This window comes from Balearica regulorum, chromosome 1 (genome assembly GCF_011004875.1).
Source record: "Balearica regulorum gibbericeps isolate bBalReg1 chromosome 1, bBalReg1.pri, whole genome shotgun sequence".
NCBI classification, from domain to species: domain Eukaryota; kingdom Metazoa; phylum Chordata; class Aves; order Gruiformes; family Gruidae; genus Balearica; species Balearica regulorum.
This window is the reverse complement of record NC_046184.1, coordinates 92,238,195-92,310,283: the sequence shown is the minus strand read 5'-3', so window position 1 is coordinate 92,310,283 and position 72,089 is coordinate 92,238,195. Positions and strand designations below refer to the sequence as shown.

Below are 72,089 nucleotides of genomic sequence, written 5' to 3'. Positions count from 1 at the left end.
TCAGCTAACACCTACCTTCAGGAAAGACTTCCTGACTGTCTTCAAGCAAAGGAGAGTCTATTATACATCCAGTCACTATTCAAAAGGTTGACATCCCTCATATTCATTTTTTCCATATTCTGTTTAACGTGAATTTCCTTCAACATTGATTTCTAGTAATGAGATCTCATGAAGCTGCTGGGCTAGGATTATGCACGTGCTTTTTTGGGCAGAAGCACATTGTTATGTGCAAACCATAAATCTTGAATCTTCCTGAGATCTACCTACAAATTCTTCATGGCGCAGTGCTTAGCTGCTGGACACGCTGCAAGGATGAAGACAAGGGATGTGCCCCACAGTTCATGGTGTCAGTGACTACGCTGGGAAGACTGAATAAACTAAGAATTTGGTTTGCCACAGCAATGCCATTAGGGAAGGCTTCATGAAGAGTTAGAGGCAGCACATGTTAATAGAGAAGGTGGACACTTGCTCAAATATCTGGCTGGTATCCAGTCATTTGTTTTGAGTAATGTAAGGTCTGGTGTTTTTCCCTTTTTTAATCAGCAGATATTATAAGTTAATCCTGCTTTAGTGCTTGAGCTGTAGTGTATTGTAAAATTAGCACATCACTCCCTAGGAGACTAAATCTACTTCTGACTCAGCATGTCTTATTTCCATTTGTGCAGGAATGTCTTTGAGGACAAGACATTTTAACATTCAGAGATGGGGAACAAAGGGAAGTAAAGCCAGTATCTGAATACCCCACAGCTTGGAGAGGAAGCGGGGGTCTTTGTAGTTAGATCCTGTCTGACTGTTACATCTATTGTATTGCATTTACACTTTGTGATTGATCAAAGCACTATTACATTTGTATGTAGAAGAGGAGGTACAAAATCTGAATCTGGATCCAAACTGTAAGTCACACTCAGTATCAGCAGAGATTTGCTTTTATCAAAGCTGATGGTTCACCTAGGTTTGAGTGAGGTAGCTTCTCTCTCAATTCATGTCCCTACAATGCCTCAACATGAGTTTTAACATGCAGTCCTAATCAATTTAGTGAAAATAAAATACTTGGTTTTCTTCTGCTTTTTCAGTCTTCAACTTGGTGATGTCAATACACCTACATGGCCAAATGTACCTTTCACAGTCCAAGTGGTGTAGTGTGGCTTATAACTGTACTCCTCAAGGCTAACCTGCTCTAGAAAAGGCTGGCATTGTGCACACTGACTACCGTTTCACCTGCCCTAGACCTCACATGTTTAGCCCTAGATATCATAAAAAATTTTTTTTTCTTTCCATTCAAAATGCCTGCAACAATAAGGACTGTATTGCAGCTCACAGGGAGGATGTTTTCATCAGATGAATTCAGTGGTATAAATTACACGCCGAAGGTTTGTAAAGCATGAATGTTTGTCAGAATGCTTGAGAGTGCAAGGCATGCTGAGAGCATGCTGTAAAGGTGGACCTGGGTTTGGTGTCATTTGTACCTACAGTTTATATCTATACCAGCTGTCTGGAGTGGACCATAGAATGAACTGTCCTGTAAACAGTACCTGGGTTTCCTCTTGCAGAGACCCATTTTGACAGAACTTGAGGTATAATCTAATCTATGCACAGCATGGGTGGACAGGTGTTCCCACATTGGCTGGAAAGGAAGTTACCTGACAGTGAAGGCACACTCTTGGGAAACCCGTGTGTCAGTTCCAGCTCAGCCACAGGCTTTGTGTATGATCTGCAAGAAATCACTTAACCCACCTCACACCTTGGTTTTCCCATCTATAAAACTTCTGACATTTGTCTTACCAATGTAATGTTAGAACCACTAACCAGGGCTCTCCCTTTCCTCGTCTGGATAGAGAATTTAGCACAGTAAGACAGTGTAGTTGCAGGTTGCAGGCTGTGCTATAATAGAGCTGATAACTGTAATAAGAAAAGAAGACATTTCACATTTTACTTTTCTACATTATCACCATTTTAAAAGGCTTACTTATTTGGAGAGTATCTGGGGTTTTTTGTTGTGGTTTTGGTTTGGTTTTTTGTTGGTTTGGTGTGTTTTTTTTAATGTTCTGGCCTTTTAGGAATATTTTAAGCTGGTACAGAGGACAATCTCTTAATTATCTTCTTTCCCACATAAGCACATACATAAACCATATGGAAAAAGGAAGCAACTTTTTCACACCCAGACCTCCCATCCTGTGCATTCCATGCATGACAGATGAAGGAGTCAGACCCACTGAAGCTGTCTGTAGAGGCAGAGGCTTGCTTTGCTTGGTTGCCCAAATAAAATGATTCACATCTTTTCTGAGAGCTTTTGAAATCTCCAACAGAGCATCAGCTCTGGCAGCCGATCTGGAATTGCTGGAAGATGGCAGTAACACCTGAACTGCTGATATGGAACTGAGTCACTGATGTGTAAACCAAATTAGTGCAGAGGAAAAGACGACCACAGGGCTGGGTAAGATTTGCAGACTCTCTAGATCTAGTCTTTTGCTGTTATTATCCCCTAGTTTTCCTAACACTGTTCATGAACTCATCAAATCCATCTTAAAACAGTTGTTTAGGGTTTTTTGCCATCACGAAAAGTGATGCACTACAACCTACTTTATCGACTTCTGTATGTCATGCAACAATTAGGAGAACTTGGAATCAATTCCTTACTCCATGTTTGGGGTACTGTAACTCACCTGGGCACTGTTGAAAGACATACCTAAATTGAAGTTAGTGCATTAATCAGTGAATCCAGGAGTGTTCTTCAAGATTTGAAGGTACTCAGCACCTTGCTGAATTTATGTCCTTACTTAGACATGCAGGCTCCCTTGTAACTAGTTCTGTAGGGTTTTTCAGAACATGATTAAGACTCCTAAGAGGTGTGGAGAAGTTCTTTTGAGGTGACAGAAAAGGAGGGGAAATCCTTTGCAGCGTATGAGATGGTTTTACATGTTGAACAGCAGGCTGAATTGCCCATGCTGTGTGATTATGTAATGAAAGACCCTATTGTGACAACGTGATACACCGGGGGAAAGAGGTTAGAGCTGCTCTGGGAACCTTCAGTCTGAACTTCCTGGCCTTTCTGCAATTAAAATTTCAGACAGCCTTGCATGTGTGCGTTCTTTTGATGCTGCATTCCCTGAGAGGGCAGCTGTTTTGATTTTGGGCAAGAGACTTGAAAACACTATTGGATAAATAAATGTAAATCAGCTGCGGATGCCATTGTGTAACTATCACTCCTCCCTAAAACTGCTGCAAATACTAAACGTCTGTGTAATACACCGAGTGGTTTATGTTAATAAGGTAGTTTGAAAGGTGTTAGGGTGAGGTAAGGGAAAACAAAGCAAAGGGTCAGTGAAGTGCTTATGAACTTGGGTCTGTTTTTCCTTTCACTGGCAGTGCAGCCAAGTGCTGCACAAAACATACAATTGTTGCCCTCTTCTTTAACTCATTTTCCTCTACAAATTCCAAGCAGGCCTAACACTTCTGAGTGTTAAGCACAGACCTGTTCTTCAGGCTGTTCAGCAACTGCCTTTCCAGTTACAGCTTTCAGTCTCCTGTAACTTGTTAATTACATGCTGCATATCTGAATACACTGGGTGACTGTGTGAACTTTCTATCACTAATATTTACAGCTATTAGCTCCCTCATGCACCATCTGAGTCTGGACTGGATAATGCAATATAATTTCTGCCATGCAATGTACAAGCATGCCTTAAGAGTAATATGTTGGAGAGAGACCTGAGCCAGCGGTATGTAACCTCAGTCCTGCGTATGAAGGAGTCTCATCTTCTCAGCAAGGTCAATTAGCCCAAGTGGATTTCCGTGCTAAATTGTTTCTGAACTAGTTTTGGTATCTGGACAGTGCAAACATAACGCTTTAGAGACAAGGCCTGAACCTGGGCTGCAGAGTTCTCTGCCATCCTTCATACACACGCTTGTAAAAACCGCAAGTCTCATCTTTTTTAATGCTAAGGCACTTTCAAGCTCTTGACAATGTAAGAATGCAGGAATATGAAAGCAAGAGACACTATAATTTTCTGCCCGAGCAGTGCTAAAGGCTTTAGTGTAAATGATGATTAAGCTCTTTGATTCTGGGTAATACAACAAGATCAGTGATGCTTAAGTTCTTGGCATTCATGGTGGTGTTCTTTTCTTTCCCCCCAAATGAGAACAACCACCCTCCCAGGTTACTGGCTTCTGAAAGGGGAGTATTTCCAGATGGAAAATGGACTAAGCTCTGCTCAGAGGGAGGCCTCTCTGGTATGGAAAGAATGAATAAACTATGATACATGTCCTCCAGTATACTGTAACTTTAGTAAATTCCAAGCGAGCCAAGAGCTTTATTCTCTGCCGCACAGGGCACTGTATTCATTCACTGGGTTCACCTTCACGTATTCTTCTCCCCAACCTCTGTATGAGGATACGAAGATTTTTAGAAAATATTCTGGTTATGAGTCATCCAAGTGTCATAATCAAGGCCTAGTAATACCACACAATAATCAGTCTCCTGCGAGCTATAACACCGAGATGCTGAGCCATGCAGTGTTTCAGTCATACACTTTCCTGTCTAAATACATTTTTGCAGCCCAGCTCAAGTCTAGACTACTGTAAATCACAATCCAGACAATCTACTTCATATTCCTAATTTTTTTTGGGGGGGGGGAGGGGGAGAAAGAATCGAACCTTACTTGGACATGGTCATTAGCACAAAATACAGCTGTTGCCTGCCTGAGGAAGATGTGGTCTTGGAGACAGTGCTCTTGAGGGCTGAATTACTCAGAACCTGCCTGTTGTGCTCTTTATAGAGCAAAGCAGGTCTTTGCAAGTACCTAGAGCACCAATACCTTACTGAACTGCACAGGCAGAGTAGGGCACGGAGAACATCTTAGTTTTCTTATACAAGAAGAAACCAATAAACCAATATCTCCCTGGACTCAGGAAGTTTAATTAGTATTTTGGGATCCTGTGGGAGAAAGGCAAGTAGTGAAGACACAGATAATCTGCTGACAGTAACAGAACGGTAATGTGGTGAATAAAACATAGTTTTCTAAAGAAAGATTACTTCACATCAGATTTCCCCTCAGGTAAATCCATGTGATCAGGTAATTGCAGTATCAGCAAGGATGTGTCACATCAGGGGGTCAAGCAAGTTTTTTAGCTCCGTTCCAGTCCAGGTTTATTTGGACTGAAATTGTTCCTGTTCAGTTTCAGTTCAGGCCACTAATGGTTTGTTAACTGTGTTGGTAACTTGGAACTGACTCACAACAGTCAGTTGCTGGAAAAGATCCAGCGGAACAGAGCTTCAGGCACTGAAAATATTACCTACCTCCTCTTGCTAATTAACTGAAGTAAATTTTGAGAGGGTCTAGTTCCAGTTGAGGTTCCAAAAGGCTCCAAAAAACCACTCCAGTTCTGGTTCAAAAGATACATGACATTTCTAAGTGACTTTTGGTTGAGTTCATTTCTCTGGTTGCATTGCCAGCAAGCGTGCCCTTCACTCAGGTGTTGTAGTCACCTGCTGTAAGACATGATGGATGGTCCAAATACAAAAGCCTTACTGACTCATTTACTCAGTGTCCTTGATGAGATGGGTCTATTTGATTCCCTGCATTTGCAGTTCCTTAGTCCAGTTTAATTGTATTTGAAACAGTCCACAAAGCTTCTGTTACTTAAGAAACTACTGTATCGATTAACAGATTTTCCCGTCAGGAAGGTCTCTTAATTTTCTTACTATTTCTTCTAGCATCACTGTAGATAATTCTTCCTCCAAGGAGGCCAGACCAATTAAAATTTGTGGTAGCTTTTTCTCCCTCTGTGTGATTCCATACAGAGGGCCAGATTTGCTCCCCTTGTCCCCATTGATAACTTACTCACATGAGTAGTCCCACAGAAAGGAACACACTTGTATGACTAATCTGCTCAGCAGCATACAAAGTTCACCGTCTGGAGTAGAATTAAATGACTTTTCTATAGAGTGCTACAGAGGTTGCAGAGGGGGTGGATTAAAACTCTGGAGTCCCTAGTGGCAAATGCCATACTTTGAGAACTAGACCGCTCTTCCTGTCTAGCTAAACTGAGTCTGGACACTAAATTTTTTTCTCAGATTTTTTTTCCCTGAAAAATAAATAAAATGCAAAGTTTTGAGTATTTTACTAAACTGTGTATAAATTGGGACTTCTGTAAGGGTCCCCTCAGTTGTGCAACTCTGTCTTACTTGGATTAAATGCCTGAAAATGTTGATGGTCATGTTTCTCCCAGACATTTGCTTCCCAGATTTGTTGAGCTAGCAAACATGTTGCTGTATGTTGGCACATACATTACCTCAGCTTAAACTAATTTATGGGATGTGGCACCTCTGACACAGTTCCCCTGTTCCAAACAAGAGTCTTAATCAGTCCCACTCAGAAACATGTATAATGCTGAGGAGCTGTAACGACTAGTAGTTTTTTTCTTGATTAGGACTTTGGCACTGGCCCATTTTTCAGCCCTCCATGAACAAACGCGTAAAGCAGCTCACTGAAGCAGAGATGGCACTGACAGACAGGTCAGTGTTTTTTTTCTGTCAGGAAGAACAAAAATGTGGTGAGAAAACTAGGGGACAGGCAAAGTCATACAAGAGAACCCAGCCTATTTCCTTCTTAAACAAAGATGACTGGAGTGAGCCCGCACCAGCCCCTCATAGCATTTCTTTGTTGTTTCTTGGGATGCTAGGGAGGATAGAGCTTACTGAGGTAGTGGACTATCACTACAGCCACTCTGGAAGATAGGGATGCTGGGGCTGGCTCTCTGCTGTGCCTGCTAGAAACTGCAAAGAAGGAACCACCCTATGGAGCGGAATAAAAACTGGATTTGTGCCACTATCGTTCTTCTATCATAAACTTAGGTACCTCAAAGTTTACGTCACCCTCAATGTAAGGATACCCAAGGGGCTACCCCAGACTGTAGCAAGGTTACATATCTGTTCATGGACTACTCTGGAGCTCGGGAGGACTAGCATCTGTACTGTATCTCCTCTCCAGCCGTAATGTGCTCCGTCTTGAGCTGCCTCTCTTACTTATGCTAAGAACTGCATAAAAGAGCTCCTGGTTATGCACCATACTGTTCCTGCACAGGCTGTGGTCACTTTCTCAGCAGAGCCCTGAATTTAGGTTGACATCCCCTTCAGCACTGTTTTAACTGAGGAAAAGGAAGGAGAAGCAGGAGCAGAGGGTTAATAATTTATAGAGAGATGCTAGATACAGTCAAGTATAATCCTTGGTCCATCTGTTTCTGCAGTTTGTCTCATAACTCAGGAAAAGAATTAAGGAAATTAGCTAAAGGAATTCACTTTAAAGAGTGGTCAACATTTGGAAGTGTTTTCCTTAAAATTTGCCAAAAATATTTTTTCCATTTAACTCAAAATTTCTCACTGCCTTTTCCTTTATTCTCCAAATAAGTGAGCTGCTGTTTTAAAAAATACTTGCCAGTCCTTTAAAAGAATAAGGAGGAAAAAAGGGAGGAAGCTAAAAAGTGGACAACAAACCCAAATGAAACCTTACTAGTTTTTGCTTTTTCACTAAATAAATTGAAACCATGAAACCCCAAATTTCTATAAAGTTTGGTTCAGTCTTTTTTTCATCCTAAAAGGTGTTGACACACAGTAAGACAGATGCCTCCTGAGGCAGTGAGTTGTATGCGCTGGAGGAGGAGGCATGGAGCAAGGGCAGGAGTACAGCCCCATGGCCCACCCCCGAGAAATTGGCTCATGCTGAAGGGCCCGCTGGTGAATGTGAAACAAGCTTCTCGCTAAGCCACCATAACTTGCTCTCATGCTTAGCAATTTTACCCTACTCTGCCCAAAATACCAGGTGTTTCACCCTGATTTTATCTGAGACAAAAAGCAGTTAAAAAAAAAAAGAAAAACATTACAGTGTCCTTGGTTATTTTTGTCAGTCTGGGTAGGGCGGTGTTGCTAGTAGTATACCAGACACCAGAGCTGGCAGCGCACTGCGCTGAGCTGGGCAGTGAAGAAAAGAGCTGTTTTCAAGTGCTCTCGAGTTTCTGTAGCAAAACCGCCACTTCACATTGCACTAAACCCTGCCTCGCCCCTCCTGCCCCATGGAGGAGACCATTCTGCCCTACCCCAGGGTAATGATGCCACTGCACAAGCTTTCAGCCCATTGCTTAGGACGTGCAGGTTACTCCTGGGATGGCTGCAGAAGGTGCCGCAAGCCTACTGCCGGCAGGCTGCCGCTCAGTCTGCCGGGGCTGGGGCCTGCCCTGGGGAAGAGCTAGGGAAAGGCTGGAAAAGCCAAGGTGGAGCGGTGCTGCGGTGGGGCAGTGAGGGGCTGGTGGTTGGCTGTTGGCAGTTGGTCCTTGGCAGCTGGACACGAACATTCCAGCACCTCGGATGGGAGGGGAGGGGTGGGGTGCCCCCTGGGCAGGGCAGGGGGAGCAGCTGAGTGAGGGGAGGCACCAGCAAGGGCTTAGGGGGCCGCTTCTGGGGAGCAGCGGGGAGTTCTGGGCTCTGCGCAGCCCTTGCTGAGGTAAGAGCTGGTGGTCATAGTTTCCTCGAGCTCTCCTGAAGGTGGGAGAGAGTTTGTGCTGTTTGTCTGGTCTTCTGTTTTGGCTGCTGCCGCACAGCTCCCGTGCACTCATTGCAATATTCCCTGCTGTGGGCTTATTCCTCCTCTCTGCCTCCACCCCACCACTCCCCCTTGCTTTTCCTCACAAATTCTTCTAGTGACTCCCCTCCAATGTCCCCAGGCAAACCAGCAGAGTGGGACCCAAGGGCTGCTATATACCCAGGGTCCCATTTGCTTTTCCTGTCTTACACAGTCATGGCAGGTCCACACTAATGCATGGTGGCCAAGCTGCCCTGCAGCCAGGCTGTATGGGCACTTCATGTGGGATTTAGGTAAGGCTCAGGATATTTGGGTGAGGAAGGAAGTCCTGGTTAATCCTTTTGCTTCTTCCAAGCCCCGGGTGCCGTAGTAGTGATTTTATGTGTCTAAAGAATATCCTAGTCTCGTGTCACCTCCACCAAAGGCTAATGGGATGTGTAAGTATCTGGAGCACCTCTTGCTCATTTATATCTCTTGTCTGCCTGAAATAAGGAGGTTTTTTCACCCATCTAGAATGAGGTAGGAGGAACAGTGTGCACGACATGTGATTTTTGAAAATGCAAATAGGCATAAATGAATCCATTTTTCTCAGCAAATAGTGTCTTGTCATCTGAGAAATAAAAAATAAGAAAAAAATTCAAGAAAAATGATGCCTGGAGGAGAAATTGGAAGTACCTCTGGTGTTCTGGTTGTACCCTTGTAGAATTACATTCCCTTAACAATCTGCAACCACCCTTCCCATCCCTCTGATTTAATGGGTTTAAGGCAAATGCATTTGATGATTGTGTACTAAGGACTGAAGGAAACAAAAGACAAAAAGATTGTCAAAAGCCAAAAAGTTTGTCAGAAACCAAAACTGAAAAGTTTGTAAGTCAAACTTTCCCCCGGGTTTTCCTTCATACGCCAAACTTCTGTGTGTTAAATTATGTGGGAGTGTCTTCTCACTGGTAACTCTAAGGAGGACTACGCGACTCAGAACTTGCACCTCTAGGTTTTTTTTCTTTCAGTACACCGTGCTCTCTGACTGCCAGCGTCCCATGAGAAGCAAATTGCCATGACTAATAAGTTCCATCTCACACTTCACATCAAGAGGGTTGGTGGCTTTTTCCAGAGCCTTAAATTGAATCAGGGATAAGCCAACAAAGAGATTACAGACATATCAAGAGTTTACTTTGCGTGATTGCCACATATTTGCTGCCAGATACAGTATCCTGTTTTCCCTCTACACTTCACTTGGAGATCACATCAAATAAATCTCAACTTCTCAGTTATGTAGAAATAAAGCAAGCTGCCCTCCAGTTTTGAAATTCTTGTTATTTAGCAAGAAATAAAATAACCCAGGCATTATGCTGAGGGAATTCACTGTGATTTGAGATCACCGTGAAAGTTTTTTTCAAGGCTTTTTTTGGGAGATGACCTGTGAGCACAAATCATGACAAACAGGATTGGAGGAACGGGAGAGAAAAATAACTCACTGTGGGCTTTTTCACTTAAAAAGACTTTGATTATTTACTGAGAGCCTTTCCTCTGAGCCCTGACCTATTTCCACCTGCTGCATGGCATTTAATGAAGCAAATTACTATAAATGAATCCATTGTTACATTTGGAAATAAATTTCCTCACTGGCAGAGGTTAGATTTTAGGATGCTTTTTACAGCCTTAGACCTTACAGTCAGCACATGTTTGGGTGGATGCTCAGGTTTCTGCAGTAGCTCCTAGGGCTGCCTCTCCTCTTAGGCCTTTTAATGTGACTGAGCACAAGTGACCTTTCCTCTTTGATCTACAGAGACCACTGCTAGTCTCTGTAGCAAAGTCACTGCTTGTTAACCCAGCATTGGTGAGTCCATAAAAAACGCTTCGCTTTTTGTCTGTCACAATGAAGCCCATTGTGTTGAATTGCCAGTATAAAACCAGATTCGGGCTAATTATGCTGCAAGCATTGATATATTTGGAAAGTTTAGCTGTCCTTAGTTGCAGTTAGCAAATAGGAGGACTAAAGTGATCCTAGTGCTGAATGCTCTTGCAATAGACAGGTGCTGGTGAATGCAGCCAGCTCTGGCAAATAAGCATGTCTGAGTCTGTGGGAAAGACAACAGAGTATCTCTGGTGCCTATGCGAACCTGACTTCGAGAAAAATTCCTTCCCATCTCCCAGTCAGTTTATCTGTGAGCACGTGAGTCACAACTGCACAACTGACTTGCCCACCAGACTTACCTGTTCTGTTTTGTACTATGTATGCACTGCTCTGCTTACAACTTGGGCTAGGTCAGAACCTGGCTTCACTGGAAGTCAGCTAAATCTGTTAGAAACCTGTCATTCAAACAGCCAGTTGTTAGTGAGGTAAATCCTTTCTAGGTGCTGGTGGAAAAAATCAGCTGATCTTATGAAATGCAAATTTAGGCACTCCAAATGGTCTTACTAGATAAGAAGAAGTTGTGAACACTGTGATGTGGAGGATGAAGCGAAGTGCTGAGGAAATTCAGTTTATTGTCTTCAATGGATGTGAAATGTTTGTATACATTTTGCCATGGATGTTTAGTGCAGGAACTCTGCAGACACTATAACATCCTTCTTCCATCTTCTGTGAAAATCAGAGTCCTTAACAGCAGATTCTGAAGGGTTTACTGTCATAGTAAGTAAAATACATCTGTGTAGAGGTATAAATATGCTCTGTACTTTAAAGAATAAAAATAAGGCAGATTCTTGCCCCAGGAGTTCATCAATTAGGTCCCAAATGCCCATGTTCTATTCCAGCTTTTAGAATTGCAAGTACCAGGCGGGCGTTCAACATGGCTTTGCTGGGGCCTCAAGTCTTGCTACACAGCTCCAACCATTTCTTTTAATGGTTGGGCTGGCTTAAGAGGCTGTTGCACTGTGAGCTGAGAGAGAAACAAATGATTCCCCAACCTAGTAATTCCAAGATTTTTAGGGTTCTGAAATAGGTACAGAAGTGGGAAGTGAAAAGTTTATCCCCTGGCACTTTCTCTGTAACCAGTCGAGCCTAATGGGTGTGAGCTGGGCACTCCTCTTGAAATACAGCACCCAAGTGCCATCTCTAGAAGAACCAGCAGTGGGTTAGGGCCACCACACACTCAGGCAGAGGGAATGAGACTGAGGCAGCTGTCCTCACTGCTTTTGGCAGCTGCACTGTAGAAATCTCTTCTCTGTCAGGACACTTGGTGCTTTCCTGATGATCCTCAAGGCTTGGCTTTGTTGTTACTGATTAGGAACATATGTGACCTGTGTCTTCACATCCCGGAGTTTAGAGGCAAAGGTTGAAATTCAGTGATAATCTGAATTATTTGACTCTAACCCAACTGTAATAGGAATAAAAGCCTTAATGGATATAAGTGAATATCAAACCTGTAGGAGAGGAGCTTGACAGGGTGGTATGGAGATCACTGTGGCACACTAAGTAAGGTTTCACTTGCTCTGTACTATCATTTTTGAGACGTGCTGCTTTTTCACTGACTGTATAACCAGAGATTTTGACCATTTTCTTCAGCAAGTTATTTTCATGTTACTGAAGCTAATTCTGTTCTACATATCCCGATATCACTGGGAGAGGGAATCTTGTTACATGACCTTAAACCCCATCCAGCTTTGCTTATTCTTGCCAACATGGTGCATAGATTGTTACCAGGGATCTGTTGATGGCAGGTAGTGATCTCAATGAACTACCTAGAGAACAGTTGTCATACTAAAGAAATCACCACAGCAACAGACTCTGGTTACTGTTTGCCAGTGGACTGTGGACATTGCTGTCTCTTAAAATCTTATCCCCTTACCAAGATTTCTCTGCATCAGGCAGGAGCTGATGAATAGGACATAATGAGAGAGACTATATTTTTCCTGATAGGAACTTCCTTTTTAGAACTCTCAGGAAAGCATTAAGTTTATAAGAAAAGAATATTGACATTGTCTTACAAATGTTTTTATTTATCTCCAGGCCAGAAAGCTGTTTTTCTGGAGCTTGAACTGTAGCCCTTGAAGCATGTAGACTTTGTGAGCCTGTACCGTGTGGAGCAGAGAACAGGCTTGCCAATGAAAGTTATAGGAATTTGCAGTTTTTAAGTATGTAGTGCTTGCAATAACATTATAAATATTTCATTTCACATCATACTTGCAGTTCCCAGCACTGTTAATATAGATGCATTGTCAATCCCCAGCCACTGAGGAAGGTGAGCTTGTCTGGAAACTGGCTCATGCCTTTACTGGAAAGCCCATTCCCTCCAAAAGTCTGTAGTGAGCTGGTTGTAAAGCGTGGGCCCCTGGTTTTCCTTCTAAGGAAAATAATCTCCTTATTTTTGTTATTTCTTTCCTAGCAGAGACTCTGGGGTCTCTCAGCTGACTTCCTGACATGTTTGTTTACCCTGGGCTTGGATAAGTCCTCCACCTTGTAAAGCCACAGACAGAAGAACCATGTCTCAGTGTAACATCTCAATTTCCTTAAATCTGTTGCTGGATAGACGGTGGAATCATTTTTGCTGTCAATTTGCTCCGTAATGCAATGTGAGCAGGACTGTAGCAGCAGTAAAACACCACGGAAAATTATGGATGTTTTTCCCTTGCAAGGCAATGTCTATATATACACATTAGAATCCCAGCAATGTTCCTTAATCCTTTTGTGTTTGTGTATATCTTAACATTTTTAGAAGTGGTTAGCTATGAAATAATCTGAAAAATAAACCAAAATGTTTATCTGAGAAATGAGCACAATTTTACGTCTTAAGATTGTTTTATGTAACTCTGATAATAAAAAAATTAAAAAATCTACTCTTTGCCTTGAATCTGAGCAGAGGGTGAATATGAAATAGAAGCCGATTTTTCCCTTTAAAAGTTTTGATGTGTCACTATGATGGTATGTCAGAGGTGGGTGGCAAGATCTGTGACAATCCAGGTGCAGACATCAAGGCTATTTCTGCAAATGCAAAGAGATGTGTTCCCGTGGAACTGCTCAATCATCATTTCCAACAGCTGGTTTGACACTTAAACCTGAGTGTCAGCAATGAAAATTTTTATTATGATAGGTCGTACTCTATGTCAGATAGTGGCCCAGAAATTTTAACTGTCATGGTTCAGCCCAGCAACAGCTGTGACACCATGGCTGGTGGGGCTCAGCTTGAGCTGCATTTGCATTGGCAAAGCTCCATGGAAATGAAGAACAGAGATGGTTATGATGAGATGAGTTTTGCCTACAAGATGAAGACATAGCTTTAGGTTAATATTATAGAAGCTCAGTAATTCCAAAATCTTTGAATAATCCTGAATGCAGACTTTGGAGCCTGCTGGATCTGCTTTTTCAAGCGTATCATTGAAGGAGCCCCTTGGCTTTGCAGCTGTTATCTTGCAGAATTTCCATGTTTCATAGGGTGGAGCCCTGCAGAGCCGCAGGTCTCATTGAGTACCCAAACTCTACCAAGGACTAAGAGCTTTAATGCACCAGGTTTTTGAAACCTGCAAGAGCAAAATCTTCAGTGGGACCCTGCAAAGGAGGGTATCACAACATCCAGCTTTCTGCATGGAACTGAGATGCATAAGATTTGACTGTCATAAAACTTCACTGTATCTCTGAAGAAAGCATCATCCTGTCTAATGACACAAAACTAATTAGGTATCTTTGATGACATCTTGTATGTTTACAAAGTATGCAAATACAGGAACATATTCCCCTAAACACAGTAGGAATCAAGGTGTCTTTTTGTTTTCAGTTCTTAACATTTCAGTGATAGCATGGTGAAAGCTTCCTTTCTAGATTTTTTCTCAGAGTTACCAGTGTTTCTACTGATACGTTGAATTTTGTTTCTTCTTTTCCTTTGCTGTCACTTGCATATTTCCTTCCCCCCCACTCTAATCCATATAAAAGCGTGCATGCCCTTGTAAATGAGTACCTAATGAAGCTGTTTTGCTGATGTGTTTGAGGTTTCCGAATTGCTTTTAATTCACCCATGCTTTGGGCGGTTAAGGTACCTGTGGTTTGAGGTTACTATCAGCTGCTAGTTTTACAGTTATCAGACTTTGGTAATTTGTTCTTTAATGACTTTGTGTTTAGTGACTTTGTCCAAAGGACTCAGTTGGGCTTTAAGCCAGATTTTAAGAGCTCCATTAATTTCACTCTTTTCCAAATCCAGATACACAAATTAATGAGACAAATGCCGACCTTTCTGGAAACCCAGCTGGATTGTTTTCTATCCCTTCCCACACATTACCACTAATAAATACTCTGTTGAAAGTGAGACAATAGTTATTTTAGCAGTGGCTATTGCAGACTATACCCCACCTCATAACGGCAGGGTGGTTAGATGTGTAAATTTGCTTACCAGGACACAGAGCATTCAGTAGTCTAGTCACACATGGAGTGAAAACCGTTCTTGCAAAGAGAGCAGGAGAGAGCTGGTGCGGCACCCAAAGTCTTCACAGGGGCAAAACCATGTCAGTTTACTTTTTGTTGCTTTTCTACAAATAACCAGGTTTTGAAGGAGATTTTATTTCCTCTCCCAAAGTTTGTATATTCAGAGTAGTGTTTCCTACCACAGACTCTGTGCCCATCCTGTATTCTCTGTCCTTTCATCTCCAGCATTCCAGTATTAATATTTTGGTTCTGCGGTTTCCTAACTGTACTGTAGTATTACACATGGATGCCTCCAGTTTAGCTAACAGCATGTACTTTGAACTATTATTATTATTAATAATAATAATGCCATTATTATTTCTCTCAGAAATACAGAGCCCCTAGAGATAATGAGAGCCCTACACCAACAGGTGTTTTATACACAAATGCACTGTCTCTAGAACACATCTAGTTTTCTATCTGTTTCAGTATATTTCTGATTTACTAGCAAACCAGAAATCTTCAGTATTTCTTTAAGCAGGCATTTTCTTCTCTTTTGTTATGAATCAGAACTTTTCACTGTTTATTTGCTTTCTAGGGGCTCCTTGTCACTGAGTTTTGCTTTTGTAAATTATCATCCTCATCTGCTTAAGCCTCATTGCATTTCTGTAGATGTATCTTGTCAGTATTGTCTTTAAATTTGTTTAGGGAGAAGACCAAATGGGAGGGAACAAAAGTTTTCTCTGCATAATACCAAGTACAACATTTGTCTCTGAGACTTTGCACTGGCTTTTGTGCACATGGCTGCTGATCCTTGCATCCAACAAAGTCCTTATATTTCATCGTCTAACACACAAACAAGCACCAGCTACATAAAATATTGTAATGAAATACAATGTGGTTTTGCCTTGTGTGAATCAAGTTAAGCTTAAAGCAAATCTCCAGTTCCTGTGAACCTAAACACTGGGGAAATCTTGGATCTGAATTCTGTAGCTCAAGCTGACCTGTAGCAATTTAATTACTGGATATTGCTAGGACCTGATTAGCACCTGTTGTTTCATATGCTGACAGTGATTCATTTCCTGCTTACTGCCGAATGAAATGTGCTTCAACGTTAGGAAACAAGGAGGAAGAAAGGACAGGAAAAAGTCAGCCCACTGCCATTTAATAAATGGCATTGGATTAAAATCTTTTGTTCTGGGAATTGTTTACAAGAATGCATGATCTGCAAAAACTAAGCTGGAAAATCTTCATGTTGAATCTCTCCAGACCAGAGCAGACTGTAAAAGTTAACAACAAATAAACCAAAAAACCAGTTTAACCAAAAAGCCAAAAAGTCCACTCTGAGACTTGTAAGGTAACACAGAAAGTGCAAAATGCATTGGGTTGACTTTAAAAAAAATAAAAAAGGCATATTCTAACTGGTTGCAGCGAACCATGAATTCTATCACTCCTGTGTTCTTCCAGTGAAGCAGTATAGATTTATATGTAGTTTTAGAAGGGAGGAAAGGGCAGATTCTCTCTCAAACCAGTTTGGTTCAGAGCACAGTCTGATGTGTCTACATTCCCTATCATCACTGGATGAAACAGCATTTCTGATGTAGCTATACTTTCTGTCATCACTGGATGAAACAGCATTTTTTCTTCACACACAAAAGTAAGAACTGCTAAAGGGTGTTACTTTATTTTTTGAACGTTTCCAATTGCTCTTTATATTCTTTCAGAATTCACTGTTCTTCCTGGAAGAGCATCCTGAAAGTGCTTATGCAGATCATAGGCAGCTCTTTATATCTTATGCCTGTAATAATAACAAAATATCCTCAGTACATGATAGCTCATTTGCCCCTTGAAGTCAGCCAAAAAGGCTCCAATTTACTTTAGTGATCTTTGGCTCATACTCTGAACGTTGATTTACTAATGTCACACTAACAAACATCACTTGAATTTTGTGAAAAACAGCTCAGGGCTGTATATTTATGCTCCTTAATTTACTTTTCTCTTAAAAGAAGACACACACATCCTAATTCAAGCCTAGCCCAAATTTACTGCTGTCAAAGAAAACCTGACAACAATAATGTTGTGTTAAAGCAGCTGCATTAAAGGGAAGAATTTTCTTGCTCTCTTTGTGTTCTCAAACTCAGACATGCTATTTTAATAGGACCTTATACATTTTGACTAAAGCATACTAAAAGGCTCCATCAATTAGCACTATCCCGTTTGGTCTGGCACTGCTCACAGCTTCCATGTTCTTCATTAGAAGAAATATATCTGACCTATGGTCGTACTTTTAGATATGTTTTCAGGTACTTCCTCTGCACATTACCAAACAGCCACCTTAAGATACAACCACCCTTCATTCTTTAGAGGACCTTTAATGAGGGCAACTGAGAGCAGACAGCAGTTTTAAAGAATATTTAGGCTAAGACATAATAGTGAGTGACAATGGGCATATTGCTGTCATAAGCATTCAGCTAGCTCTTTGGCAAAAAATAACTGAGGTATGTCAGAGTTTGTCTTCAGGAGCTCCCTCTAGCAATTTTGATGGTGCTGCCTCTCATGAAAATGGTTCTGTTTCACTGCCTCTGTAGGAGCAAATTTAATGGCAAGTTTCAGCAATGACGTAGGAATCAGCTCTTTTCCATCCTAACTTAAAAACAGGACTTTGTATGCTAATCTACTTAATGAAAATACTGCGGGTTTGTCCATGCACAGATGTAAGGAAATGAAAAGCAATTGAAAAATATTCGAAAGCCATTCATTTTCACTTCTATACCATAAGTCCTACAATGATCTCTTCTAAAACATGTGGAAATGTTTACTAAGGGAGACCTAATTCCAATTCAGAAATGCGCTTGATGCTTGTGATCAAATGTAAGCACATTAAAATACTCCTAAATTAGTATGTAAACATAAGGTTCTTTTTGTAACTCAGGCTCACAGTTTTGTGATAAGATTTCCTATTATGACTTTGTTACTTTTATGAAGTAAAGAATGTTTACTGTAAGTTTAAAGTATTATAATAACTTAGCAATGAATGCCAAAGTTCTTTTTGTAAAGGACCTAACTTGGTTTACATTCTTCTGTATTTTTTATGTAGTGAATATTTTTTTTCAATCACTCGTTGGACCTTTATCTTCCTGTCAATGTGGATTAATGAAACTCTGCTATATCATGGGGATTGTCATGTAGATTGTCATGGAGCTTCTGCTACAGGTATGAATTGAACAATTTACCTCTGCCTCTAAGTAATACCCAGGAACAGGTTTTACTCATGTTACTTATATTCCTTCCTCAAGAAGAACTTTTATTGGTAGTTGGTGGCTTTAACAGAATGTGTCAGGTACAGATGAAATACAGGGCTGTATCCCCAATGAAACTGAGTTCTACAGCAGATTCAGGTGTTTGGGCTTTATTCACTTTGTTAAGCAGTTTCTACAGAGAGTCTACATCCTGAATCTAACAAAACAAAATGCTAAAGGGAGAGGCATAAAGGTTTGTGAAGTGTTGGAATGATGTTTCAGCTGCCTTGAACTGAACGAAGTTCCTAACAGATGAAAAACATTTTTGTTCACTTGAGATAACTGCAAGGCAGCCAAATGATTACATTCAAACTTTCCAAAGCTTGCAAAGATTTGTTTCTGAGTCAAAGCCAAACATCAATAACTGCTGCCCAGAAGGGATATTGTTGTTTGGAAAGAGAGAGACAGCTATAACTGATTGCAATGCTGAGCCTGGAAATTCCATCTCAACCTTATCTTCAGCATCATGCTTTTGCAGTGCTTTCATGAGCTCCACCGCTGCTGAAGCAGCAATCCAGGAGCAGCAGACCTACCTTTATGATGCAACAAACTACCCCAACAAAAAATGCGTTGAATCCCTACATCAAGAAAGATGTGGTCTAGCAAACAGGTAGCCTAGAGAACAGAAAGCAGTCATCAGTGTTCCCTCCAAAAGCCATACATATGCTACATAAAACTCAGCAACTAATCTTTTTTTGATTTGAAACACCATGTGGCCAAACAAGATGTTCTGCCAGAATTAAATACAGGTTAGCCTTTATCAAATGACTGTGAATAGTTGGCTATTAACAGAGAATTTGGGCCTTCGAATCTTGGCCTACAGCAATTTATTTTTGTGTGTTATGTTGTTAATGAGATTTCATTTGTTCTTTTAAAAACAGTTGCTCTTGGAGTCAGAACTAAACATTTCAAGGAGCTGTCATAAATTAAAAAGAAACATGTAGAATCTCTGCAGAAACAAGTCAGCATAGGAAATGCCTTCAGAACAGTTTAGTGTTGGACTAAGTGGAGATACTGATCCCAGGATACTTGTGGAGAATCAAAAATTACAAACATGCAATATGCAGTTCTTAACCTTACTTAAAGGCACCAACATGTCTCTATCCAATACTCCCCAGGAAGGCTTTCCTGAAAACCATAGTATAATCTTCCCTTCTCAAACATCCTGCCATTTTTAACTGGAGAAGGAATTAACATTAGAAAATAGACCAAAAAACCCCACTGCCACCCTGAAAACTGTGCTTTTTCTGTGATGCTTCTAGGACATATATGGATTTCACTTACCATCATCCCAAATGTTCCTTTTCTAAGAGGAGGAGGACTGACTCTTGTAAAGGACTAAGAAGATTCGGGGCATCTGGAGTCTCTCCTTGCTGCCAGGTCTTCAGTTAAATACAGTTGCAGGCTCTCTGCTATGCATAGGGGGATAAAAAGCAGATATTTTTCAAATCCCATGTGAAGTTTCTGCAACTGTCATTTAAAAGAAAACACCTTTGACTTGTGCACCAGGCAAGTCTGAACTGAAACCACAGGGAGAGATTAAATATGATCTTCCTGGTGTCATTTTTAGAGCCTCTTTTCTGTCCATAACTGCTCTTTAAATGTAAATAAACACTGTTCTCTTAATATGTGAATTTCTGCCCTAAGAACACTATTAGGGATTGCACAAATATTACCTCAGTGTATATTCAGACATTATTAAAACAAATTACTCTATTGCAGTACAGCTAAGGCCTATTCATTCATTCATAATGGTAGAGAACTGTGCAATGTCCCTGAGGTATGCCAGAAACAAACGCTCTGTTGTAAGCTTACACACTGAGTTATTTAAAATTGATTTATTTTGTTAATATCGTATAATGGCTCCCAGGAGGAGATGAAAACAAACAGATCAGAGCTGATTATGCCTCCAGGTTATTCCCTGAGACAAGGCAGTAACTCTTGGGTCTAGAACTTGCAGCTACAGAAAGATACAGCTTTGTGCTTTGTGTGCTTTTTTCTCTCTGCATCGCTTTGAATCTCGCAATATTCGTGTGCCTCAGGTCTTAAACCACCACAGGCCAGCATTGTACAGCTTGGCCCACGGTCTCCAGATTGCCTGAACTGTACCTGGCAGATGTCCAAAGGGGTCTTGTACACATAGCTTTAGTTAGTTTTAAACCACCCATACAACTCCCCTGCTCTTGGGTCCCTCTAGTCTTGGGCCACCCATTGGCACATGATAAAACTGTCCACAGAAAAAATCTCCAATAGGTGGAGATTCCCAGTGGACAGAGAGAACCAGTTGGTATCGAATACACAAAAGACGTGACCTAGAACATAAAGGTCTGTACTGGCTTTGGCTCAGCCTAGAGATTCATGCCAGCTAGCAAATTTGGAGCCATGTTCTGATTTGGCTCCCAAGGGGAGTTTTAAAGTCTAGGTATGTCTCTCTTCCTCTCAAAACCATTGTTCATGTGTTGCATGTTCCTGGCCCTCCATTTGTTTCCATTTTCCTGTCAGATGCAGGTTTCTGTAGACTTTAATCTGCAGGTCAGTGGTATAACTATATAGTAGCTTTGTCTTGCCACAGGAGAGGTCATTCCCAACCTTGCTGCTGTGAGGCAGGGTGTAAACAGCCCATGAATTATTTTTGCAGAAACACAGCAAAATGTTGGAAATAGGATGGGAGCAATGTGCGATGTCCTATGCCCAGACACTCTGAAGTCCTGTGAATGCTCTCAACCAGATACTATTAAGCCAGTTGAATATGGCTGACTAGAGACACTGGCTAAGAATGTCATTTACTGAGTAAGACTGTTGCAGTAGCTGTTATCACTGTTGCCATAGTGCCTTCTGCCTGCAGTCACAGATGAAGAACCTGCTATAAGGGGAGCTGCTTTGCTCACATAGAAGTGCACCACAAAGTGGTATGTATCATACCTTATCCCAGCAAAGCTGTAGACTGTCAGATCTTTGCTCTAAACCTAAAATTCACACCTTAGAGCTACTTGGCTACTGATCATGATGCAGCCCTGAAGGAGTAAATCCTTGGGATTTTGTCGCCTGGTTGTGCTTTCCTCTCTAAGACATTTTTAAAATAGTCCCTGAGGAGCAGAAGCTGCCTGGCCTGAAGGATGGTAGATTGTTGAAAACAAAGTAGCCCCGTAGCTAAAAGAGAATCACAATATTTTGCTTATATTCCTGGACCCCTGAGGCTTCAGTGGATAATAAGACCATAAGGTCTTGAATCCCTTGGCAACAATCTAGGGATCTGTCCAACCGAACAGTTATATTGCTTCCAAATAAGATGAGGCCAGGACAAGGATACATTTCTGATTTCTTAATGCCGAGTTTAACTGTTGCTACTTTAATGGTATGTTTGGACTTCAGATTTAGGCCTGATTCAAATCTCTGAGAGCTGAGCTTTCAAGGCATAGTTGTCAATACATCTCTGGGATAGCTGTATCAAGCTTACGTACATTAGACTGGGTAAGGCTGACACAATTTTGACCCTGGAATGCATTTACACCTGTGGCTGGCATTGGATATTTCTCTGGGAAGCTGGTACAACTTTTTTTCAACAGTTTTAGTGGCACTGGGGTTCATCATTTTATTGCAGAGAGTAGGCATGAAACATTCTGCAGTACTGTCTGTTTAGAAAAGGGGCAAGCTCTAGAAGTGACTACATTCTCTACTGTGACTGTACTGCCTGCCGTGTATCTGTTTAATCTGTTGCCTCAAGTGGAAGATTAATACGCTACATTATCACTCAAGTTATTAGCAATAGTGATGGTAGTTTGGGGACTTGATCCTGTGCTGTCAGTTTCCAGCTTCCAGTGAACCAAGGATGAATGTCTCAGTGTTCCCATTTTTGTGAGTTTACCTTCTGTGATAGGCCCATTTCTATGGCCAGACTCCAATATCTTCACTTGATTCAGGAGCATCCTCCAGTGACAGTATCAGGTTCTCTGTGTGTGAACTGGTAACTTGTAATACTGCCTTGTAAAGGGGGCCAAAATATTTGGATGACATCAGAACTTGTTTTCTTCTGCAGCCTAACACATCTGTGCTCCAAAATTAAGGTTAACTCCCTTTGAGCTCATAGAAATGTGTTTCAAATCATTTAAGTCTACTTCTGCTTTGGAAACGGCAAGCAGTAAACTGTGATAGGAGCCTGACTGTGTGAGAGCTGAAGACACTGGGTAGTCACTTCTGAATGAGGCTTATTCAGAGAAGGCCCAGACAGCATCTGCACACTTATAAGCTGTTGGGAATCTCTGCATAGTCTGAGGTCTGCCCAGACCTAGTTAGAGCCTTACAGTTTGTTTTAATTATGATCTTCCTTGCATGGGTGCAGAGGCCCTGATGCACTAATGCTATTGCAAGCCTCTAATGCAGATGTGTCATGCTGTGCTGACAATGGCTTCATTCTTTGGCCCGGCCTATTACAAGATGGCTTTTTTTTTTTTTTTTTTTTTTTTACTTATGGGTATAAAATTCACTGTGTTATTTAATTTGCAAGTTCCTTTTGAGATACACAAAAGGAATGAGGTAAAAAGGATTGAAAGTATACATCTGTCATGAAGACTTGAAGTTATTTTCTTCCATACTGTGCCTATTTTGACTATTCAGATTGTAAACTCTACAAGGAAGAGGCTTTTATCCATGGTTTTCACTAGGATCTCTAAGTCTGTCAGCAATACAGTTAAATAATAGTAATGTTACATACATATATTTATAAATACAGACAGTGTATATACAGCACAAATCTGTTTTGTAAATATCAACTGAAGATTCTGCTTTTTTATTCAGAGCTTTTTATCAAGGCAATCCTGTGGTAAAATTTAAAAGCACATGACATTTCCAATAAAAGACAAACCCCAGAAAAGTAATGGAGCAGGGATAGGGACAGAAAGGATGAGCAAATAATGAAGTTTATATGTGGAGTATGGGTCAGATTTCAAAAGCAAATGGAATAAACTTAAGCAAAACAGCACGTATTCCAAATTGGAGTCAGCTATAATATTATGAGAAATCAGAGTACCTCCTATTGTAAATATTTATACTTTTGAATTTCCTTAGTAAACTGCCAGATATGAGTCCCCAAAGAACATTATTTAGTTGTTTTAAGTTTTAGTTAATTTGCCCTTCAATTCTCCTGTGTGATCAAATTCTCACAGTACTGACATGGGGGTTTTTGTATTGCACATCAAGGGGGATTACGATTCGTACATGCATTACAGCATCATCTATTAATGCCTAGCAGACTACAGTGACTAAAATTTGACTTCACAGAGAATTAGAATCTGAATATGATGCCAGAAAAAGTGTCATAAACCTCCCTGGAACTGAAATCCACTACTCATCCTCACATAAGTAACTTCTGCGCAGTCTTCCCTATCCTAAATCACTGCCTGTACTTCAACAAAACTTCAAAGGGAGAATTTCATGCACCCAAAGATCAGGAGATTATGAGTGCAGGAATTATTCTACTCAAACTTACATATAACTTCCTGTTGTGTCTCAATGTACCTGCAATTATTAGATTTCTGACAATATGCAGCTTATTGATCAGTCTTGCTCAAGCTGATGGGACAGACCCTGAATTCTGTCCTACTGATCTAATCCTGAGTTATTGCATATCTGTAGTTAATTCCTGTCCTGTCTTTCATGCCTTAAATTCCATCTGCTGACTACTTTCCCCACTCCACAGTAGGAATACAGTGAGGCTTACATACCTTTGACTTAACTGCCTTCATGCCTGCCTAAGAAAAGTCCTCATAAGAACTTATGTTGGTATTTTTGCTTTGAGCTTTTAAATGGAAAACCCTCTATTAACTTCAATGGCATAAGATTTAACATTGGTCTCTACAGGATGTTGCAACGGAAATGGAAACTATCAGTGAAGAGTGTATCAGCTCGCAGAGTCAGTAATTTAAGGGAGCTTTCTCAATGCATGCATGAATCTCATACTCTTTTTGAAAATCTTAACTTTGATCCAGGAAGGTGTAACTGGGCATTAAAGTATACAACATGCTGCCACAACTGCACATGCTTTCCAACATCACTGATAGCATCTTATTCGGTCACATTTGGCGCGTCTGTTTAAATTGTAAGTTCTTTAGGTCAAGGACTGTCTATGGCTCCCTGTTTGTATAGCGATTAATAAATCTTCGTCCATCTTGATTAGACCCTAGGCATTACGATAATAAACAAGGGTAAGAACAAAGGAGTCAGGAATCTTCAGTCACCTCATATGTGAGCCAGCAGCATAAAGGCAAAGCATCATTATCCCTTCTGCCGCTCATTCAGTCTTTTGAAGGCAAGTTCTTCAACAGCACAAGTCATTTCTCCCCTCCTCCCTCCCAGCAATCCCTACTCTCTTTTTCTTTATGTAGTTAAAAAGCAGGTAAGAGAACAACCTCAAAAGCTCTTGGGAAAGAATTGTCTCCTGAGCCCCTCCAGATCCTGACAACAACACAAAAACAGAAAAATAGAAAAAAAAAGTTTCTAGTTTGGCAAAACAGTTTTGATCAAAACAGCTGCAATTTGCAAGGATTAGATTTGGTCTACTGTTCTGCAGAGGTAAGAATTGGACAGTGGCTCTTTATGACTTCACAGCCCTCTGCGTAGGCTGCCAAAGTAAGCATGTTTTGGATGAAAGTCTGAAAAAGGGGAAAAAAAGAGCTGGCATCAAAAAAAGTTTTGGTGTCCACCTCCAGCCCTAATAGTTTTCTTTTAATCTTTAGCCAGGGCATGGGAAATACAATCTTCCTACATTAAAAGCAATCAAGTGATCATATGCCGGACTGTATGTGATTTGAGATTTGTCCCCTTTATGGGGTGAATAAGGTTCATGGAATCTGGTTATAAGTTCAAAAGTCACCATGGAAATTTTTACAAACTTTCTCTCCTCTTTACCACCCAAAAGTAACTTGTTCCTTTCTAGAGATTTTTTTCTTCTTTTGATGACATGTGAGGAGTAAAGCAAGCAAGGCATATATCTACCTGGAATAATATCTAAGAATTCTTCCAAGTTATCCTACTGTATCTTAGTTCCTTAGACCTCATTTTCATATGTCACATCTAAGTGATTTTATATGTCCTTTTGTATGGTTACAGCTATAAATTATAAAAAAGGAAAAAAAAATGTTTACTTTCAGCTTGTGCAATAGAGCTTGAAATGGTAAATGAAAGCAGATGACGGACAACCAAAGTCTCAATACCATACATTAGTTTTGCAGGCTTTTTCTGGTTTTTTTTTAAATCCATCCTCCCACCCCCTCATACACGTGGCAGTGTTTGTAGATTCTCAGCCTTGGGAGTGTTAGCAGCTGAGTCTTGTGTAACCTTTCTACTTCAGGGCATGAGCTCATCAGCTTGTACAGATAAACACACTACTGGTCAGAGTGAAGGGAGAAGACCATGGGAAAACAAACAAGCAAACAAAAATGAGCGTCCTGTGGAAAGCATTGCCTAAAAAATAGAAAAAAGACTGTGATTCAGTTGCTTCTAGGTGACATCTTAAATCACATACCAAATGCCATTAAAATTTTGTCCCTTAAAAACTCAGTATTATGCTCTGTAAGGACATTATACACACTTCTATGACAGGGTGCAAATACGAGGGGTGAAGGACAGCTTGCCCATCTAAACTCAATTTGGCAGCTTTGGTTTGATGTTGCAATTTTCACTTTCTGTTCTGTAACTCTTAAATAAATTTGTAGTTTTCACAGCCTTCTCTGTTCAGGCTCAGAGGTGGCTGCACTTTGATGATAAAAGTAATACTTAGTTTTTACACAGTATCTCTCATAAGTAGACCGTGCACTTCACGAAGTAGGTCAGTATCATTACTCTATTTTACCTAAGGGAAAAGTGAGGCTCCTAGAGGTAAAGAAAGTTTTCTGTGTTTATTAAAGTATTGCTAGCCTTTTTTTAAGGAGGATTAGAGGGTGCTAATTTTTATAATGATTTTTCCTTACTGTGGCAGTTGATCTGTCCTGATTTTTGAAAAGGTAAAATGTGGTTCTTGGTGATTCTTGATTGGCATGCAAATCACTGAATCCTCCTTTCCCTTCATACTCTTGTCTATTTAAAATATTGATGATATTTTGATTTTGATTCTAACATATTGATGATAATTGAGAGGGAATTAATAAGGTTAAATTTGTAATTAATGGTGAAGTACTGTAAGGTCTTCAGCTAGGAAGTGTTTGCTGACAGGCAAAGAAATATTATTATTCTGCTACAGTATTCTGAATTGCTCTTGAAATACTGATACTAAGCCCAGAGAGCCATGACTGCCTACTTACATCAACCTCATTGGATCAATGAAGTCAAGAGAGCTATTTAAAAAACCCTCACGTCCTTATCACCTCCCATGCTGCTCTGCTGTGGCACTGGCAGCTTCTATATTTGCAGCATCCTCTTGGTTTGGATTCCCCTACATCGATTCACCTTGATAGGAGATTTGTAATGTGCTGAGTTGCTTTCCTGCAATGGGGGTCCTGAAGCTGGAAAGATGCAACTGCACGGCACTGCAGCCAGTGGTAAATACTCCTACAAAGCACATTCCTACAGTCATTCATCTATAAGCCACCATCATATAACCTCTCTTAAGGTTTCTACTGCAGATCTATGCTGGTCCTACCAGCAACAGGACTAGCTAGCCCGGATGTCCCTGTTCTTTGCTGGGAACTCTCACCCACCTACTTCCCTTTCCTGAAACAGCACATCAAGGAGCATGATGGATCACACAAGTCCATGCCTAGACATCTGTTTCTCTTGTGTTTGGATGAACAGCTTTTCACATCATACAGCCTAGTGTGCACTTCTTTAGACCTTTGCAATGTGTCTGTAACGTGACTTGATACAGGAGCCTTATTTTGGCAGTGTTCAACATTTTCATCAACATTTCAGTATTGAGATGTCTGAGTGCTTGCAGAGAAGTGGAGAGGGAGAAAAAAAGCAGAGATGGGTGGGTTGAACTGAGGATGGGAAGTAGTTACTCACCAGAAATGTGAAGGGGATTAAGATGTGTGACTGTGATGGGATGCAAACTTTTAAAAAGTGGTTGGTCCCTGGTTCTCACTGTGATAGCGCCATAAAGGTACCGGGGAAGGGGCAAGGTGTTGGTGAAATAAACGTTCCTGACAGGTGTCTATGCCTATGTTTCTCTGTGATCAGAAATTCTTGGCCATGTTTCATAGGGTTTTGTCAAGTAAGAAAGGTCCCACATAGCAGAGTGGTAAAACACAGGTCCTACATTTAAAAGGCAGAGCCAGCATGAACTCTCCTTAGTTTACAAGCCCCTCCCCAGCTTAGTCCTTCATGGAAGCAGAAAGTGTGGCCACCGCATGCTTTCTCCATTATGTTTTCCATCAGGTTTTGATCACTCTTACCCACTGGGCTGGTATGCAGTGATCTCTCACCCATTTCCTGTTCCTCTCCCCAAATTGAAAGATGGAGATTAAACTTGATATCAACTCTCATGTGATGCCAATGGATCCTGTAAAAGGATCCCACCTTGTCAAGAGCTGTGTAATTTTCTGGTTTACAGGTGAGTGGCATGCAAGGGAGAAGAGTAGGAAATTTGGACAAAGCTGACATCAGATGTTTATTTTGTCTAGAATATAAGGACCAATCTTCTGAATAGAGCAACCACTGGAGCAGATGGTATTCTGCTCTGCTGCTATCCATACTGAGGCCAGGGGTCTGTGGAAGTGAGGGAGTGGCTTTTACTGAAGGCATGGGAGCTCTCCTAAGGTTTCTGCTGCAAATCTGTGGGTTTGGTCCTACCAGCTGCAAGAGTAACTAGCCCAGACGTCCCTGTCCTTTGCTGGCTTTCTGCTGGGACCTCACACCCACCTACTTCTCCTGTCTTGAAACAGCAGCCCAGGAGGTATGGGAACAGTGGGGGCTGCAGGAGGGAATTCACTGCTCTGTGGACCCCAGTTAGTAGATAGATTTTGATTCGTATAATAAAGAGGAGAAGGTTGAGTGCTGAAAAAGAGAGGAACTAACTGCAGTCCTTTTTGAATTCTCATTAATCACTCCCTCCTCTTCTTCCGAATTTGCCTTTTACTACCCCAACATTAGAGATCCCATTGTCTTTTCCTTATTCTCTTCTCCATACCCTCAGAACCTACTTACTGTTGCACAACTGAGTGTTGCATATACCATGGAGATAGCTCCAACAATTTTGGAATGAGCTTCTTGGTCCATAGTATGTTATTTTTGTTCATTTTCCTTAGAATTGTCTTAAGGCTTGATGGTGTCATGCACAGGAAAACACCTTTTTTTGTGAGAAAATTCTGTCACAAATGAAGCTCCACGTGTAAGAAGACAAGTCACTAGAATCCCAAATCTTATATGACAGTATGTAGAGAACTAATGCTTCTCCTATGGCAGTGTTTTTCATAGAGTGAGGTGAAACTGTCATCTAGTGGCCATAATAGGTGTTCCTGAATTACTGTTTTCATTTGGATATAGCTGGAATGTTTCTTATTTCCAGGATGTATCACCTGAAAATACTAAGCTAAAACCCCCAATAAATCTGAGAGGCTTTGAGGTGAGGGGAAAAACCAGAGAATCTTTGATAAATAATAAACAAATACATAACTTTGTGCAGCAGGGCTGTGAACTCCCTTTTTCCTCTCTCTCCCACAATTTACCACAGTGACGTATCGCCTTCTGCCTTACTGAACAGCTGTGGGAGGCTGAAGATCAAGATAACTGAAGCTAAAATAGGGCATCAAAAGAACTTCTTTTGTTAGGTATCCTACTACAATCATTTTACAGGTCAGCCTCAATTTCAAATTTCCCCTTAAATATGGTAGCAAAACTTCACCCTAACTCATCCTAGAAGGTCAAGTTTTGTTACAGTGTCAGCGCAATGCCAGTGTTTTCAGTTGGACAAACACAGGTTGTCAGGGAGAATAGTGTTCAGCCTAAAGGTGTCGGTCTTCTGTTGTGCATTGACTTCAGCAGGTTGTAGTAAACCTGTAGGGATATATCAAGAAACAACAGGCACCATGAGTAAGCACAGCCTCAGGCTTCTAGATCTTTGAATACAGACCTCTTTTTATAAAAGCTACTCTGCAGCAAGTAGATGGATACTGTCAGGAGAGAGCTGACTATGTGAGTGTCCTCACTATGGGCTTGTTGTTTCGCAGCTCACTGGTTGGTCAGATACAGTGGACGGAAGCAGGTGCGATTCTCAGGGTTTTTGTATGGAGATTCACGTGTACAGATCAGTGAGGAAGCTTTTATGCAAGCAATATCTCCTGGAGCAAATTGGCTAATATAAGTTGTAATACTTGGCAAACAAACTTCCCATCTAGCTCAGTTTACAAATTCTGTGTATTATTTGTATTTTCACAAAGTGTTGGAGCCCCGGTTTTGGATTAGGATCCCTTTATTTAAGGTGCTTGCAAACTCAGAACCTCAAGATAGCATCTGCCTTATAATGCCTACAGGTTTAAGTATATATTGAGGGGCAATACCGACAGAGGCAGGTGATGGAGACTGTAAGGGAATTACAAGACAGTCTGATCTGTATAATTAGCAGTAATTCCAGTATGCTCACATCCTAAAAAAACCCGTCAATTTTATTGAACAGGTGTCATTGCAGAAGTTAAGCAAAGACATTGAAGAAAAATAACAAGGTAGCTGTCTGGATGTTTCTGCAGTTTCTTAACCAAGGAGTGTCCCATCTGAGGTAAATGACAAAAAGGACAAGGAGAATTATTTTTGAACTTAACATGTTGTCAAAGATAGCTGTGAATAGGTTTTGGTCTGACTGCATAGCTTCTGTCTGTGTAAAAGTACTTTTTGAGCTTTCTTTCTAGTCATGACTAAATGCATTGCACACTTTTCTTTCCCTACAAATCAAATATGAATCAGTTGTTACTCTACTTATAAATATTTTGGATTTTAAAATTTTCTTTTAATAAATGTTTTTTGAAAAAAAAAAAATTTCTTTAGCATTCCCTTGCCAATACTCTAGATTTTTATAAGGAAGTCCCTGCTACATCAAGAGGTAGGTGACTATGTGAATGCTCATGTGAAGGTTATCTAGCTCTAATGTAAAAACTTAAATTTCTATTGCCAGTAGGATGAAAACAGAAGATACTGAAGTAATTTTGACTCATAGTTGGAAGTAAGGTGGGCAGAACTACAGAGCAGTCACACACTGAACCAGAAGGTCTATGATGGACAGCAGGATTACAAACTAGACTGTAAGTAGTAATTATGAGTAGGTGATATTGGCAGAGAATGTAGTTTTAAGTCTTGAAACCTGTTGGATGCAGAGACCGGGTAATATCTGAAACACCACTTTTAATGGATTCTGTTATTAGGAAGCTGTTTGAAGCAGGTAAGTGATGATATAATGACCTTTCTGCTAAAATTTGCAATTTAACAAAATCTTAAATGTTGGTGTAATGGGTGATGAAAGCCTTGACTTTGTTCCCATGAAATAGTTTCTGGTTAGAGAGGCCTAAGAATTGATGAATGTACACAAGCTATGTTGAGTCTCAGGATTTGTAGTGCATCCATTTTTTAGTACTGCCAGTGCCATCTTAAAGAATAAGCCCTTAGTCTGAAGGAGGCCTGCTGCACTTCAGTGAGCAGCTGCTCTGTGGATGCGCAAGAGCACAGATTCTGTTGACTTGCTGTGCATGTGAGATTGGTGCTCAGGACTCTCTATAGCCATAAGATAACCATGCTTTATTAACTGAATTTATTAACTGCCTGATTAGAGCAGGAATGGCAGTTGTAAACTGTCAATAGACTGGAATGTGTGTGATGAAGATAAAATACAGCAGTAAAGGTGGGAGATATACCAATTTAGCAAAATTAAAAGTTGGAGCAAGAGATAGTATTGGTAAATGTGGTTAAAGCCAAAAACCTTTCTTTATGGGAGGAGCTGAAAAGCTGCTGACTTTCTTCCTGTGGCTTTGCAACTTGCTGGGGAGTTTAGAGGGCAGGCTCGCCTGACTGCTAGAGACAGTCAACACAGCACTTTTGCATGGAGGATGGCTGCAGCACAATAGCAGCACATTGCAAAGAGAAGTAGCTAGCACCCTGATGGAGAAAGAGGAGTGCAGGAGGGACTTTCTGCTCTAGACTTTCTGTGCTGCTAGGGACAAAGAGCATATTTGTATATGTGTGTATACATAAGACTCTTAACTCATATTATTTTATCACGGTCACAAACTAAAATCCTGTTTTCTGCCCATAGCAGGCCTGAATGTGGAACAAAGTAGAGGACGAAGGAAATAATCAACCAGTTGGGAACTTCGCAATGTCCAGATCTGAAACATGCATGATTTAGTCCAGTGTAATAGGCCTGTAAAGGACCGTAAAACTCTACAGCTAGACAGCAGGTTAACAGGTATTATACTTGTATAAATATATTACATGTAAACTGGCAAGAACCTACCTGCTGTCTCATAGCATGAACCTCACTTTATGGACACCAAATAACATAAATGACTTTCCACTCTACAGAAAAAAAAGTCTAAGAAGTGATGGCACAACTCTGGGTTTGGGTGGGAAGAAAGATCACTGGACAGTATTACACCTACTTTAAGTGGGGGATTTCAGAGGATTATGACTTAGTTGATGGGCTCTCTTCCTTGGTAAGTCACTGGAAACTGAGGTTCCTTTAAAACTGATTGATGTTCGGCTTTGATCCCTTCCATTCTAAAATGCCATACAGAAATGGAGGAAAGCAATACTTGCATGCAGAGAGCACCTGGACAAAAGTGGCTGTTTCCTAGCTGCTAGAGTGAGAACAAATAACCAATTGTATCAGTTTACATGAGTAATACATTTAGGAACTGCAATCAATTTAGAAGTCTGTTTTCCAAGCGCTGGGTCATAGCCCTCAGGAGGCTATCTCAAAAGAAAGCTCTAGCAATGTGTGGCAAAGACATTTCCATGGTCTAAAGGAAAAATTTAGTTCTTCTGATCCTACCATCAGACCAAGTACCCAGTCAGTCTTTTAAAATAGTGAAATAAGAGGAAGTAAACAGAGGTTTACAAATGGATCTCTTTACTCTTACTGTAAAGCCAGTTCATACTTTAGCTAGTAAGGCATCAATCCAAAAAATTTGAGAACTGCTAGTATATAGAGGACAATTTATTTGACTTATTCCCAAAGAATATTTTGGGAAGGTGAGAAGAAGTCACCTCAACATGAGACACGTTAAGATATATAAGCTAATTTACATACAAAAAAGTGACCTTAAAAGAACAATAAAACATCTAGACATATCAATGAAAAAATCTTCACTTGTGTTAGTTAAAATAAATATGACTAGAATTAGCAAGCATTTTATCCTTTTTGTACATTATTGCACAGTTATAGAAGATATATTTTAACTTGTTTTGTTTTGTGAAATATTTGATGATTATTTCTGTTAATAGTAGCTTACCCAATTTGAGTAACATAATTCTTTTACAGTATCTTAATGCTGATACTCTTAAGAAAGAGAGGAATACCATATCTTCAGAGAATCTTATGGAAAAGTAATCATAACAATAATCTGAAATACAGAATGAACACATTTAGTGGAAATACTGAATATGAACCTAACAAGTAAATTAATCATGCTAGTGAAGTCTCTTTCTTAGTGGATGACCTAAATTCATCACTCATTTCCATTTTCAGAACTGAGGGATTTAAGGCCTTCCCTACCAATATCTTCCGCCATTTGAACTGTTCTGTGATGACCAGTACTCAGGCCACTGAGTTAGTAATTTGTGAATTAGAAAAAAGTGGCTGTTGATTGAAGAGTGTTTCATTTTAGTTCAGAGGTAACACTCCTCCCATCTCCCAAGTGTGTGCAACATAGTGTCAAGTGCATCAAAGTAATGCCTAGAAGTGACTGACAAAACTAGGATCTCCAAGGCAAGAACAGCAAAGGGAAGAATGATCACAACAGCTTTTCCAGGAAAACACTATGGCATGGGGTCAGTCACATTTTCCCAGGGAATAATGGGAAACCTGTTTCCTTTCCGAAGGAAGAAGGCAAACGGGGGAAAAAAGAACTATACAGACTCATCAGCAAACACAGGTGTTTGAACAGACCTAGTGAGCTACGTTGCCCCAAAATCTGAAGAAATCCTCTGAGTTTCTTTCTATAACCAGTCTTTTACAAAGTGTCATTCTCCCTTTCCACTGTTGAATCATTCATGTTGCTGGTGACAGTTGTTGTGGAAAATCGTGCCCCACTGTCAGATCAGACACTGAGTTGTAAATTACGTTTTCCTTCTGCACATAAGTAGTATAAGGTTCCACTTCCAGTGTGTCATCCTAGCAAAATAAAACCAAAAACTGTAAATACAAGGAGTAATTTAGTTTGACAAGATTCTGCAAGCCTTTCATCTGGACTGAAGAATGTAACTGGGAAATAGCGCTCCCATATTTATTCCTCTTGGACTCAAGAAAAAAACTCTATTGCTTTTTCTACCAAAGAATGTGTATTGCTGTTTCTGTCAAAGATTTGGAGGGGAAAGCTGAGATATTGGTTCACGTGCCTCCTCTTCCTCCCCTTCTACCCTACTTATTTTGGCCTGAAAAAAATTGTGTTAGGGTCTAATTCACTAGAAAGAGCAAATAACATGCTAGACTCTTCACCATGATTGATTTCTCCACCAGTCTACAATTTCAGTCTACAGACATGCTAATGAAAGTTGCGTGATGTGACAGCAAGAACACTGGTACTTAACCCATTATTTTACATTAATGCAACTGCGTCTGTCAGAAACAACGGGGACGTAGGGCAGCAGAATAGGAGGAATAATAATAACTAGAATTGACTAAGTCTTTTCAGAAATCAAAACTGAAGCACCTTTTAAAACTGATGACAGAATTTGAGCCTAGCGTCTACTGTAGGTGCACAGATATTCACAATATAGATGTAACACATCTTGCCTGCATAGAATGCTGTTATTTATATTTGGTAGCAGAGAACAGAGACACACAGCTGATGAGTGAATTGCTCAGCTACACAGGAAGTTTGTAACAGCATAGAGAATACAAGAACACCTTCCAGCTTGCAGCGCAGCACTCCTTCCATTGTTTTATAAAATGTTTTGTCTTGATTATGGTTGGTTCTTTGATTGTGGATTGACCATACAAGATAAAGTGGCCTTCAAAACTTGCACATTATCATTCTGGACACCAAGAGGGATATTCTTTTTTTCCCTGTGTCTGTTAATTTTGTTGTTTAATCCTCTTGTTTGCTAATAGCTTTCTTAATATTCCCCAACCCATGATATTGCCTCCCTTCCTGAATACTGTTTGTACAGCAGTTGTGGTCAGTGTATCTGATATGAGCAGGGAGATGTGGTGGGACTCACTCCTTGCTAAGATAAAGGATGGCAGTTGCTGAGCCTTTGCTGTTGGAACAGCTCCAAGTCAAAATTATGGTGATGATAGGCTTTATTTTGTCCTGAGATACAGTTAGGAGCAAACATATAAGACACAGTAGCACCTGCTGAAAGAGGAGAGTAAAAAATCTAATGGTATCCCTTTACTGAACATGTTTTCAGGGCTACCAGAAGATCCTTGATTTGGTGATGGTGTAATTTGCATCCTTCTCCTTACCTGTGGGGAATGTGCAGGAGCAGTTTCAGGAGGTTTAGTTTTGTGGCACAGTCTGTGAAAAAGAAAACAAGTATTAAAGCAAATTCCTTCCTCAGTCCTAGGTTTGGCTGGATCACAGCGTGGTTTCTCTGCTCACAAGCTTATGAAACATTTCTTTTTATCAAGAGTAAAGCCAAAAAAGCCTTCTCATGTCTCTTTCTCCTTGACATTTGATCCTGAAATTATGGCACCCTGACTTTCTTTAGAGGTCTTTTCTCATGTTTGAGGGAGCTTAAGCAGGAAGTGGAAGCAGAAGATTAAAATCAAAGCCCTCTGGAAGGATGTACAATTCACGGTTAGTGAAATTGTATTAAACTAATTCTTCACCTCTGAGGGAGAAGATTTGGGAGAAAACCAGGTTTGGAATAGGGGAAGGAGGGAACATAGCTGAGGTTTTCAGTACAGATGCTAATTCGGCCTTTCTCTGCACAAATTATTTCTGCAGTTTTTCTTTGGAATTGCTTTTTTCTCCACAGCAAATCCTAAAGGAGCTAGAGTTCAGCTTCACCCAGGGAGCTTTTTCATGACTACAATCTGCTGTCTCCTCTGTTGATGTGGCAGGATAGCACTGATCAGTTCTCTGGCACTTGATAGAAATTATGAGGCAGTAGAACCAACCCCCTGACCTAAACAAGAGAGACACTGACAATCACAGTATCTGAAGAACATCTTTACTCTCCCAGTTTCCTATCAGAATGAAGAGCTCCCCTTTAGTGTAGCAGGCAACACAATGAGGATCCTCTGCCACCTTCTGCCCATTTATATTTTACTCAGATGCATTATTCAGTGAAGATGTGTGCAATGCACTCCAGATGTCTGCAGTATAGAAATATTTGATGTAGTTAATCCAGTTATTCGTAGCAGCACAGACTGACAGAATCATATGATTTCAAGACACAAACAGTACTTAAAGATTTCTTCTAGCACTAGACAATCTTTTCTTAGCACTGTCATACATACCTGTCACTGTGGAGCTTAAAATAGTACATGACAGTCACGGAGATGATAATGCCCAGGAAACAAGGAATGATGAATACAAGCTGGGTAAAGCTGTGGTTCTCTAAACACAAAGAGTTAGTCTTAGTTACATCTTCTTACTGCTCAGTTTCTTTATTATTTCAGTATAAGATTAAAGCTGCTTTAGCACATACACACATTTTCAACATGTTCGTAAAATAAATATAATCCCTTTCAGCAGAAGGGAAAGTCAGTAATGAAACTTGTCTGAGAAACACAAATGGAGCCTGTGTCAGAGACAAAAGCAGATCCCACAGATCTCACAGTGGACACTCATGATATTTTTTCACAAAGCCATAACTAAGCTCCTCTCAAGGACTCCGCATATCTCAGTACTGCAACTCATGTGTAGTTCTCAAAAGCAACAAAAAAAGCGCAAAAAACCAGAAACCAAATGTTGTACAGTGTCAGACATTCACAACTTGGAATGAAGTGATTTATTTATTTCTGCTGGCTACACAAAAGTTGGTTCTCTTTCTGTCTCTTACCATGATCTGAGCAGGAGACTTTACATTTGCATCTAAAAAAAATTGCTGATGTTCTGCTTCCAAGTGATTATTTTAACACTAAGATCATGAATGCTTTATCTCTGTTTCCAACAACGTTTCCACTGCCAAAAGAATACTAACACACTTATGTATTTCCCTCATAGGGAAGAAACCATTGGGAAATACTGTCTAGAACACAAACAAGCTGGTGATGTTTCTAGGCAAAGGCAGTTGGGGATGGTACTCTTGTCTATACAGGACTTCAGTGAAAGTTTCTGTAGCTTTTATAGATTTTCCTTCCTAGAAGTAACAAGAGTGTGCACAGGAGTTTAACCAGAATTTGAACACCGGGCGCACAAAGGGAAGCTTACTTGAGGGATGACAGGCTATGGACTTGCTGTGGTTCCCAGCTGGGTGGGACACAATGCAGGTGGTATTAGTCACGTTGGTGCTATATGCTGTCAGTGTGCTGAGAACAGTCACCGTCCCGTTGTCATGGCCTTCTTCCTTGGGGGTGAAGTTGCTCCCTAGTAGCCACGAGACCCGAGCAGCCGGCTTCCCTGCCGCTGCCTCGCACACGGGGTTCCCACGGTCATCGCAGTACAGGGTCAGCCTGGGGGGCACTGCAAAGCATCAGGAAGGGAGGAGATACAGGGAGTTAGTTTGCCGCAGTTGGGATCGGATGTTCTTGTTCTCTACCCAAAATGAACACAGTGGAAAGAGGAGAATGAGGTTGGAGGTGCCATCCCATTACAGCGACACGTGCCAAAGCGACAAGAGACAAAGATCGCACCTCTTTTTCCCTTTTGGACAACTCTCCCCCATGCAGGTGAGCTGCCACAGCCTTGTACCATTAGAGGAGGTTTCCCTGGACATTGCGGTAGGGAATGATCCCAAATACAGGGCTGAATTAGACTTTTGTGCTAAGCAGCCATTGTACACGTGGTTTAAGACGTATCTGAACGCCAGCATAAGAGGAAATGGGTCTGTTCCTACTGTCTGGATGAGAACATCCCATGTTTGATAGACTCTTTTTCAGCACTTGAAAGCGTTACTGTCACATGCTTTAGTTCTTTTGAATTCGTGTGTTAATGATTGATTCTACAGGATAACTGGAAGCATATGCAGAGTCCTCTTTTAGTGTATTGGAAGTTGCTTCATGCCTGTTATTTCTAACTGGACAGTGGGAAAGGGGGCAGCAGAAGGGAGAAGAATTCTGGGAAATAAGGAGAAGGGAGACACGGAGCTGCTATCAATGAAATGCATGACAGTTTATCCCAGCAAGAAAGCTCCTCTTCTTACTGCACGCTTCCCCCAGTGCATGGGGAGAGGAGCTTTGTATGTGCAGGCCCAGACACGGTCCTTTGGAGAACTGTAAAATGAGGAAGGAGTCCCTTACCCAGCACGGTCAGGTAGTACATCTCATGGAAATTCCCTTCTCTTTCTGCTACTTCACAGGTGTACTTTCCTTCGTGGGCTATTCCCACTTGCCGTATCTCAAGGGCAGGATCTTGATCTGGTCTGTATTTCCAGTTCATGCTGTCACTGCAGTTTGTTCTGTCTGTCTTGTTCTGATCAGCCCTGTATCCCAAGGTGCAGGGGCCTCCAACCTTGGGGCTTATTTTCCATGTTACCATGGTTACATTTGATTTGGTAGTGCAGGTGAGCACAGGGCTGTCACCTACCATTGTTGGCACCCTCTTGTTCCCTGAGGGAGAGAAAGGAGGAGAAAGACGTGTGAGAAGGTGCCCAGAGATGTCCCTCATAGCCTTGGAGTTCTGGTCTGTGCTTCACAGAGGAATGTCTGCACTGTTACACGCCAGGGTAAGGCGCTGTCTGTGCTTATCTGCAAATTGTCATCTCATAGTACAGCTGTGGATTGTGGAGCCAGTGGCCTATGACAGCCTACCCTCTCAATACTATCAACAAATTTCCCACTGGGGCTCATCTTAGTGGATAAGACAGATACTGGAGGAAGGCCCTACTCCTGCCAATTGTCTTAGGCAGTTCAGCATCTGAATAGTGTGCTTCTATTGGCAAATTGTCCAGAGGGTTGCTCATAGGGCTATTACCACTTACAGGCTGAAATGATAGGAATTTGACTATTGCTTTTGGCCACATGATAATGACTTTTCTGTGGCACTGTTGCTACCAAAGAAGTAACCAACTTTTATTTCTGCATTCATACAAAATCCAACACTGTGGGCAAAGGCCTTGTCTACACATCTCAGACATGACCACAGCGCAAATAACAATGGCGGATCTTTGCGTAGGAGGAAAGGTTTTTGTCTTATGCCACATGGGTGTCTTTTCATTTTCTAAATCTTTGTGAACATATACATTCACAGATAAGCATACACAATGTGTACATATGAATTCACACAATGACTGCACTTTTTTTACTGTAGCAGTCCCCATAGGACATGAATGTAAGTCCTAACCATCATTTTGCCAGGCACACAACTACAAAGGTATAAAATATGCCCATATCCATGTGCCTCTTGCTTGCGAGGCCAAGATTGCAGAGAAACTTTATTCAGTTGATGTATCAACTGTGTTGACTCTCTAACAGTGAGTATGTCTTGTTCCTGAATCTGTTTTGCGTTTGCTTGGAAACATGTTCTATTTTATCTTTTTTCTTTCTATGACACTGACTCTTCTTTTGGGTTTTAAAAGATGACTCTTTCTTGGAGTCAGGCATGATACCTCCTGTCTTTATCTTTTCATGATCCATGAACTATGTACTTGAAGCTACATGTCTGTATGGAAAAGCTTGGACCTAGTCCTCTTGTCCTTTTTCGAAGTTATCACATTGGTCATTGAAGGGTGAAGAGCCAGACCACTATTACAGCTCCTCTGTGTGCTGTGTTTGTTCAAGACAAGTTACACCTTCAGGGTTGCCTTTAAATTTTTATTTTTTTTTCTTATGGGTCCCTGAACTTCTTCTTAGCCAAGAAACTAATTAGCCTGGGATTTCTTTTTCCATAAGCTTTCAGGACTGATTCTTTTTTACACATATTGAATATGAGTCATGCTTTCTTTCTTTATATTGACCAGATTTGACACCCCTTGTCTGCCTGTGTCTTCAGCTGACACATACAAGGGGTCAAGTTTCTAACCCCAAGATTCATTTCACTATTTCCTTGACCATTGAAACCTCTCAACATGATGCCACCTTTGGGACAGTTGATTATTTTGTTTTGTTTCAACTAGTCACATTGGGAGCTTTTCCTTAGTAAAGTATTCTGTGATGGGTTTTGTTCACAGTAAAGGTACATGTGGGCAAGCACTCAGAGATGAAAGAAAGGTTACCTGTAACTATTATTCAAGATGAATTGCTTATATGTGCATTAGTATTGCCTACACTTATGTAGGCAGCTCACCGTCCTTTGTAAGGCACTTTTGAGGCTGAGAGAAAACAAGAGTCTCAGGCACAAGTTGTAAAACAGTGTGAAGAGTAGGTGAGGGAATGGGAATTTTGTATCCTTTGGCTCCTGCTGAAATTAAAAGCAAGCAACCCCCAAAATCCTCAATGTATATATATGTATAAATAACCACCTGTAGAAGATCTGTTACAGATAAACAACATTTCTTTTTCAAAATCTCCTAGGTGCAACAATTAATGAGTTAATAGGAATAATACCCATAGCTGTAGTTCAAGCCAGCCTCTGTTTACCACCTTACTTATTTCCTCTTTTAATAGGTGACCATTAAACTTTGGGTCTGTAAACCACTCTCTGAGTGCTCTGTGTCTCTGGAAGAACCCTGAGTTGCTCTTTCCTTGGGCTGAGTAATGGTTTTGGTGGCATTCTGAGAGCTGTGTGTGAGGAGAAAATCAGAGTACTAATTTTAAACCATGCATTAATCTGGAAGGACAACAAAAGCTAACCAACCTGATTTGTACTGACTAGTGAGTTTTCCACAAACTATTCCAAAAATGTTAAACCCCTCCTCAAACCTTTCAAGTAGATAAACTAAAGCAGCATTTGAAAGTTCAGCTGGAATATGCAAAGAATTAGAAGACCTAAGTTTTGCATAATTAATCAAACCTTTGTCAAAGTCTTCCTCAGAGGTACCAGACCTGACTTTGTTGTGTTTCTCTATCCCCTACTCAGAGCTGGAATTCTGTTGCCTCTGCTGGCTGGCACAATATGAAGCCCAGTTTCTGAACTTTCACAGTGCTGTAAGAAATGGTCTTAATGAGCATCAACTTCAAACTTTTAGTCAAATTATTACTATTAGCCTCTTTGAGAGAACTGCAGTTTGGTTTACCATAATAATATTGTCTGAAATCTCATTATCTTCTGGAATCTAGGTGAATGAACCATTCCAGCTCAACCACTTTTCCTTCTGTTTAACTGTGTTCTTGGGAAATGATTTCTGACTTGCAAAATGAACGCAGTTCACTGCATTTTAACTGCTTACAGATTCCTTTAAAGGTTTTTGCCTTTTCCTTTTGAGGATTAGGTATCCTTTGGGTGAGACATTTCCAAACCTGGACCTAGTTCCTGCAGATTGATAAGAGCTGTAGCTGCAATATTGCCCCACACTACACTGCACCATACAGTGCTGTAATGTATTACTTAGTCCAGCTGTATAACATGGAAGTCAGAGTGTAATTCTGAGAAGTTGTTGGGTTTTTGCTGGTAGAAGAGGAAAATTAGGTGGGGATAGTGTTTCACTGAAGCCATCCACTTCCCCTTTTTATTAAATAAAGGAAATAATACTTAGCTTCCTGCTGCTCAATACTGCCAGGATTCACTGATTTCCAAGCACAGCTGAAGAAGAAAAGTGCTATCTATTCACACCATTTTCTGTTACTCAAATTACCCACCAGCCCCACAAATGCTCGTTTCCTTAATTCAATTGTCAACAGCATTCTGTGATGTATTATTACACTGGAAGTATTTTTAAATAGCAAGTTTTTTCTGCTTAATGGTATTTCAAGAAAATGTGAGGTGTGTGTTTTAAACTCAGATGATTTTACCAGGAAAGGAACTGAAAAAAGCCTTTTGTCTCATGATGGTTACTGGATGTGAGTTCTATGAATGTCTCTGAAAACTGGAGAACAAAGTGTTTCCTCTCCCAGCTTAACACTGCCAAGAGCCTCAGAGCTCCAAGTCATGTCATCAGTATGGCTGACCTCATCTGAAAATGACTAAGCAAACCTAAGCATTCAAACAGCCTGTGTGTTGAGGCTGGGTATTTTTTCGATAAAGTTTGCAAATGTTGCACAGGAATGACAATGTTGTGCAGATTTAACTGTGTACACTTTCATTTACATATTAAAGAAGTATCATTTTACTTGTCTTTCAACTCTGCATCTTCTAAGCAGCCCATTGCAATGTACAAGTTCCCCAACATAATGGCTTGCGTGCTTCAAGTCTGTAAAGAAAGAGGGAGTGAAAGTGGTGCTTTCTGCTATGCCTTTCTGTCATATTCTTCCCTGAATGAATCAGGTACCATTCACTTCAAATGATAAGCCACATCAGACAGCTTAAAATCTGCTGAATCATGTTTAAATACAATTTTAGGTTTACGATAAATTTGTAGAAGGATTCTGAATTTCCCTGTATCTTGTTATTAATTTAGAAGGCTTTTAGGAAGACAAGAGCTTTACCCAGATGGTAGATTAATTAGTAAGTCATCTTGTTTATCCTATCCTTACATACAGCTTCCTACTTTTGTAGAGAAGCCTTATAAACATAATAAACTGCTTTCACTTTACTGCCCTCTTTCATTGCTAGAGTGCAGGTAAGTGGCATTAGTGTAAATATGAATTGTTTACTTTCTTCCTTGCTTTGCTTCTTTTCTCATGCATGCTGCTAGAAATGTGATCTTTAGACTTCTTTTACAGAAGAAGAATGCATTTGCCAAAAATCCTGAAAGGTTTGGTTAATTTGTATTTCCAAAATGACCTTGAACACCTCCTATTAAGGTGGAACAGGGAATATGTGTTCATCTCTGTATAGCAGAAATATATTATTAGGAGGAGATTTTATCCTATATTGTGAGCCTGTTCACATTCTCCCAAGAACTGTCTAAACCTCTGACTGTCTTTGTGTTGAAGGCAGAGAAAGAAAGAAAATGGTAAGGGATCGAGGCATAACTGTACAACCTGCACCTATTTTGATCGTCTTCCAGTTCAATGTGGCATGGAAGCATGTTATGATGGCAGAGTGCTGTTGATACATACTAGACTGAGTCCCAAAACCAGCATAGCCAGGCTGATAGTTCTGCTGGGCATTTGCTCATTAGCCCTGCTTGTCAGCCATGTGGATAGTTCCAGTGCTTCCATTTCTATAGATGCTCACTCACATTATCACATGGTGCAGAAATCTTCCAGCGTGCTTGCTGTTCTCCCAAGAAAGCACAGAGTTAGCTTTATTTAAAAGCAATCCAAAATTTATATTCTCAGGAATTAATCTGTAAATAGCTATGGCATCCACCAGCACAAAGGCAGTTCATAAACAGAAATTATCCTTATCCCTAATCTGTCCTTCCTGGTCAGCCATAGTATTTCCTTCAGTATGGAGATGTTGATAGGACCTCATGTTGGGCTGAAGCTGGACATGCCCTGCTTTCTCTTTCTAGTGAGCATGCCAAAACCCATCCAGTCTCTAAAAGCATGTTTTATTAGAACATAAACCAATACGCTGGAAGATGACAGCTCTTTAGGGAACACAGAATTTCTAGCTATACTAACGAAAAAAAAAGGCCTGAAAATAAATCTCCACTGCTCTCTGTGCCCCTATAGAACAGGTTCTTTCCCCCAGTCCTCTATTCTACTCCACCAGCTTTTGGTGACTGGTCAGGCTGCACAGGTTCCACATGATGTCTTCTGAGCTCCTTTTTCCATCACTTCCATGACTTCTTGTGGGTCTGCTCCAACCAAGCCCTTTGCCCAGGTGTCCCCATCTGCTTTCTTTGCCCTCCTTATGCTGCCTGCCCCAGCCTGCACTCTTGGGTATGTACTCAGCAGCTCTGGGGGAAGACACGACCTTCCCTTCCCTCCTGGAATTTCACTAAACCTAAAAGGTGATTGTCTGCTCTGCGGGAGAACTAAACAAACAAAAATATTCCACTCTGTTAAAGAGGAAAGGTTCAGTGCTGCAAGTGTTTTAATTCAGACCTGTCACTGCACCACCGCTTTACTGTAAAATGGCTAAAAGTCAGTTGCTAAAGTTTCCTCTGTGATAGCTCATTGGTTTATGACCAATGCATTAGGGCATATATGCCATACACATCAGCATTTATCTATTCAAACAAAGGCTCGGAAACAAGCCAGTACGTTGCACTGCTACTTCTGTCAAGGTGAAATCCCATGTTATGGCTGAGCTGAACTGACAGCTTTCTGTAGCTGAAAAAGGGGATAACCAGTGCAGCGAAGGCCTCACTCTCTGTGGGCCTGCGGAGAACAAGAAATCTGAAGAGGTGTGAGTTATCAAGCTCATCTCAGTGCAGTGATAACCGTAGGACGATAATTAAATGTCAGTACTGTTAACTATTTCATTGCACACAGGAGAGATGCAATGAAGGATCATATGTCTATACATTTGTTGTAAATAACTTCTCGTTTTCAGTCTTATTCTTCACAAATGAGTGGACTCTGGAAAGTGGCAATCATTTTTTCTGCTAGCCAGAAGAGGCAGAGCTCAGGAGCCCAGGAGGACGTACTGTCTGTCACACTGATGTAGAAAATAGGTGAGTCCAGGAGTTCTGTGCAGCTCTGGGCTGAACCATCCTACTTTGGTTGTGGATGCAGATCCATTGTGAGCAGGTTTCACTTTGGAGACTCATCTCACTGTGGGTAGGGTAGGAGGCCTTTAGACTGGGGTCCTCCAATTTCACTCCAGCCTCTGAAGTTCATCTAATTATATTACCAGTAATATTATGCCACCCCTCATTGTCTCTCCTTGACTGTTGAAGAAGATTTTAAGCCATGACTGAGGAGGTTCTCAAACTGTATTCCAGTGCATTGAGAGCACATTCCACTGCACTGACAAATTCCACTGTTATGTTTGAAAATGGACATATTCTCTCTCCGGAACAAACTCAGTTGAGGAGTTGTGTTTCAAAAAATGTGCTGGTTACTGTTGTCATGCTAAGATTACTGTAATTGAAAAAGACTGGGGGAAAGACTTTGCTCTGTTTTTTTTTTTTTTTTAGTGTGGTTTATGCAGTGTGACAGCTCTTGGGGATAACTAGTTGCACCAGTTCCTTTGCAGTGTCACTTATTTAGTCATTTCTCCTGTTTCTCAGAGTCTTTCTCACAGTAAAAGGAAGAAGAAAGACTTTAACAACAGGAAAATTTGATTGTGAAGCCAGTAAAATTTTCAGGGGAATCACTGCAAAATCAGAGACAGCTACGCGGCTTGCAAGTACTTTTGATTGTTTTCAAATAGGAAAGGTTTCCAGCCTCTGTTATTCTTTATAGCAGGTTTTAACCCACAGTAGAACTTCTTATTGCCACCAAAATGACTCAAGTTCCATGACAGACTTTTCAGAAATTTAGGTGCTAAAGAGTTTTTCGCACTGTAAAGAGACTGCTTTACTTTCTCAGACATAATCCTATTGTGCCTTTATTTCTCACAGTAACAATCTCCCACAGTGTTTTGGTGCATCTCCCCACACACACTGCAGATTGTGACGTATTAAACTTAGAGGTATAATGAACTGAAACAATGATCATACCACAAGCAAATGACTAACTGTATCTTGGAATGAATATATTATATGAGTCATAGCAAGTCATAATCAAAAAAGCAGTACTGGATGCTTGGAAGAGGCCAGGTACCACAGGCTGAGCTCTGCATTTGTTTTCCCCTTCTGCTGCCACCGAGTGCCTGTAACACTTAGCAAGGTTTGTCTGGCATGAAGTGGAAGATAAATAGAAGTGCTTTGTACTAGGGTAGGAATTGCTAAAGTACTGACAGAGTTTTATATATGGTAACTTTGTGACTCTGAAAATGTAGCCACAACAGCACAGGACAGAGTGTAGGCTGAAAACCAGCCCTGTGTGTCAGGTGAGTAGTAAGTAGTTGGACTACTCTAATTTTCTTGATAGAAATACATGAACAAGTTGGCCTGAGCTCATATGACTCTGTTTCTGGAAGCTGCAATCACAGCTTTTCCAGCGTGGACATATCTTTAAAAGGCTACAGTAAGAGACTTATACCTTTATTGTTAGTTTCCCACTCCTACTCTTACCCATACACGTCATTATTCCTTGAAAATATCTCCTATTCCCATTTCATTCTATTTAGGCTTTTTCCCATCTTCATAAATCCTTTCTTCCTCATACTCAAATTCTTTTGTTCTCCTTTTAACACATTTATTTTCTGCCACCATTACTGTGTCACTTGCAGTATAAATCTCTTTCCTGCTGTCCCATACAAGCTGAAATAGCAACCTTAAAAGATAGCCAGAAAAATCCACTTTGTCATTGTAAACTCTGGTTTTCCAGTATGAATTGCCTGCAGCATGTCTGGATTTTTTAGATTGCAAACTTTAATATGATTTTGTATGTTGCAGAGAGATGAGCACACTGACAGAACTTGGGCATGAACCCAAGGTTTCAGTCTTCCCATTCAAGGTGGAATATACCTTTGCAGTTGCCAGTTCCTAGTTTTTAATTTTTCTATGATCTTTTAATTCTCTTTAGCTTTCTCCAGTATCCTTTCAAGCAGTTATTCAAGATAGCCGATTATGAAGGCAAAGGAAAGATGTTAAAGCTCACCTAGTTAGAGATGTGCTTTGATATAGTGTCCTCTTGAAAATCATAAATTAAGCTGAAGAATAGAGGGACAACTGGAGGGAAACATGGTAGATAAAGAACTGGATTAAGGAGAGAAAGCAAAGGCAGAGTTAAAAGGAGGCGTTATGTTGAAGGTAGCTCGCCATTTATGTTTCACCGCAGATGATTTTTATGGTAATTCTGTTTAACAGTTTTACTAATGGCATTGGCATCTGTATCAGGAGTGTGTGAGGAAATTTGTTGAAAGCAGGAAGAATATAGCATTATTAATATAAAGAATGGAAATGTCACACAAAAAGAACCAGGTGACTTTGATGAGTAGAATGGTAGATGTGTGCTGAAATTCAGCAGCTCAAAAGGTAATAACAATAAAAATAGGTAATACAACAAATTTAGCCTGGAAATTAGAACAGAGAATCTTGCCTCAATCGGGATAAAACCCAGCTTTTCCATAAGGTGTTGCTTCTTTTGGTGCTCAGATTGTTTATGAAAAGTGTTTCATGATACAATGCCTGCAAAAAAGGCAATTTGATGCAGGGATGCAGGGGTCCTTTCTGAGGTTTTGTTTCTACCCTCACATAAATGGGCTATGATGTCTCAATATAAATGTGACTTTGCAGAAAAAAGGATGGGTACACTTCTTTAACAAAGGAATTAGTTGGTCTTTAAATGATATTTTAGAGTCATCCAGCTTGCAAAACAAACACTGTTGGCCAAATCCTCAACTGATAATAAAACATCACTGAACTTAACAAGCTGTTGCGTATTATATCAGTCTGGCTGTAAACTTTAAACTTGGTATAGCAACATCTGCGTGCAAAGTAAGTAGATCTCCATCCTTGTAGAACGGGAGCTGGAATGGATGAGGGGAAAAGGGATTTATACTGGCTGCCAAACCGCCTTAGGTAGTATTTCTTTCAGAGTAGCACTGTGACACTATGTGTAACAAAGTGCAAAGCCCCCCTACTTCTCAGTATAGAAACAGATACAGAATACTTTATATTCTGTTCTGCATGCTGAACTTGGCCTTTTACTCTCTTCCTCATGAGAAGAGTAAAATAAGTTGCACTGTTTATTTATGCTTAAGTGACATTTTCCTGCTATTCTACACAAAAATAGATCATTGACTGCAAACGATAGGTTGTATGCGCTCTTTTTCGTACTTTGCAGAGAGCGGATAAGGGACTGCTGGGAAAACATGCTTATGACCTCACTTATATATAGTTAAAATCTCAGTCATACCTTGTTTAGTGCTTAGCTTTAGCATAGTACTTTTCTTCCTAGCATTTTCTTACTCGATACAAATATAAGGCAGCATAAGAAGATTCCCTACACTTTTTTCTTATGAATGATTGTACCTCTAAATACAAAATATATCAACTGTGAGTTTTAAGTAGCATGTACTTCTACAAGTGCAAAGAAAATTTGCTTTGTAGTCATAGAGTATGTGGTCAACTTGCAAGATGGAAGTTCCTTGTTTCCATGCTTTTGAACTAGACGCATTCAGACACTGCATTTGAACCACAGCAAAGTAAAATGGTAATGTCACAAGGACACGCTTTGAAGATTGTACTAGGGCAATTTAGATGTCTTCTGAGATTTTTTTTTGCTTAATTGAATAGTACAGAATTCTGGTTTAAGCATTTGGGTAAGAAAAACAGGCTGTTTGGATTCAGGTGTTTTTAGGGTAAAAAAGTCAGAATGATTCCAGCACATAGACCCAAAGGAGCAGCAAAGAAATAGTGAAATGGAGACAAATGTAAATTTACCAGAATAGTGGTTTAGGCTATTATTTTTTATAGCTGGAGCAAGATTCCACAGTAAACTAGAACAGGAGGCAACAGACACAGGAGCACTGAAACACACTAGGACAGAGAAAGTAAGAAGGCAACAAAACACTATTACACTAGTGAAGGAGAATTTACAAGTTATATTAAGGGAAGAAACTAAATGAAAGCAGTAGCATTCAAGAAAGTATGTATGCAGGTAAGCTTGAACCGTAGCCACATTGCTCTGTAAATCTACTTCACTTTTATTCACCTCATACACACTAATTCCAGCACTGATGCAATGCCACTGAGTTCAATTTTTTACTATTGATAAAAACTGAACAACCATAGAGAATCACATCTCATTACTGACAACGGATTTCTTACAGCTTCCTCTGAAGCACTTGGTCATATCTATTGCCACAGGATACCACTGCAGATGCAGGACTTACTTACACAGTCCAACATTGCAAATGTTAATCCAAAAAAAGAGAGTTGTTGCATGAAACTCTCATGGAAGATCTTTCTCTCCCTTATCCCCTTTCCTTTGGAGTATGTACACAACCACTTGAGGTGTCCTGTTTGCTTAGTTAAACTAGAGAAGTCTTCAAAGTGTTACTGAAAGGATTTTAATTTTGAGTCTTTTCCACGGTTGCTGCTATGAGGATCATTGCAGAAGGATTGTTAGTACAGATCATGCATCAGCAGCTTCAGTAGCATATTACTGAACTCTACTTGGGGGCAGATCTGGATACGACAATTATGAAGTGACCTCAGCCTTGCTTCTGAGCTGCCCCTTCTGCTGTTGTAAAAACTAACCAAACACCACAAAACAACATGCTAAGGAAATATTAAGGAAAATGCTAATGCTCATAAAACACAACAGTTTTTGCATGACCTTATTTCCTACAGACTAGCTTGCTCTAGTCTTCAGAAGGGGGGACACAGTTCCTTCTGAGCTTCATACAACACTAAAATTGTCTGAACAGAATACACACATTAGATCAGCTTGCACATTTAGCCTGTGATCTCGGAAGAAAAATACCTTGTCATTACATCTTGCTCAGAACAGCCACCCTAATATTGAAGGAAACAAATTTAAGAGCAGTGTTAGCTAAAACCTTCCCATCAAATGTGAATTGCTTTTTATTGGGGGCGGGGGGGGGGGGGGGGGGGGGGGCGCAGGTTCAAGCAAGAAATCAGATTTTAACTGAATATCTTTTCCCTTTTGAAGGGGAATATCATTGATTCATCAAGACACCAAGAAGTTAAAATCCAATTACTTTTTGGGTGAAAAAAAACCTTTTTGGCATTGGAATATTTTTTTTATATTTTCAGCAAAGTCAATTTTTAAAAATAATTTTTTTCCAGTAGGATTTCCCTTTGTCTCCCTCATTTTCTTCAACATTTTGTAATGTGTCCATACTCCTTTAGTATGTGTCCATACTCCTTTTTGAGCAGCTGTATTCAAAAATATAGACTGTCTTTGATGTTACCATAATGTGTCTGTCTGACCCTGAGCAGGCTTCTCAGTATTATTCTGAAATAGTTCTTTACCTACAGAATAGGGACAGGTCTTTTACCTCCAGTGTGCCTGTTGTGAGGTTACCAATGCAAAGTTTAAAAACGTTTGTGAAGTATTTCAATTTTTTCCAATGGGTAGCACTGAGGTAACCATTTTGAATCCCTCATTTGATCAGCCAAACACATTATAGACAGCTGTTCCCTCACTGCCAACAATGACTGCATCCGTTTTGCTTTAAAATATCACCAAGGAGTCATTTTTATTTTCTGGCCAAGTGGAATAGAATAACTCATGTTGATGCAGTTTAGTTCTACCTGTCCATAATAGGAATGGGTACATGCACGTTACATATTCAGAGATGTCCATAGCTTAATTTGGATCTCACAGACCTATCTGCCTTCTCCCTCTATACATAGGCAGTTTAGGTTTCTGGAACTGCTCCTCAAATCCCTAGTCCCATTACCCAGTCCCTGGACTGCTGTGTGGTGTCTGGAAGAGCACAAGCTCTAGAAATGCAAATGAACAGTGTGTGGGAGATATTAGCTGCTGTAGCTAAACTAAAACTAAGTCAACCACACTAAACGACGGGGTTAGAAAGGCTTAGGAGCGTCACTAAGGCACAGAAACCTTCCCCACTCTTGACACTGACCATGCCCATTAGCCTCAGAATGAAATCCCAGAAACTGCTCCCTACTGTCAGCGCATCAGTGATTTTCCACCACTCCCCAGAAAGACACGAGATCCTTGCCCCATTTCAGAGTATCTGCAGTCTCTCTTCAGCAGAAACCACAAGGCCAAAAGCTTCATGTTTACAAATGCTTTCCTGGGCATATTTTTAGTAAGTCAAATGGGTCAGATCAATGGATCTGCAAAAGATGATGTGGATTTAGAGGTCTGAGTAAAAAGGTTATCTGTGACAAATGGTATGTTCCCAGCTAAGGGTCGCTAAATAATCACCTGTGTGGAAGTCACAGGGATAATGCCTGGCAGCCTTGTGACCACTGAGAAGAGAAGAGCAGGAGTGGATATTGGGGAAGCATGTTTTAGTTGTGGTCCATAATTTTTAGCAATTAAAGAAAGTCACAGCATGATGGATAGCTTTTATGGAAAGAAATTATCTGTGCACATTTCCCTTTCTTCCATCCTGATGGCTGACTCGTCCCAGTTAGACTCACCTACTGTTCTCATGACCTTGGTGATGGTGAGCAGCACAAAAACACACAGAGTCTTCCCAGCAATCTTCATGTCGGCTCCTGGTTTCATGGCTCAGGCAGCTCTGTCACTCCATCCATCCCGCCGCCAACCTAGCTGTGGTCATGGGGAGTATTTCTTGCCTGCCAGTGTGTTCCTCAGCAGCCAATGTCAGTGTTTGCTCTCCCCCTTTCCCACTCCTCTCCTCTAGCTGTGCATGCTCCTGATCGACTGGCTCCTCAAGGCTGGAGAGGTTCCTCCTTCTGACTTTTCAGAGCACTAGGCTTCCTGTGCTGAGAGCCCAGGCGAACACTGAGGAAACAGACTGAACAGCTCTGCCTTCCGTTCATTGGCTCTCCTCAGGAGGCTGATGAGTGAAGATAAACCCTGCAGCAGAGCTCAGAGGGGGTAAAAGCGGAGGAGATTATTCAAGGCTGAGTTTAATATAAAAAAGGAAATCTTAGTCTTGGGAAGCTAGAGAGAAACTTATTTTTCATATTTGTCACTACTACTGCTGCTGCTACTTCTTTGTCACTGTCTCCAAGAAAATTCCTCCTCATCTCTCCCTCAAAGAAATAAGCAGTCTCAAATCTTCTCTGTAGGTGGTATTTTTAACGATTTCTCCATTCACTAGCTACTTAGCTACTGGCAGCATAGTTCGCATCTTGAACAACAAGGCTTTCCAAACCCTGGGGGGAGAAACTGAGTTTTGAGAGGAAAGAAAAGCCTATTTTACATACTTTTCAACAGAAATAATACAGAAATTGGACCTGGCCCACATCTTTCACTGAAAAGCTGTTGTCAGAATACTGTTGTGTGTGGTTTTTTTAAATAATACTTTACCTGTTTCCCCACTTCCTCACTGATCTAGTAACTTCAGATTTAGGGTTTCTTTTCCTTTCTTAAGCCACAATACTTCCCCAGCATAGTTCTGTAGGCCAGCAGTAGAGAAAAGGCCTCGGCTATTGAAAGCTACAAGTCAGAATAATTACCACTGAGGACAAAGACATAAGAGGTAAAGACAGAAAACAGATCAAAGTTGGCAGGAAATTGAACTGCTCAGGAGCTAGGACTGCACACCACATTTGAACATCGGCAAGCTGTGCTGATGACTGTAGTCTGATGTTCTGGTAATTTTGTTTGATCAGACTGGTGTTCAAGAATGGTCTGCATTGATGTTCACTGGAACAGAGGAGTGTGAATTAAGGTCCTATGTAAATAAGTAAAAAAAGACTGATAATGATCATGTGAAGAAAATCAGGTAAGACAGAAATTCAGCTGGATCATCTTGGTCCCAGGATCACCTAAATAACTACAGTTTTGTGTGGGAGAGCATTCTGTATATTTTTCCCACTTGATTTTTTTAAATTTAATTTAACATTTCGACCCTCCTCCACACTGTTCTGTGGTTTTCAGTATGCTATTCACAGTAACACTCTGGTGTATTTTCTGAGTATTTATCATTGATCTAGGAATTAGTAATGCTTGTGAATAGATATCATAGCTATATTTTAGAAAAGGGCATGGAGAGGAAGAAGAGGTGTTTATGTAAGTGGAGATTAAGATACAAGGTAGGAGAGAGAAGTAGGCAACATGTAAGCAGTATGAGGCCTCAAATGTAAAAGACAAGAGGAAACTAAGGTGGTGTAAATGTGCAGACATGTGGCATATTGGATAGATGATTCCTGCATGACCATCAAAAAATGAAAAGATGCAATGGGGTAGAGGAGATTTTGAAAGAGAGCAAACTATCTTCTAAATAAGAAAAGTCCCACCTTAAGCTGTCATAATGAAAGGTCTCTGCCATTCCTATAGGAATTCATTCAGAACCAGAAGTTAGCTCGATTCTTATGGTAGGCAAATATTATTTAAGATGTCATTAAATGCCTTGGGGGCAACTTCCTGTTTGAAGCCGGGGTTTCTAGGAACAAGTGAGGGGCTCATATGAGAAGGCATGGTGGGTTGACCTTGGCCGGCTGCCAGGTGCCCACCAAGCTGCTCTATCACTTCCCATCCTCAATGGGACAGGGGGAGAAAAATATGATTAAAGGCTCGTGATTTGAGATAAGGACAGGGAGATCACTGAACAATTACCATCATGGGCAATACAAGAAGGTGTTTTGGGCAGTGGTGTGGTTTATAAGGTATATTTCTAGCCAATCAGTAGTTGCTTCCACTACAGTGAGTATATAGCATTTGCCTTGTGTTGTGGTTTTTGGCTGGGATAGAGTGAATTTTCACAAGAAGCTGGGAGGGCACACAGCCAGGACAGATGACCCAAACTAGCCAAAGGGGTATTCCATACCAGTCATGCTCAGTGTATAAGGGGTGGAGGTGGCTGGGGAGGAGGGGTCGCTGCTCCGAGACAGGCTGGGCATTGGGGTCCAGGGGTGAGCAAATTGCATTGTGTATTACCCACTTCATATGTTTCTTTATTAGTACTGGTGTGACTTTTCTCTTCCTTTGCTGTCCTGTTAAACTGTCCTTATCCCAACCCATGAATTTTACTTTTTTCTTCTGATTCTTCTCCCCATCCCACCAGGGGGAAGGAGTGAGTGAGAGGATGTGTGGTGCTTAGCTATCGGCTGGGGCTAAACCATGACACCTTGGCCTGTTTGTGGCAGTGGTCCAATATAGTCAATTTGCCAGGCCTCACAATGAAAACCCAGCCACTGCCCTCTGTTCCAGGGAGACTCTACTCGTGTGGTTCAGTTGATTGCAAGCACATGTTTCACACTCATGAGTGACCTGTGTGATGGCCACCATGGTCAAGTTGACCCCTCGACCATAAGCCCATCTGTATGTTGCATCTCTCCCTAGATGTCCAGATGTTTTGTAGGCCCGTTGAACTACAAACAGCTCACTCTTACACACCCAGTCCAGGTCCACCTGAGCTACTTCAATTTTAGCAGCCTTGTCTGTTTATCATTTCGATGTTCTTCAGTGGTGTGACTTTTGGGCATGTGAGCACGATGTACCTTCAGAGCAATGTTTTCTACCTGGGCAGCGAAGTCTTGCCACAATGCAGCAGCCCAGATGGATTTACCTCTGTGCTGCCAACTGGTCTTCCACTGCTGTAGCCACTCCCATAGGGCATTAGCCACCATCCAGGAGTCAGTATAGAGATAGAGCACTGGCCACTTTTCTTGTTCAGCAATCTCTAGGGCTACTTGGATGGCTTTCACTTCAGAAAACTGACCCGACTCACCTTCTCCTTCAGTGGCTTCCACACTTGCTGTGTGGGACTCCACACAGCAGCTTTCCACTTCCAACGGTTTCCTACAACACAACAGGATCCAACAGTAAACAGAGCATAATGGCTTTCATCTTCTGATAACCCATTGTATGGTGGTGCTTCTTGGGCATGAACAACCTCCTCAGGCAGTGCTCAAAAATCTCTGCCTTCTAGCCAGTCCATGATCTCTTCCAGGATTCCTGGGCAGTTGGGTTTGCCCAGTCGAGCTCGTTGCATGATCAGTGCTACCCACTTACTCTGTGTAGCGCTGGTTGCGTGCTGTGTAGCGGGGATGTTTCCTTTGAACGTCCAGTGTAGCATGGGCAATTGCAGTGCCAAGAGGAGATATGCTTCTGTAGCAACAACTTCTGAAATGGCTCAAACCCCCTTGTATGCTGCTAGTGTCTCTTTTTCAGTCAGGGTATAGTGGGCTGCTTATCCTCGTTACCCCTGGCTCCAAAACCCTAATGGTCAACCTCAGGTTTCTCCTGATGTTTTCTGCCAGAGGTTCCAGGTGAGACCGTTCTCCCCAGCTGCAGTGTAGAGTACATTTTGCACAGCTGGTCCTGTCCAGACAGGCCCAAGAACTATCACACGAGCTATTTCCTGTTTGATATGCTCAAATGCTTGTTGTTGCTCAAGGCTCCACTCAAAATAGTTCTTTCAGGTTACTCGATAGAGAGGGCTCACAGGCTGTCTATAACCTGGAATATGCATTTTCCAGAACCACGTGAGGCCTAGAGAAGCTCATGTTTCTTTCTTGTTAGCTGATGGAGACATAGCTGCTATCTTGTTGATCAGATCTAGAAATCTGAGGATGGCGGAGTCTGGGAAGTACTGGAACAGTTCCTTCTTCTACCTTGTGAAAATTCTGCTACACACAACAGAACTTGGGAAGTGAAATACAAGAAGTCTGTGGCAGCACATGACTGAAAACATAAATTTAGCACAAGAAGCGACAAGTACTTTATTTCTTATTCACTGGAGCCTGTCCTCTCAGTCACACATTGAGAGTCAGGATCCCATGGCAGAGGAACTGATCCTGAGAAAGGCCAGAGTGGGACAGAGGATCACCTACATGGAGAAATAATGCATGTAGGGGAGGGAAAGTTGTCAGGGTTTGCTAGCTTCATCAGTCAGAAATGCAGTGTGCATTTGATGGAAAGGAGAAGGAGAGGGATAAACTGGTTCTGATAGCTGAAGCTGAAGCCTGAGACATAGCTGAGGATGAAGATGTTGCCAACAAGGTGCAATTAAAGATACACTTTCAGTAAGTACCTGTTACCACACAGCAGCAGAGAAAACTCAAGCTTTGTTTTTTTTAAGGTGCTATGCAAAGGCATCACAGCCTTCCTGGAGACCGAACTTTCCCTGTCTTCTGTGTTCTGAGAGCACAGATCTGGGCTCTGCCTGTGGTTTTCAGTGTGGGTTATTGCAGACCCATTTTATGTTAATTATCATAATGTCATCAGATATTATTTGACAAAGGCAGAATCTCTGATCTACTCTGTTTGAAGTGGTTTTACTCAGCATTAAAGTCCTTGCTGACAGCAGATTCCATGCTAATAACTCATTCAGCAAGAAGTGCAGGAGCTATAAAGCTGGAATTTAAGTATCAAGGTGCAGACAGAAATTAAATTATTTCCAGGAACTTCATTTCCAATGATGACGTGAACATCAGAGTGCTGGAACCTCAGCTGGTATAAACTTTTAAGCTGGCCCAGTTCCGTTGACTTCTAACAGAGCTACCATGACTTTCTCCATGTGAGAATTCTCCCTGCTGTCTCTATGTCAGCTGAGGATCCTTAATCTTGGGACCACACGGATAGCCGAACAGGCTGCACATAAATGAGTGAATCCAGTTATCTCTGAAGCTGGAAATGGTTCTGGAAAAGCATCATGATTCTCTATGTACTGACATCTGTTTTACTCAGCCCAGCAATGAAATACAATGGTTTTGTCTAGTGATTTGGTAAATAAGTGAACTTAAGGCTGGATTACATTATGCAGTGGCTTTGTCCGATGTATAGGTCATTAAACCTACTTTAGTTCTTTCAGAGATAGCAGTGTATGTCACACTTGTCAGTGAATTTCCTGCTTTTTGATGACCTTACAGCCGAGAATCAAAGGAAAAATAATTTCATAAGTTTTATTTGCATGCTCTGTGACAAAATACATTAATTTTGCATATGGGGGTATGTGAAATAGAAAACAAAAGTATTGCATAGCATCATGTCTTGTGTGGGCAGATGCAAAACTTCTCCTATATCTACCTTGCTGATGCACCTTACTCTGACTGGCTGTTCCTCCCACTATTTCAGTTCTTAATTCTAACAGATCTCATCCGGTCTACCTGGAATATAATTAGCAAGTCTGCCTAAAATTTGATTGAATGATTGCAGTTGCAGACTGTAATTTCAGCGCTTGTTTTCGGCATGCCATGAAGGGCAGTATGCAGTGGTCATTTCCTAGCCCATTGGTCCCAGTACACGGCAAGTCTTCTGGAAGAATAACGTGGTAGGCTGGCTATGGAGATAAAATTCATAAACTCTGTGGCAGTAAAGTAGCATGGTACACTTACAAAGCCGCTTCCTGGTTGTTCTGTGGTTGGGTGTTGTTTATTCCTGGAAACACCCACACACCTGAAAGTCCTGATGAGAATATGGTTTCTTTTACACAAATCCTACTGGAGGGTAGGTAAGGCTGAAGTGAAGCCCACATTCCCAGAGTCCCTCTCCTTTCAGGGAATCTTGCATTTAATATCAAGATTGAAATTGGAGAACCTGACTTTGAATTCAGAGCTATTGTGCACCCTTTATACTACATGTGTAGGTAAATAAAATATTACTCATGTTTCAAAGTACTTCTGGGGTTGCTGAGTGTAAGGGCTAAATGTACTTAACATCTCCCTGCAGCCTAGTCCAAAATTCTGCTTCCCATCACTCCTTGGACTCCTGTCTCAATAGCTTCTGCGGGCCATGTCCATGCTGTGCAGTTGCCGACTGTGCAGAGCTCCCTAAGCTGGCTTTGAGCTAGCTTCAGAAGTAGAAGTGGTACAGTCAAGTCAGGACAACACTGCATCTAGCCAGGGTGCAGCAACTTGTTCATGCAACTAACTGCTACCCAGTAGGGATGAATGATTCCACCCACTGCAATGACGTAGCAGCTCACTTGGAGCTAGTCCTGGGGTCACTGACATATGCAGAAGGCAGACAGTTCCTGCTGGCATGAAATGTTGTAGCTCTCTTGAAATCAGCACTAATATCACTAAAATGCATGATGTTCACCTGCCCTGATGTTCACCTGTCCTGCACAGGCCACAATACTTAGGAGCTTGACCTTGTGATTACAGTTGTGGTTATGTTCTTAGCCTACATCCCAGCAAGTCTTCTCTTGAACTCTGCTCCAGACTGGGCAACGATGACTGGGCTTACTTGGAGAAGTGCACTGAGAGCGGATGACTGAAAAGTGCGGAGGAAGTGACTCAGAGAACCGGATGAACTGAGACAGATGTTTAGTGAGAGGAAAGGAGCAGGAACCTCCAGATGAGTCCTAGCTCCCCTCTATGCTGCATGTCAAAAGCATTGGTGTCAGCCCCTCTTTTCTTTGGTCAGGAGGTTGCACAGAAACAAGTTACTGTTAAGGCTCTGCTTGAACAATAGGAAGAAGATGTTTCACTTCTCTGATTCCTTAAACTGCTGAAATCCTTGGCTTGAGGAATGAACAGGATAACTTCACTTGACAGCAAAGCCTGAGGCTATTTTTTTCCACTGGAGATGCTTCCTAGCAATCTCCCAGTCAGGGGTGGGCAAGCTAGGGATATGAAGGAAGAAGTTCTGCATTTTAACATCATTTGTGGCACTTCTAATGAAGTGTCCTGGAAACCTGCTATTTCATGTAGGTTGGGCCTAACCTCTGCACTACCCTGCATGTTTTGCTGTGTCTATTATCCCCAGTGTGGCTGCACAGAATAATAAGGCTGTATGTGATATGTTCTCTATTATTTGAAGCAGCTGGAGTAAGGAAACATGAGAAATCTGTGGGAAATTCTTCCCTGACATAAATCAACTGAAGTTAGTGGAAAGAAACTGGTGTATGGAGACATTTGCAGGATGTAGAGGCATATATGTTGTTTTCTGCAACAGATGCTACACATCTAAGCAGAAGCAGGAGATTCTTCTGCCTAATTTGGGGTTTGGACAGTTATTTCTATCTTCTTTTGCATAGTAAACAGCAGTAAGGCTGAGAGAAAATTATTCTAATAGAATGGACATGTGTAGTGAAGAAATTAAAGCCCAGCATCAGATCATTCACAGAAAGGTACAAGAAACATTCTAATCTTCAGGAGATAGGTATTAGTTGAAGTGACAGTACATAAAGCTTAATATCTGGTTCAGTACTGCACTTGCATTGTTCTAATTTCTAGTGTTTCCACAATTCATGATTATCTACTGTTTTATGGAGTCTTGCTTTTTTTCTTATTTCAGGAATATCTGGTGGTAAGTAGGTACACAGCCCATTTATGCAGTGAATGAAAAGTTACTTCCTTTTCCTGCCTTGAAGTTGGTATCAGGTGAGGCAAGGCATCCTGCTGGTCTTGCATTGTGGGGATCAAGGGAAACAGAAACTAATTTCTAGTCCTAATAGTAACAATTAGCTATCCAAGCCTGAATCCTAATCTTTCTGCCTTTCTTCTAAAAACTCTGGTTTCTCTCCCTTTTGATTCAGACTGCATTTAACATGACATGACCCGAATTAGAAAACAAAAGGCAGTAAAGAGAAGCATGTGATTCAAGACTGAAATATGTGATGGTGGTGGATTTGCTAATGTATGACTAGGTTTTAAGGCCACTCTGAAATGATAGACTGCAGTTTAGGAGGGGTTTCTGTGCAAAACATATTCCCCACTACACTTGGAGAAAGACAAAGAACTGAAAGTGTTGCCAAGTCTGAATATTTCCTGTAAATTTAATAAGCTACAGTCTTTCCAAAGTGTGGTCAAAGCATGCAGTAATGAGTCTTGTGTGTGTGGGTGGGTGTATGTATTGCTGCTGTTACCATCTATAGATAATTTCAGTCAATTATGGACCATTTATGTGCAGGAAGGTCGCAATATTGATGAAAACTATATGCTAGGTTCATTGTCGTTTTCTGTACCTGCATCAAAAGGACTTCCCAAAGACAGCTATACTTCCACAGAAAATTAGCAAAACCTCAGGATCACCATTTAAAATTATTATTTTCAGCATCTTTCTTTGGACACTAGAGAGGAAATCTCTCTCAGTTACTCTGGTTTATTAGCATAGCGTGTCTTCTCTGTGAAAGTCAGCTTACCACAGAGATATCCACAGGAATCTCACAGCTCAAGATCATTCTTAAACTGTATAAATTACATTGAGATCCACCATGACATTCATCTGTCAGGAACACAGCAGTCATGGGGGATTGAAATTTGTCTTTTTTTCATAAAACAAAAAGCCGTCAGGAATCCATGCTAAATCACTGTTGTATTAAAACTTTTGGAGAGAGGTAAGTGGAACATCAGGGGACAGGAGATGGAGGCAGACATCTTTCCTCCAGCCTCACTAACCCTTCCCCATTGTCAAAGTGATCTGATCTCATTAAATGAGGTATGGGAATTCACAGGACTTTTTCCTAGAAGACTTATCTCCACAGCCAAAGTAAGTAGTGTAGAAGTTGCTGTGACTCCCTCCTTCTTTGTCACTCCTTCCTTCTCTCTGACTCCCTTTCCTTGGCAAAACACCATTTCTGCTCCCCTCTACCTCTGTCACCCACTGACATGTCAGCTATGTTCTCCTACATTGCTTGGAAAGTGTCACCAGCTGGGACATAGGAGTCTTCACCATCCTTTGCACTGATAGAGCAGACGAGAGAGAGTGAGAGAGATGGCATCCCATTTCAGAAAATGGGATGTTGAGATGAAAGGAGAGACAAGATAGGCTGAGTGGAGCACACAGTGAGGCACGATGTGCAGAACAGGGCACCGAGACAGTATTGTATGTGATATTACAGTAATGTTAGCGGCTAATAGCTGCAGCTGGGACATGGTTGTACTGTGCACCTGTTCCCAACAGTATTGAGTGCAGCTTTGTGGAATCTGGTTGAGCAATGGGATGAGAAATGGGAAGAAAGCTTTTCTTTTTAGGTTCACTACCATCATGTTGACCAAGAACATTCAGTGGTATATCTTGTCCTAAAAACGGCAAACTTTTCAAGCTATGGAGACAAATTCATTAGTTTCAGTGAAATTTTGCCTCCAGGTTTGAAGCACCCTTTGTGAAATAAACTGACAAGTTATCATGACTTGCACACATTCATTTCCTCAGCCATATCAAGAAATCCCTTTTGGGAAGCCCTAATCCTTTGGTTAGTTAGCTATAATAGCATATAAACAAACAAGTAAATGGAAATATGGGAGATTAAAAATGTGATCGGATCACCACATGCAAATATGTGCACAGGGAAAAAGTGCAGGTGGTAAAGGACTTTTTCACTCAGTGAAAAAGGTGCAACACCCACCAAGCTACAGCCAGTCAAATTCAAACTATAAATCAGGCATGTATTTTTAACAGTGAGCATGACTAAGCGTTGGAACAAACAACTGTAGGAACTGATGATTCCCATGTCTCGTTTCCTTCAGGTAAAGACTAGCTGCCTCCTTAGAAAAAGTGCTCTACTGGATCCTGGGTTATTTCGCCACGGAGAATGAGTACTAGTAGTACCTCTACTGAGATGAAGAACAGGATATACATGAAATTTGAAACACTCTTCATTCATACCTATTCACTTCTCCCAGAATCGATCTTAAACATGTTAGTGAATTCTGTAGCAGTGGTGAACCTAATCTGTAGGTGATTAACGGAAGTTATGGGTTGTCAGCTTTGGGCTTTTACCCTGCACTATTCTTGATTTTTACAGTGAAAGAAAGATAGTTATACTGGGAAAAGGAGACTAAACTGAAAAATAAGATGAAATACAAAGTTTTCCCAAGGACATGAAAATCTGAATGAGGACATAATCTCTGGATCTTGTACCATGCTTTTCCTTATCTCATTTCTGTGTGTCTCCTTCTAAAGAGTACTGATAAAAGCTTCAGCAGTCTCTAGAATCGGAAATGGAGGACAAGATCTATTGTCTCCATTCCATCAGCATGTATATTATTTTCCAAATAAAATGGTTTTCACATGAAAGAGGGCTTTCCTAGCAAAGGATCTATGTTGTGACTCTGATCATGCTGACATTACCATCTCCAGATTGGGCTGTCAGCCAGAAATTTGGGAGGTTTGGAAATATTCCATATTGTTCAGAAAACTTCTGTGCTGCGTTTACCTCTAATATGATCATCTCCTGTGCCACTAACTTCCAGAAAAAAATACATAATTTGTATTTAATAGAGGAAAATCCTGATCCAGTTGAAAAATATTTAGCATTTCAGGAGTTCCCCATAATGAGATTTTTCCTTAGATTTATGTACTGGGTATATGTGGCAAGGTTTGGTAGTGGGGTGGTGGACCCACTGTAGACACAGCTGAGCCCAGCAGGAAAGCTGGCATGCCTCTATGAAAATACGTTTAAGAAAAGGCAGAAAACACGACATAGGAAACAAAAAGAGTGAGAAACAACAGAGGAAACACCAAGGTCAGTAGAGGAGGAGGGGTGTTGCATGGTACCAGAGCAGATACTTCACTGCAGCCCATGGAGGACCTGTGTGAAGCAGATGAAAAGTGTGAGAAGGAAGAAGCAGCAGAGAGGAACTGCTTTTTACTGACTATAACCCCGCATCCCCCCTGGGACTCTGTGCAGGGTAGAGGAGCTGGGAATGAAGTTGAACACAGAAAAGGGGAGAGGAAATTGTCTTAATGTTTGTCTTCTTGTATCCCACTATCCAAATCACTAATTAAATGCTTATTTTAATTGGCAATAAATTAATTTTCCCCAAGTCAAGTCTATTTTGCTCATGAGGGTAATTGATAAGCTATCTCCTTGTTTTTATCTTCACTCGTGAGTTTTCTCATTCCTATTCTTCCTATTTTTTCCCTCTCTATTGCTGAGAGTGTGGGTAGTAAGTGAGCAGCTGGGTGGGCATTTGGTTGGTAGCCAAGTCTAATCCATTGCAGTTGTGTTAGGCTGTCCTGGTTTCACCTGAGAGGGTTAATTTTCTTCGTAGTAGTTAGTATGGGGCTGTGTTTTGGATTCATGCTGGAAACAGTGTAGATAATACAGAGATGTTTTTGTTACATAGACCTGTTGTTGTTTAGCAGTGCTTACACAGAGTCAAGGCCTTTTCTGCTTCTCGCACTGCCCGGCCAGCGGGATGGCTGGGGGTGCACAAGTTGGGAGGGGACACAGCCAGGACAGGTGACCCAAACTAGCCAAAGGGAGTATTCCATACCATGTGACGTCATGCTCAGCATAGAAGGGGGCTAGTCAGGGAGGGGTGACACAGCTTCAGGACGCACGACTTGGGGACGATTTGGCTTCAGGACAGCTCTGAGCGTGGGTTCTGAGTTGTGGTTGCTGGGTGAGAAACTGCATTGTGTCTCACCAGTTTTGTATATTCTGGTAAGTACTGTTGTTGGGGGTTTTTTCTCCCTGTCCCTTTGCTGTCCCAGTAAACTGTCCTTATCCCAACCCACAAGGTTTTGCCTTTTCGTTCCCATTCTCCTCCCCATCCCACCAGGGGATGGGGAGGGGGGAGACGGGGGAGTGAGCGAACGGCCGTGTGGTGCTCAGCTGCCGGCTGGGACTAAACCACAACAATCCTTTTTGGTGCCCAACGTGAACAAAATAGTTAAGTTATAATTGGTTTAATTAAGATGTGCAGAATCCAAAAGAATCTCTAGTATAACTCCAGAAAGGTCAGTTTATTTATCAAGCCTTGATTTTTCCTGATAGTCTTAATGTTTTTAATGTGTAGGATGGAATTTCCTGATTTCATGGCACTATTCTTGCCATTTTCTAAGGCAGGCAGGAGACTTGATCTAGGGGGTTCATGATAGGCTGGAGGTAAAAATCTCTCTTCCAGTTTTGCTACTGGCTCATTCTGTCACCTTCACTTTTTATAAGTGAATTGTAAAAACTGCTTCTGTCAACAGAGAAGCTCAACTCCCAAGGCTACACACATTATATACGTACAATGCGTACATTATGATGGGGATGCATGTATTGGAAATTGAGAACAAATGGGCTTCTCCCGTGTAAGCAGACTTGCTAACCTATCATTTTTTCTGATACTAACATATGACTAGGAATCAGCCCTGCTTGCTACACCAGAACAGACAAGGCCTGTCCGGCACAGGGAGATATCAGCCTACAGTTGTTGGCGATGTATGACTAAGAACAGCACAGGGGGTACAGTGTCTATATGATCTGGAAAATATAGCCTTGCCAGCCCTGGAGATTGAAAAACTGTTTCTCAACTTGCTGGCAACAAGTCATATGACTGCAAAAGAAATGCATTTGCTTGGGTGGTTTTGCTCTGTAACAACAATGGCTAAAATATGAGATCTCAGAACCATGTGAGTCCAGAAGCTGGGGCAGAACTCCTCGAAGTATCACTTTCTTTGGGAACTTGGCAATACTAAGAACACTTCAGGTGAAGAAAAGAACATGATGGTAACATTCTGGTAGTTACGATTTGGCTTTTTATGTTTCAATCAGGTCAGAATTTCTAAACTAGATACTGGTGAATACAAGAGAAGACATTTGAAATTTGTATCTCTCTGGTGCTTGGCAAACTTGACTGAACAGTAGTAAGAACGATGCAGTGAGTCAGAAGCTCAAAAATTGCAATTTGAGGACTAGCAATGACGTGTTGCCTCACACTGCTCTGTTCTTTCTTTAGAAACTGCTGTGGCTGCTCTTTGGAATGAAAATGCTGAAAGCAGAATGAAACAGCACTAAAATCCAGGAAATAGTGCAACTTGAATTTTGGTGAAGACAAAAGGGTGGTATTGAGCAGAGCATTCTAAGCTTCCCACTTTGGGATGGTTTTCTGAACCTTGTGCCCATTGATTATGATGGCAATGTACAACCTGGGCTCTGTAAAGAGCAACTGTTTACCCTGATAAGCTATAAATACCAACAGCGGCTTACTAATGAATTTGGCATTGTTGTCAGTGGGTTTGCAGCAGGAGTACAGCAGCTTTTCTTCTCTCAAAATCACTTTGTCAATAGATTGTTGTGATCCAAATAACTGCCCAAACTGAGTGCAACTTCAGATTAAATCTTCTGTGATTAAATATTCTACTTGCTTTCAAGGTAGGTTGGGATATATGTCTTGTTTATAACATTATCTAGACCAACTGAAGTTTCCCAACTTTTCTCTGCCAAGACTTGGTTCAGTAATACCATCTGGAAGACAGCACGACTGTATATGAAATGGCATATATAGTTAATGTCTTGAAATCATCGAGGCTTTTTTGGCACGTATTAATATTTGACTTCTGTGAGAATCAAACATCTAAATCTAAATCCAGAAGGATCAGAATAAAAAGAAAAGGCAATGGAAAACGCTTTGCAATGTGCAGTTCAGCCCAGGCTCTGCACCCTACAGATACCTCAAATCTTTCCACACATATGGTCTTGATGAGTAAAAATAATGATCTGAGAACTCAAATCATGTGACTGCCTTAAAAATACCTGTCCTTCAGACAGCTGAAGTAACTAAGATTTCTTGCATTGCTATCCACATTCAGCATGGACTTTCTACCTGATAGAGCTGGCCATCTGTACCATCTGTGAGATAAATTATTCTGCAAAGTTACCAGCTTTCGTTTCTCCTTGGTTGGGATTCTCTGCTGATAAATGTGTCATGAGGTCCTGTTTTACCAGAAATACTGAAAGACCAGAAATGACTTTACAAGGAACATCTCCTCTATGTTGCAAGGTTCTCCCAGTATCTACTTACATTCCACCCTACTTTTTCAGCTATTCTAGCAGTAGGATCTAAGAGATGGGTGTTGTATTTCTTCTAGAGGAGAAAACTGTCCTTTTTTTCTCCATTCTATTGCACAAGTTTTGCTAAAATTCACAGTAACCTGAAATGTTTTTTTTATCTCCTTCCCAGCTGTTTCAAAACATGTCAGATAGTCATTATTTTCCTCATTGTCCAGTGTATAAGACTAGACATTTGTGATAAAGTACATTTGACTCGTGGATGCCTTCAGTAGAAGCTTAAAAAAAACCACCCTAGTTGCCCTTTCATCTCCACCTTGTGGTCAAACCAGATGATGCTGCCCTCTTTCAGAAACACATTTTTGGATGGAATGAAATACTTTATTCAACCCAAAGCAAAAGATTTTATTTGTTTGAAGGAGTGGGATTTGTGGGTGTTTTATTAAAGTATTTTTGAAGGTCTACTTTCTGTGAAACTTTAGGAGAAAGCATGTACTACTGTATGACTTTTATCTAATGGTAATAACATAATGATTGGTCCTTGCTTCCTGTTTGAGCTGCCTTGTAGGAGTGGATCATTGAATACCGGATTAGAAGGGACCTCAAGGATCATCTTGTCCAATCTTTCTTGGCAAAAGCTCCATCTAGACAAAAGCACCGTCTAGACAAGATGGCCCAGCACCCCATCCACCTGAATCTTAAAAGTGTCCAATGTTGGGGAATCCACCACTTCCCTGGGGAGATTATTCCAATGGCTCATGGTTCTCCTTGGGAAAAATGTTCCTCTTGTGTCCAATCAGAAATTCACCAGAAGTAACTTGCACCTGTTACCCCATGTCTTTTCCATGTGACTCCTTGCAAAAAGGGAGACTCCATCTTCTTTGTAGCCACCCTTTAAGTACCGGAACATGATGATGAGGTGTCTTCTAAACCTTCTCTCAAGGCTGAACGAACACAATTCTCTCAGCCTTTCCTCATATGACAGGCTTCCCAGTCCTTTGATCATCCTAGTGGCCCTTCTCTGGACCCTCTCCAGCATGTCCACATCTTTTTTGTATAGTGCGGACCAAAACTGAACCCAGTATTCCAGGTATGGCCTGATAAGCGCTGAGTACAGTGGGATAATGACTTCTTCCTCTGCTGGTGATGCTCTTGTTGATGCAACCCAGCATCCTGTTGGCTTGCTTTGCCACTGCAGCACACTGCTCACTCATATTGAGTTTGTTGTCCACTAGGACCCCCCAGGTTCCTTTCCAGAGAGCTGCTCTCCAGCCATGTGGATCCCAGCCTGTGCTGTTCTGCTGGATTATGTTTTCCCAGGTGCGAGACCTTACACTTGTCCTTTTTGAACTTCATAAAGTTCTTGTTAGCCCACTCTTCCAGCCTATCTAGGTCTTCCTGCAGGGTGGCTCTCCCTTCTGAGGTGTCTACTTCCCCACTTAGTTTGGTATCATCCGCAAACTTCATCATGGTGCACTTGATCCCATCATCCAGATGACTTAGGAAGAAGTGTTGGGCCCAGTATCGATCCCTGAGGGACCCCCCTTGTGACAGGTTGCCAGTTCAAAAAAGAGCAATTTACCACCACCCTCTGGGTGCAGCCTGTCAGCCAGTTCCCCACCCACCAGACAGACCACTTGTCTAGACCATAACGCATCCATTTCTCTAGGAGGAAGCAGTGGGGAACTGTATCAAAAGCCTTGGAGAAATCCAGGTAGACAGTGTCCACTTCTTGCCCCACATCAACTGAGCAGGTTACTTTCTCGTAGAAAGTGATCAGGTTTGCAAGCACGATTTGCCCTTGGTGAATCCGTGCTGGTTTTTCCCAATCACGTGCTTTATTTGACTTGTGATAGCTGATCTCTGAGTTGGCCATACCTAAGCCTTGCTCTGGACTGATTGCACAGCTTGACCCCAGGCATGTCTTGTGACTGTGAAGATGCCTGATCATTGCTGGCCTGTGTCTGACCCTGGTTACTGTCCTGGTTTCAGCTGAGAGGATTGATTTTTCTGCATAGTAGCTAGTGTGGGGATATGTTCTGGATTTGTGCTGGAGACAGCATTGATAATATAGAGATGGTTTTGTTCTATGGACCTATTGTTGAGCAGTGTTTACACGGGGCCAAGGCCTTTTCTGCTTCTTGCACTGCCCGGCCAGCGGGATGGCTGGGGGTGCATGAGAAGTTGGGAGGAGACACAGACAGGGCAGGTGACCCAAACTGACCAAAGGGGTATTCCATACTATATGACGTCATGCTCAGTTTATAAGGAGCTTGGGGGGGGGGGGGGGGGGGCGGGCAGCGGCATTCGGAGCAATGGTGTTTGTCTTCCCAAGTAACCATTACGCGTGATGCAGCCCTGCTTTCCTGGGGATGGCTGAACACCTGCCTGCCCATGGGAAGTGGTGAATGAATTCCTTGCTTTGCTTTGCTTGTGCGAGCGGCTTTTGCTTTACCTATTAAACTGTCTTCATCTCAACCCAAGAGTTTTCTCACTTTAACTTTTCCAATTCTCTCCCCCATCCCGATGGGGGGGAGTAAACGAGCGGCTGCGTGGTGCTCAGCTGCTGGCTGGGGTAAAAGCACGACAGTCACCTTCACCAGACCTGACCTTGACTTGTGGACTGACTTCCCAGCATGACCCTGCACCAACCTTACTGACATAACTTGCCCACTGATATGGACTGGGCTACTGTCCCCTAGACTGCCCTGCAGGAAGAGGAAGCCTTCTAACCCTGCTATTCTCTGATGGAAGAGTGGTGAGAGAGTAACTTTAATCCTACCCCTGATAGTAATTGCACCTCACATGTGGGTATTCCTCAGTCGCAGACTGCTGCTGTTCCATCTACAGCTGGTGTGGATTCTCTACCTTGTACTGGATGAAAGATCAATAAGACAGAGCCCTTGCTTTAGTTCAGCTCAAATCTTCGGCTGGCATAGGTGGGGGAGGATGAATTTTTTTTTACTTATTAGAACATTATTAGCTATGTAAATGTCATCCTGAATTATGCTGGCAAGAATACTCAATTTGTTATTAGGTCCTTGTTATTCCACATATTCCTGTAGTAGAAATTCTGCCCTTTGACTCCAGTAGTGTTACTAGGTTTGCAATCTCATTACTGAGAGAAATCTGGATGAAGGCATGTCTTCAAACCCTGAACAGATCCCTCATAGCCTTATGTCTGTCTTGCTAAGCTGGACACTATAAAAATCTTTTGTAATGGTACTAAAATCTTCACTGACGATGGGATAAGAGACAGTGATCTCAACTACATTCTTACATCATGATTTCTTTAGCATATATTTTTAATTCTAAAGTATAAAGTATCTAAATCACTGATAATAATAGGAGAAAAGTTTCCATCAGCTTTTAGAATTACATGTCTGAATGAGATGGAGATCCCATACAACTGTGCTGTGAGCAGAAATCATCAATGAGTGGTGACGCTATTTATTTGCCTTTAAATATCATGTTCAGAAAAACTTGTAATATTTTCAGCACTGAGCAGAAGAGACATTACAAAAGGATGCAGTCCCTAGAACTACTTTTTAGGCACTTACAGAAAACTGTGTGATTACTTTGGGTCCTCAAAAATATTTAGTTTTCATAAGTTTGATATTTAGTTCATAAGTTGTAAGTTTTGTAAGTTTGATGCTTAGTTCACTTAAGGTTTTTTTCTCCGTCCTAAATCTGTTGCCCTAATGCCAGTAATGAGGAAGATTAAATTCCTGAGGACCTGGGTCTCAGGCCACTCTTTCTGTCATATCATCCAATTATCCTGGAGCATGTTTATCTTTGGAAGAGTGGTTCTGCATTGTGACTCCTACTGATATATTTGATTAGTGCAGCACTTACTCCCTGGTCCATTGGGATAGACATTTGGCCTACATGCCATTTCAGGAAAAAATGTGACCCTCCCTCAACTGGCCTCCACAATTTCTGTTTCATTTCACTCATTTTGATACCTCATTTGAACACCTGGGATTCTGATCTGGTCTCTGCTATGACAAAGTTTGAAAGAAACAGCCTGGGCACAGAGTCCTGGCCCTGGTATGTAACAGTGCCATGTTCCAAAGAACAGTCTGACCCACCCATTGCACTTGTGGTCTCCTCACAGAAGGCACAAGCAGTTTTTGCACTCAGTGTTCAAGCCTGCTCTTGCCTCTATCACAGATGGGTCTTCCGTACAGTCTGGTTTGTCCCAGATTCCTGTTGTACCAGTACATCTTCAGCAACCAGAGTCATTGCTGGTTCTTGGCTACTGTGCCATGACTCACCATTATTCTGGCAGATCGGGTCCTTGGAGCTAGAGATGTTCCACCCCCCGCCTTTTTGCAGAGCTGGGCTTCCTGTATGTACCTTCTTTGCCTTGCCTCTCCTCACGGGGCTGATCTGTGGCTGATAAACCCCACAGAAGAGCTCAAATGGGGTAGGAGTCTTTTCTGTGTTTTATATCAGAGAGAGTTTTCTTATTCTGAGCTAGTAGAAGAAACATATTCTTACTTTAGCACTGAAAATGCTAAAATTATACAGTCCATCCCTAACCCTTCCACAGAGTGATAACAATATACATATTTTTATATTTGCGTCATTGATGCTTTTTCCAGTAAAGAGGTGCTCAGCCATTAGCAGGAGTGGAGTTCTGAGCCCATATCCAAAGAGATATGGGTACTTGTAGAGAACATAAGCAATGAGGCAGAGATGACAGACACCTGGCATATTCTTCTCAGTCTTGGGAACTGGTACCAGTCCTGTTCCATATGCCTGTTCTAGTGCATACTGTCTATCTCTGGAAAATTTAGCATAATCAGAAGCAGAACCATATAGCCTGTGGCAGCTTTGAGCATGTATCAGGCCTATTTGTCCATTGGATCCTTGCTGAAGTGAGAAGTTCTGGAAAGAACCCTGTATTTTTTAAAGTTGCTGCTGTCCCTTCTGTGACCTAGTAATTATTCCTAGGCCTCACAGAAATCTTACGCTTCTGTCCATCCCTCCCCATCTTGAAAATACTAATGACATCACCTGCTTCCCTTAGTGGTAGACGGTGACTTGCTTAGATACCAGATTAAAGATAACTTCTGACCTATAAAGGCCTTGACCAGCAGAAAGTTTATCTTTGAGGGCATCCTGCTTATTAAGATGATGTGGGTGGGCTTCTGTGTAATCCTCTGGGACAAACTGACAAGTAATAATGAAGTAGAGTAGTAATAATGCATCGGAGTCTGTAGTCAGATGTTTGCTATTTTCTAGGTAAAATTGTTTGTGTTCACTTCGGTCTTGAAGCTTGTTGACTGGATATTTTTGGTAGGGGAAAACTGAAGGTATTTCTGGACCTCTGGGGAAAAGTCTGCTATTTATTTCTCTTACAGTTTGTCTAGACAGCATCTAACTAATTTGAAGAAAACTGTAAATAGTGAACAGAACAAATATAAAATATAAAACAAGTTTACTGGCTGAAATCAAATACAGCTGATACTCAAAGGATGTTGCTAACATAAAGTATTTCTCTGAAAGTAAAATATATTTCTCTGATAGTATCTGAAATCATGACAAGGCCCACAGTCTTATGAGTGAGGACACTGAATCCATAAAATCTACAGTATACTCTTTGCTCAGAGTGCTCTTGGCCAGTAACTTCTCAGAGAGGCCTAAGTAGGTCTTGAAGTATAAACTCCTCTTGTGACCAGGGAATGGCTCCTCTTGTGCACGGCCAATGCCAGGTGTGCATCGGTGTGACTGCATGTGAATTCAAAAGTTGTTCTGCTGGGGGACAAAAAGAGTATTTAACCAAGCACCTTTCAGCTGCAGCAGGACCACTTTCACTGTGTGAACTTGATCTTCATGTTAATTTAAAATATATATTCAGGCCAGGGTAGCTTTCTGCTACTGAATTCTTTGTGGCTTTCAGTCATGCAGATAGTTACACTACCACAAAGAACTAATAGCAACCTTGATTTAGTCCTGTGAAGCGCTGCTTTTGCTGCTTCTCGGTGCAAAAGGGAAATGTTCTCTTTGTTCTCATGGCTGATTTACACACCGCACTTTGTACGGTGTAGACTGTTTAGAAACTGTACTGCCTACACAGGGACACACAGATAAACCCGCAGGCCTAGGTGGTACCTCTTAGTAGGCATACCTTGTCTTCAAAATACTTCATAAAACATGGACATGGCTATGCAGAAGCCTCTTTTAACTGTCAAAACACTGCATCAGGTTGAAATCTGGCTTGTGCCAGTGTTCTCCAGCCATACTGCTGACAAGAGAGTGTCTGTGAGGGGGAAGTTTGAAAAATCTTTGGGCGACAGGGAGTATCAAGACCTTCAAAATCAGACCGTAACAAGTTTGTCTCAGCCTCTACCTCTTGCTGTATCTAGTCATCTACATGATCATTCTGCTCATAAGAGATGAGGTTGGTATGTCAGAGCATATTACCATGCTAGGCAAAAAGAACAAAACAATGAGATTTTTATCCAATGCAGCCACATTATGGTTTCTGTGGAAATTACCAACACTGGTTGCAACTTCATGTCTCTCAGTGATACAGGACAGAATAAAAAAGGGAAGAAGCCCCTCTGTGCTCTTAACTTTCCCCCTATCCATTGCATCTGCTTGTTCCCAAAGAACAGTTTGCTTTATTTATGTCTCAGAAGAGAGAACAACTATAGAATTTCTCTTTAGAAAGCATCCTTACAATTTCTCCCTTCTGGAGGGGCTTACCTACTAACAGATTCAAGGCCTCCCAGACACTGAGATACTAAATACTTAATAAAATGGAGTCTTTTCAACTTTAGACACAGATAATTCCAGTACTGAACCTGTGCAGCACTCTTCCCCATCAATGACTAGCTCTGTGCTGACAGACTAGAATATGGGGCTAGCCAGAAGCAGTTGCCACTGGTAATGGTGTTGACACAGCTAGAGCCAAAAAGCAGAAAGGCTGGTGCATGACTTTCTGCTTCAGTCATTGGCTCTGCTGGTTTTGGCCGATTTTCTGCAAAAAGTGTCTCTATGTGGATTACTTCTGAAAATGGAACCCAAGGATCCTGGTGCCACAGACCCCCGGACAGCTACTGACCCACACAGGGCAGGCAAAAGTTAGACATTGTTTTCCCAGTGCTTCACCCTTGTGATCTTTCTGGTACACAGTCTTATCTGTCAGGGTAATGTGACATACAAAGAAACAGACTCTTCAGGCAAGTTCCTAAAGTAAGCTCTTTCTACTACATAGCACGGGGCATAGACACTGCAGTGGGAATACTTGTTTGTCGCCCTTCCGCAGTTTCCTTGCTGCTCTTCAGCAGTATTTGGGATTTAAATTGATGGTCATGGTTATGCATTTCTTCTTTAG

The 72,089-nt window shown here is 41.3% G+C and overlaps 1 protein-coding gene across 2 annotated transcripts; it reads right to left on the bottom strand.

Moving 5' to 3' along the window:
- Positions 1-32,421: 32,421 nt before the first annotated feature.
- LOC104642706 (cell surface glycoprotein CD200 receptor 1-A-like) lies at positions 32,422-50,860 on the bottom strand. Of its 2 annotated transcripts, none has more exons than XM_075766028.1 (6): positions 50,574-50,860; positions 37,747-38,055; positions 36,719-36,970; positions 35,803-35,902; positions 34,804-34,855; positions 32,422-33,507 (listed from the first exon to the last, which is right to left on the bottom strand). In XM_075766028.1, the coding sequence occupies exons 1-6, from the start codon at positions 50,659-50,661 to the stop codon at positions 33,385-33,387; spliced, it is 924 nt and encodes a 307-aa protein (XP_075622143.1). In that variant the 5' UTR covers positions 50,662-50,860; the 3' UTR covers positions 32,422-33,384. The 2 variants fall into 2 exon arrangements, 1 of the variants encoding a protein (XP_075622143.1); XR_012837657.1 differs by having other exon boundaries at positions 33,418-33,507; positions 34,804-35,658.
- Positions 50,861-72,089: the final 21,229 nt, after the last annotated feature.

Excerpts from the sequence above, each read along its gene's own strand:
- LOC104642706 (XM_075766028.1), bottom strand. The coding sequence starts at position 50,661 with ATGAAACCAGGAGCCGACATGAAGATTGCTGGGAAGACTCTGTGTGTT. Across the intron at positions 38,056-50,573 it reads CAAGGTCATGAGAACAGTAG|GGAACAAGAGGGTGCCAACA; the intron begins GTGAGTCTAACT and ends TCTCTCCCTCAG. Across the intron at positions 35,903-36,718 it reads CATAGCCTGTCATCCCTCAA|AGAACCACAGCTTTACCCAG; the intron begins GTAAGCTTCCCT and ends CTTTGTGTTTAG.